Here is a 71,709-nt window from a genome sequence, read left to right as displayed (position 1 = left end):
GGGGAAGAAAATGGGATACGTTGAGTGCAAAGTTCCTAAAAGGCAGGAAGGCACCTGAGGCAGGACTTAATGAGTCGCTACCTGATGGTGGAAGAGCCCAGCTTGCTGGGTGCCAGTGGGGTTCCCCACCGCTCGCCTAGGTATCTGAGCAAGAAAAGCATGTCTTTTCTGCAGGACCCAGCAATGCCTCAGTCTGACAGGGCTGATTAATCAGCATCTCATTTGGCTTTATCACAGGGGTGTGATGTAGGCATATGCCCTTCTCACTCAGACCCAGCCCAAAACACAGCTGTGGCCACTACTTTGTTTTAAAATGGCGTGGTCAATTCTTACTGTGCACCTTTAATTCAGTGGCTTGTGGCTAGGAGTATTCATGGGAGAGTTCATTCAGTCTGCCTGAAGGCAAATGAGACATACGTGTTCCTCCTAATTGGCGACAGGCTGGTTTTGGCACTCTTCAGCTTCCTTTTAAAGATGTGTTGTTGTGCAAGAACTTCTAGAAGTTGGTGGAGATGGTAAGAGGCAGGCGCTGGAGGGGAGGGTAAGAAGGGTCTTGAAGCTGTTCTCTAAGGATGGTTTCTGGGTTGAACATGTGCACACTCAGCACAGGAAGGACATGGACCTGTTGGAGTGGGGCCAGAGGAGGCCACGGAGGTGCTCCAAGGTCTGGAGCTCCTCTGCTGTGAGGGTAGGCTGAGAGAGTTGAGGGGGTTCAGCATAGAGAAGAGAAGGCTCTGGGGAGACCTTACAGCCGCTTCCAGTCCCTAAAGGGGCTCCAGGAAAGCTGGGGAGAGACTCTTGATCAGGGAGTGGAGCAGTAATGGTTTTAAACTGAAAGAGGGGAGATTTAGATTAGATATTAGGAAGAAATTATTTCCTATGAGGGTGGTGAGGCACTGGAACAGGTTGCCCAGAGAAGCTGTGGCTGCCCCATCCCTGGAGGTGTTCAAGGCCAGGCTGGATGGGGCTTTGAGCAACCTGGTCTAGTGGGAGGTGTCCCTGCCCAGGGCAGGGGGTGGGACTGGATGGTCTTAAGGTTCCCTACAATGCAAACCATTCTATGATTCTATGATAGTCAGAATATGGAAGCTGCCTACAGCAGACCTCCCTCCCCTCCCTGGCCCCCATGCACAGCAACCCCCGGCCCCTCATTAAGATGGAACATGTCTTTGTGAAATCTTGAATGTTACTCACTCAGTTGGAAGAGCTGTAACAGAAGAGGAGTACAGTGCCCCCAGTCCAAAATAACCAGTGCTTCCACAGTTAATGGGTATTTGTTAGATGAAAGGGTTTGGTATTGCATTGTGTGGAAAACAGATTTGAGTGTAGCTGTAGCTGTTTTACATGATAGAATAACGTTCTAAATGAAGACATTGCTAGCTTTCTCTGCAGAATGAGATGGGTAGGGACAGAACTTAAAATATACCCTGCATGGGGATTTCATCTTGGCAGGCCCTGGGTGTCAGATGGCAGGTCTCATCTCTGGATTCAGAAATCGGGGGTGTATTTTTCTACATGCACTGCATGGAGTGTGTAATTCAGTCTCCTGCTTCCACTCTAAATGCCTTTCATGCAGGTTAGCCTGTGTGACAGCCAGGCTTCTTGGTTGGGACCATCTTGCGTAACGATAATCGGTAGATAAGCACTTGAGCTGAGATATATATGCATCTAAAGCCTGTTTCAAAGAAGTTCAGAGGTATTATTCCAATGCCTCCATTCCAGGAAAGACTGGAGCAGGTTTCTAACTTCACTTAAATGCTGGGCAGGTTGGCTGTCCATCTCTCTCTTTCTACTGCATTTATGGTTCTTCTGCCACTGGGCACTTGTAGCTTGTTATCTTTAGATTGCTTTTCTTAAAACACATATGCAAAAAGCATACTTGCAAAAGCAAACATCTCATTGTTATCAGTTGTTCCATTTGGCTCTACGTATTTAGGCACCTGTTTCCCTACTTCTTTAATAGTTCCTTAATAAATAACGCGCTCAGATTTGGTCCCAGGAGTGCAGGTGTGGCAACCATGCCACTTCTGTTCTGCCTAGCCATTTAGTCATCTTTGCTGACTGTTTTATGCTTGACCGCTGTTTCACAGGCATTACAGTGCTGATGAGCTTTATAGAAAGGTTAGTTTTGCAGGCTAGGCTGTACAGAATTCTGCTTGTAACCTGAGGAGGTACAGTCTGAATCCTGCTTTTCCACCCTCTGCTGCTGCTTCAAGAATTCCCATCACATCTGTGAAAGCTGGACTCCTGTAAGTTAAAAACTCGGTTGTCGTTCTTCAGAGTCCTTTTCCTATTATCACTTTGATCTTTTCCAGTGAGAGTTTTAATCCCGGCTGCTTCTAATTATCCTGCGAGCACAAAAAAGGGGACCTTTTGTCCCTGGGCTAAATCCACTTTGTGAAAAACACAGTCCAAAATGATAGCTGATAGGGAGGGGAAACTAACAGGAGGGAAACGCTACTTACCTGGAGTGGCTTTTAGTCTAGACTGGGCAGTTATCCCACGACGGTTTTCAAAGAAAAAGAAAGTCAACATAGATGCGGGTTGTGAGGCAAGAATACCCGAGGGGTGACTGTGACTCCCCACAGGTGGTTCGTTCAGCTTTAACCAGCATCTCTGCTGGGAAACAACTGTAACACCAAGCTGAAAAAAAAAAAACAACAAAACAACACCAACCCAGGAATCTTCATTGTCCTCGCTGAAGCCTTGAGAAGTTAATTTCCTTAGAACCTGGAAAAGTATAAGACACCTTGTTGGTCCTGTTCTGGAGCCTAGTTGAGGCTCTCCCTGCCTTCGTTGTCCTCTCAGATACAGAGGCTGCCCAGGGCTAGCAGAGGGACCGGTGCTTCGCTGGAACAACCAGCCCAGCTGGCTGCTCCGGCAGGGAGGTGCTTGAAACAGGGCTAGGGGCTAAAAACAACCCAGCTGGGGCTAGGGGTTGGTGTCTGGGGCTACAGCATCCTCCCTGCACCTACCCAGTTTACTCCTGTCCTCCAGAGAAATAGCTCAGAGCATGGTTTAGTCTGTACTTCTAAATTTATTTTCCTATCCTTCTGGAGACTGCTTTCTTCTAAAGAACTGTTACAATATAATAAGAATAGAGGAATCACATTGTGTAGCCACATCTTATCATATAATCTGAGAGGATGTCAAAACAAACAAATAAATACAAACAAATCAATCTAGATAATGAACAGGAACTAGATCATTACATCCCATAGGTAGCTTCTCATTACCCAAACAAGTGTCTGGTTTTTGTGATCCTTCTGCTCTGTCAGGTCCTTAAACGCCTTATTGTCTTGTCTTAGGCTTTCCCCACCAACGATAGGAACTGTCCCAGTACTCGCTTGCCTCATAACATGCTTCCTGATTTTAAGTTGGAAAATGTTGTATTTGAGTTAAGCATCCCAGCAACTTAAGGGAGGGGCTGAGGGGGTGGGAAGGGGCACATTCATTAATCATCTGATGAATGAAATTGGCTAGAGGGGCCCCAGGAAGAAAAGTGTGTTTAGATTGCACAGCTTTTTATGAGTACAAATGCATAGATTATGATGGCTTAGAGCCTGGGCAAAAGCGTGGAGCTTTATTTTTGTTTCAGTAAGTAGATTTGATCTAATCAGATAACAGCAGCAATACAGATATTCACAATAGCAATTGGCCTCTGTCTGGCCAGTCTGGGAACAAAGGCTTACTGTTTGTGGTATATCTTTCAAGATCTTTTTTATGGCTTAGATAAATATTACAAAAGAACTTGTCAGTAGGCTTCCTGTTAGATTATAAGAAAAAGGGTGCTCTTTGAAGGTCTTTGGGGTTTATTTCTGAGAAATTTCACCAAGCACCAAATACAAAGTCCTTCACAGCTGGTCTGTATCACTGGCCTCTGGGAAAGATGCCCATAATTGTTGCCCTGAGTGAAGAAAAAACTAATGATATTAGGGTATTAGACAAGGATATTTTACTTGTTCTGCGCTTTCTCCAAGAAGGAATGACTCTCAATTCCCTACAGAACTGTGACATATGAATATACAGGGAAAACTGAACAGGGAGACTCTTTCATTTGGATGGCAGGAAGGGACCCAAGAGTTGAAGAATGAGGTTGAGACACATCTGTCTATTCAGGTGAATTTCAGTAGATTTGAGGCAGCCAAGTCCCCAAAATCTGATCCAAAAGGCCCTTCCTTCAGTCATAAACCCACATGGCACCACCATTTCTGCCTTTGTTCCCAGTGCATGTAAACCATTGCACAGGAGCACCCCGGGATGAGGAGCCTTGCACAGTGATTGCAGATGTTGTGGAGATAAATATGAAGGACGCAGCCCCAAGCCGTGTCCATGCCTGAGTTCGCCGGGGAACGGGCACAGAGAATTTCCAGCAGAGCTGCAGCTCTGGCTCTTGTGCAGGGCGTACTAGCCATGGACATTTTCTTTCAAACTTTAGCCAAGGAAAGGAGAGGTCTCTGATGTTATGACCCAGTTAGATCATTAAAGGAAATGGAAGACCTGAATATGTAGCCTTCCGCGGCCTGGTTCTCGCTCAAGGAAACTGCTGTAACCACGAGGCTATAAGCACTTAAGTATGTTAGATAGCAGCACCTTCTGTCTCTCCTGCAGGAGCTTGGCTGTGCAAATAAGAATGCAAGAGCTGCGAGGATTTTTTACTGAGCAGGGGTTGGGAGATAAATTCCTTGAATTATTTTGGAATACAACGCTGCTTGCTTGATTTTGGTTGTTTAATCCGAAGCACTAGTTTAGGTAAAATCGATAACCAGACTTCATCTTTAGAGCCCGTGTTGAGTATGGAATTAGCAACTCATGTTACTGTCCTCTACCTCCCTTTGTCAGTACATGCCCTGGCATAATGTTGCGTCCAATCAGTATTCCCCTTGTTTTGCAGAATTGGAGAACTGCAGTTAACACAGTTCACAGTTTTTCTCTTTCCACTTTGAGGTACGGGTTTCTGAAATTGCAGCCTCTAGCTTCAATAGGTTTGACCTGTTCTCAGAAAAGTCACAGGTAACCAGCTCAACTGCTGTAGATACTTTAGAGGAAGTCTCAGCCCCATGAAGTAGAAACAGCAGAGACAAGTTTCCATCATTTGCAGTTGGGTTTGCTTGTTATTCCCCTCCTTTATGGGGGTTGCTTTATTTCGTTTGGGGTATGGCTTCTTTTTTGCAAGTCTGCTTCATTCTGTGTGAGTGCTCCCACAGAAGAGTCGACACAGTCCAGCTAAGGTAGAAGCAGCTTTGGCCATCTATCAAGGATGGGGCACATCATTGTGGCGGGGCTGTGTTAGGTTTGTGCATGCTTTTTAGCCTTCATTCTGGGACTTTGATTTGGAGCTACTTTTTGGACTGGGCAGCTAACATCTGAAATTCCCCAGGTAGATAGCTTAGATCTTACCTTACCTTCCAGACTGAATAGGAGTGTGGAAAGAGGAGAGATGCAGTCGGTCATACTAATGTAGGAGTTAAACTCCCTTTATATGCTGGTGCACTTGGTCTGTGCCTAAGCCAAAGCATAGTGAAAAGAGAAAGGGAATGAAGAAAAGAAGACGGAGATGGAAACTGAGATTATTCACTGACATCTCAGGTCAGGAGCAGAGTGTCGCACGGGCTCCTGCAGCACTTCTGGGCTGGCTCAGCCATCCCACACTGCTGAACTGGGAGAGACTGTTCCAGCTCTGACTGCCCACAGGCTGTATGTGTGTTTTGTTGTCTTACAGCTCGGCTTTGTCCTGTCCGCGTGCCTAAGTGGTAACAGACTGTTGGATCTGCCATAACCCCTTTCCTGGAGCCGTTACAAGCACCTGATAAGCAGCATGGCCAAAGGTGAGTTACAGACATACAAAGATCAGGTATTTAAACTTTAATACTATCAAGACATGAACATTTTCCTAACACTTGTTCTCAAAAGTAAACAGGGTTTGAAAGAGGAGAGAAGAAAGAAAGAAAGGATTTCTTTGACTTTGTTGGGATTCTTGTTCCAGAACTTGTGGACTGAATCAAAAGGCCTTTGAAATCTTAGTCCTCCGAGCTGAGATTATCTATATTGATTCAGGCTTAACCTGAAATTATGCAATAATGTCCTCATTTACCCAAAGGTTCCGAACTCTTCCTGTTCATTGTTTCCCTTTCCCAATGGCTCTTTCATGCCTATATGCTCTATACCTGCAACTGATTTCTTTATTGATACAGTTTGTGAGTGCTGCACTTTGCCAACTTCTGGCAGAAAAATCCAGGGTTAATTAACTCTTCTAGGAATTGCTTAATCCCTTATCCCAAAAGGATTTAACAGTTGACTGTTTTTTCTGCTCTGGGAAGGACATCCTGCAGCCTTTGTCAGTGATGTTGGATGCCGTGTAGAGGCACAGTACGCCAGAACAATTTCATACTAAGAGCATAACTACTCCAAGCAGAATTCAGAAGCTGGATATGGGCAGGACCCCCAGGTCATTATATCACAACTGCAAACGTGTCCATCCCTCTCAGGCAGGACAGCTACTCTGCTGAACATCAGAGGGGGACAGAAGCTGGCAAGAATGTATTTCTATTAGTATCTAAGTCAGAAGCAAAACATTTGAAATTATATGATTTTCTACACAGAAACATCTATTGCTGTTTAGATTTGAAACTAGAGAACTATTTGAAATCTTAGAATTTGCCAGAAAGCAGAAGCATGGCACCAGTCTGTCTAGAAACTTACTCATAAACACTGCTGCAAGCTCAGTGCAGTTTAGGTTAGATGAATATAAAACAGTCTGTGTTCAGTTAGCTGGACTCTGGACACACAGATACAGAAGTTGGCTTAAATATATTTTCAAAACAGTCACGAGAAAAGCTGTACACTGATGATGAAAGGAGCATGCACATCAAATTTTAAGTTAAATCAGTGTAGTTTTATACACAAACCCATCTCTGTAGGAAAAAAATATAATAAAGGACAATTAAGATGGGCTTTGTCTCTTCAGTACCTAATATTTTGGGGTATAGAGGGGAGAAAAGAGGACTGTCTTCTATGCACTGATTTTAAAGGCAAGAAATACACCCTGAAATTGTTTAATCATCTACCTTTCTTTCTTCCCTTTTTCTGGGGAGTTCTTGTGCTACCTGTGACAACTAGTGGTGTTTCACAGAAAGACATCAGGGTAACAGCAGCACCCGAGCAGGCTCCCAGTGAGCGCTCACACCTTGCTGTCCAAACAGCAAGACCCTTAGCTAAAGGGGAAAAAAGCTTTCCAACCTGGCAGTAGGATTAGTGTTTATCCCTTAATCCTAAAGCAGGCTTGAGGCAATTAGATCTCACACACTCATCAAAAGATACTGCTGCCTTTATTATATATACACCCTACTAATCTGTGATTCAGTGACCTACAGAAAATGGCCTGGATGTTTTTGTGAAAATTAGCATAAGCAAAAAATTTACATCTTTTCTTTTGGTGCAGATAATGAAAAATTTACCACCTTTTTATCCACTGACCACATCCCAAACACCTAAATGACCGCTACTCTTAGTCACAGGACTTCATCTTTGTGGAATTATTTCAAGCAATCTGTGCTTGTGGTGGGCACGCAATTCCTCTGGCTGACTGAGGAATTGGGAAATTCCTCATCTAGGAAAAACCTCCTTAGGAGGATATCATGGTTACTGCAATAAGTTACTGAAAATATTTTCAAACTCTAAATCTTCTGATGATTGTCTTAGATTGGTGTTCTCTAGAGTCCACCCAGATTGCCAGTGCCTCTGCTGCTTGGTTCCCCCAAACCTATGGCTGACAGTTAAGAAGCAATTAGGCCAGCTGCTCGTTTTCATAAGCATACAGGGTACATGTCTGTTCACTTCCACTGGCATCTGCTGGTTCATGTTTGACCTAGGGTTATGTGGCGGAAGGAGGGGACACTGCTGAAGACAGCATGCTACTGAATGCTGCACAAAACCACTTCTCTCTTAAAAAGGAAGCAAATCATCAGCAAGGACAAAAATAGGGTATGTAACCCCTTCTTTATTTATGTGGACTCCAGTGCATTTTTGATGGGGGTGTGGGAATGGCAAGTGCTTTCTAACTCTCTGTGGGAGAGTTGACACTCTGATTTCTTTCCTGGCTTGCACACATTGAAAAGGAGACAGTCTTAGTCCTCCTCCCCAGCTGTGCTTCAGGCCCTGCTTACTGATGGCCTCTGTGGATGTCCTAAAGCATACACAGCTGTGCTGAGGTGGACAGCCACTACTACAACATCCACTTCCAGGTACTGCCAGTTCCCTCCTTTGTTTGCTGTGCTAGTGAAGGTTTCTAGGTGATTTAAAACCATGTTAACAAAACTGAATTTTAAGAAAAGTTAGTACAATACTGTAGGTCAGTTCCAGATGACTCAAAGCATTTGCATCGGCCTTCCCTGATCCGGACACACACTGCCCAAGGAGGCTGAGACCAGAGCCAGAGTGTTTGCATTCTGTAGGCACTCGCTTGCTGCATCTAGATCTAGGTAGAATATACCCCTGCATCGTAAAAGTTCTTTCCGTTGCTCAGAAACATACCATGCTTAGGAGTGTCTATCCCAAAAAGCATTTGCTGCATTTTTCCTCCCTCTCCCACTTTTCTCCTTCCCTTTACCACTTACTTACCCCTTCTGACATCAACACAGTAGAAGGAAACAAAAATCTCACATGCTGAGCTCTGGTTCTCTGAATTTCATTGCTCCAATTTTCAACAGGGAATGAAGCATTTACACATCCTCTCCTCTCCATGTCCATGCACAGCCACATAACTGAATGGGATGGTTGTCATTTTGTGGGAAGAATATTCTTCCCAAAAGGGTTTAGGTGCTAATGTACAACGGTAAGGGTTGTATAAAATGCTACATGGAGGGATTATGTTAAGTTAAAAATCTTTGCTGTCCTTGTGAGAGCAGTAAGAGGCATTACTTACTGCCAGCATCTTCCTCCTGCTTATGGAGGGCTGAGATTCGAGGGAAAAGGTAGTAATTTATGCAGAAAAAATTGAGGGAGCAAAGAGTTTACAAATGAACTCTTCCTTGTCACCAAACCAGAGTGGAGGTGGAGTGTAACAACTGTTAAGAGATTGCTAGAGACTTTTTCTACTTACAAGAACGTGGAAAAACAGGTAAGTGCAAAACCAAAGGTGGCTAGAAATATTTCACCATTTTTTTATTTTCTAATAATAAAAATAAAACTACATTTCTAAATTTAAAAACAACATTTCCCAATTCTTCCACTCTAAACATTTTGAGCTTTCTCTTGTGGTAAGTTGATACACATGTATTAAATTTGATTTCCAAAGTACTTTCTATTTGTCACTGTTTTGGTGATTCTGTGATTTTGCCCAAAATTTAAAAACCAGCCATAACATTTGGCCAAGTACAAGGAATGGAACTGTAAACATCTGAAAGAGAAATGTAATTTAAAACTGTTTGTGCTAAACATCTTCTATTATGGTGTCAACAAAAACGTTGTAATGATAAGAAATAATAAAAGGGAGATGTGGTGGTTTGTTTTCATGGCTCAAGCAAAGAGAAAAGTAAAAAGTAAATAAGATCTTGAATGACCTGCTGTATGTTTAGCTGTATCTTTTTTAGTAGTCACGAAGACAAATATTATATAGTTTACTGTTTATAATGTCCCCTTTTAACAGTGCATGCTAGGTCAAAAAAAGAGGGTAGAAAACACAATTACTTTCTAGTACTAGGAATTATTCCCCATAGATGCAGTTATAATCTCCTAACAGAATTTTTACTTTCAAGAATCAGGTCTTGTCCCAAACCCATAAAATTGCCTTAAAAATGACAAGATTAGTATTTTAAGTTGCAGGGTATTTGTGTCTCTCACTTAGTGTTTGAGCCTCTAGGGTGGAAATTTGCCCTCGCCCTAGGAGTCACAGTTGTTACAAGTTAAGTTTTTAGTATAATCAGATGACTTTGGGAATGTCACCCAAAATGTTAGGTACTGTGAGATTGTGCCAGTTACGAGAGTTGATGGGACTGTAATATCTTTGTACTTCCTATTTAGAAGAAAGTGCCTAAAAAATGGCTAGCTCTTTCACTCGGGGTTTGCGGTGGGCATCAGGGTGGTTTCTACCCACAGACTTTTTCATTTCCCAGAAATCACTCTGTATTATGGCAACAAGCATAAGATGGTTTTAGTTCCAAGTGCAATATTCTGCACAGGATTTTCTACTTGTGCTTTAAACAAGCAGTGCGCTCAAATCATAACAATGATTAGCAGGCTTTACCTCTTTAATTACTGGCTCAAAGCCCAACTTTTTTCCTCTCTGAAGCAGATACACGTTGCAGCCATTGGATGGCTGCTTGGGGCTTTGGTTCCTTGAGGATTTACACTTAGCGATTTTTAAGCAAATTGTGCTGGAGGTCACAAAAATTCTTCTGCAATCTTGGTTAGAAGGTTTTTTTTTAAAAAAAACTGCAGTACACAACCACTTCAGGGCTAATAATTTGCTCTGTACTTTACCATGCTCACTAAAAAAGACTTTCCTTGCTTTGAAGAGGTTTTTGTCTTAGATAGAGACAGGCAGACAGTGGCATGATGCAAGGAAAATCCAGAGTGGGAATAAATTAATAAATGGATTCATCAGTGAGCTGCATAAATAATGTTACACACCTTTTTGTATAACAGGAATTTACAATTCAGGAAATGTAGTTTTTCATAAAATGTGAAATCTTGCAGCACAGTTTCAGGCTACTGTGTTTTTGCTTTTCCTTCACTGTTCCTGCTTGTGCTTTCAGAACTATTTTCCAACCCTTTCAAGAATGATTTCACATTGCGGGGTTAATCTGAGGCTCAAGGAGCCCCAAAAGTGGTCCCCCTTTTAAAAACTCATGGCCATTCGGCACTTCTGCGTGAGAGCAATCTGGATTCCAACCAGCGAGATCGCCCTCACAAAGAAAGCACCCAGGGAGAGAGCAGCTTTGGCCTGATCTCTTGAGATGACTCTACTTTACTTTGGTAATCCAAACTGTTTAAACCTGTTTGGATACCTGATTAAGGAATTAAGCTGATAGACCAGCATTATAAGTTCCATGACGCAAATTAAATAGCCAAGCCAAGATGTTCACACTTATCTAGTAGGGTTTTGGTGCTGCCTGTAAAGTACATAAAGGAGGGTTACTTTTCAGGTTATAGGAGGTTCTCATGTCTCTTTGGAACCCATCTTCTGACCAGGCAGCCTGTCAGACAATGCCTGTTGGACTTCAGAGAAAGGATAGATCCCAAATCACTAGTCATTTTCAGTGTGAAATTAGTCTTTTATTCTACAGCTGTTAAAATTGTGCTCTACAAGGTACTGCATAGATAGCCAGCTACAGAATTAATGCTTACTGTTTTCACTTTTTTCACATAGATTCATGATGTTACGCCAACAGCTAGTACTTGTCTTTGGGATATCACTAGCTAGTGACACATGTGCTTTTAGAAGCTGTTATTCAGAAGCCCAAGTCTCCCGGTATGATTACTGCAACCTCACAGATATTCCACTTGTGCCAAAGGATACGGTGAAGCTTTTGCTGAGTTTTAACTATATCAGACAAGTGACGGCGACTTCATTCCCGCTGCTGGAGCACCTACTGCTGTTGGAAATCGGAAGACAATGTGTCTATCCTGTGACCATAGGAAAAGGAGCCTTCAGGAACCTGCCAAACCTCCGTGTCTTAGACTTGGGGCAAAACAGGATTCTCCACCTGGATCTCGATGCTTTTGTGGGCTTGCCAAGTTTGAACGTGCTCCGTCTGTTTCATAACGACCTTGGAGATTCCATCCTGGAGGAGCGTTACTTTCAAGAGCTGATCTCGCTAGAGGAATTAGATCTTTCAGGCAACAAAATCACAAAACTTCAGCCTCATCCCTTATTTTATAATCTAACAGTCCTGAAGGAGGTGAACCTGAAATCCAACCAGATATCCAATCTGTGTGAAAGCAATCTTACCAGCTTCCAAGGAAAACACTTTTTATTTTTCAGCCTCCGTTCAAATCATTTGTACAAGACAGATAAGACAGCCTGGGCCAAATGCCCAAATCCTTTCAGAAATATTACGTTCAACTCACTAGACCTTGGTGACAATGGCTGGAGCACAGAGAAAGTTCAATATTTCTGTACTGCCATTAAAGGGACTCAAATCGGTTCTTTAATATTTAGCGTTCACATAATGGGTTCAGGATTTGGCTTCGATAACTTAAAAAATCCAGATTATGATACGTTTGCTGGACTAGCAAGAAGTGATCTTAATTTTCTTGATATTTCACATGGTTACATTTTTTCTCTCAATTCTTTAATCTTTCAAAGCCTTGGTAACCTGGAATTGCTGAACCTTTTCAAAAACAAGATAAATCAAATCCAAAAGCAAGCATTTTTTGGCTTGAGAAACCTAAAACTTCTCAATCTCTCAAGTAATCTTTTAGGCGAGTTGTACGATTATACTTTTGAGGGTCTGCATAGCGTAATATATATTGATTTACAGCAAAATCACATCGGGATGATTGGTGAAAAATCATTCAGTAGCTTAGTAAATCTGAAAATAATTGACCTCCGAGACAATGCCATTAAAAGACTCCCTTCCTTTCCACATCTGACCTCTGCTTTTTTAGGTGACAACAAGCTAATGTCTGTAGTTGGCACAAAAATAGCAGCAACGTACCTTAAATTAGAAAGAAATTGGTTGGCAAACCTGGGGGACCTGTATATTCTTTTCCAAATTCCAGACGTGCAGTATATCTTCTTAAAACAGAACCGCTTCTCGTACTGTGTGAAAAATCGTAATGTTACAGAAAACAATCAGTTAATCTATATAGATCTAGGCGAAAACATGTTACAGCTTGTGTGGGAGAGAGATTTATGTTTGGATGTGTTCAGGGCACTGTCCAAACTTCAGGTCCTACATCTGAATAACAACTACCTTAGTTCTCTTCCACGGGAGATCTTTAGAGGTCTAACATCTCTAAAAACGCTTAATCTAGCTTCCAATCTCTTGTCTCATCTTTCTCCTGGACTTTTTCCACAAAGCCTAACCAACCTAAACTTATCCGGAAACCAGCTTTTTTCCCCCGAGCCAGAAGTCTTTATGACTTTGAGCATTCTGGATATAACACATAATAACTATGTCTGTGATTGTGGTTTAAAGAGCCTGCTGGTGTGGCTGAACGACACCAACGTAACCCTGGCTGGCTCACAGTCGGACAGGTACTGCGTGTACCCACCTGCATTTGCAGGGGTGCCACTGTCCTTTCTGACTTACGATGGCTGTGAGGAAGATGAACTTCTGGAGGCACTCAGGTTCTCGGTGTTTGTCTTCACCTCCATCACCCTCCTGGTGTTTCTGATGGCAGTCATCATTTTTACTCGATGCCGGGGGATTTGTTTTGTCTGGTATAAAACTATCACCAAAAAAATTATAGGTAACCATCCACAAGTAGCAGATAGAAGTGAATACAAATACGATGCGTATTTGTGCTACAGCAAAAATGACTTTGAATGGGTCCAGAACTCTTTGCTAAAGCACCTGGATTCACAGTATTTTAAGAAAAACAGATTTACCTTGTGCTTTGAGGAAAGAGATTTCTTGCCTGGGGAAGAACACATCAGCAATATTCGTGATGCCATTTGGAACAGCAGGAAGACAGTTTGCATAGTGACCAGGCAGTTTCTCAAAGATGGGTGGTGTGTGGAAGCCTTTAATTTTGCCCAGAGCAGGTACTTTTGTGATCTGAAAGATGTCCTCATTATGGTAGTGGTCGGGTCACTTTCTCAATATCAACTGATGAAACACAAACCGATTCGAAACTTTTTACAAAGAAGACGGTATTTGCGGTGGCCTGAAGATTATCAAGATGTAGACTGGTTTTTAAATAACCTTTCTTGCCAAATTCTGAAGGAAAAAAAAGTGCAAAAGAAAGCCAGTGGTATCGAGCTGCAGACGGTAGCAACAGTCTCACATGGATAGAGTTTGGGTTGCTGGCTTTCTAAATGCCCCTTTTCCAGCCATGCTAGGGCAGGAATAAACAGCAGTTTGCTTCATCTTTCCTCGAAAAAGTAGGGAGAAAAATAACTATTTCAGTATATATCCTACTAAACATGGAAACAGCTCGAAAGCGACCAGCAAATATATGAAAGTGCAATTATTTTGTGGACTATGACATACATTTTCAGATTAATTAAATGAATCACAGGTGCTTCACATTTTGGCTGCTCAGCTTCAGACACTTTAGCCTTGATTTTGGGAGTACTACTTACTTCCTTAGAGGTCTGTTTCAGTTGGAGAAGGATTTTTTTTTTTTTTTGAGAAGAGCCCCTGGTACTGTGCAGGAGTGACCAAGGATGCTTCATGTATGGTCCAGCCTGGCCACCCACTCATGTGTTACTTACTCTTGCACTTTCTGAACTTGGTCGCTTTTCATGCTCTGCTTCAAAGTGGCATCAGTACTTCACACCTTTCTGCTTTAAATTGGTGTAATGCAGATTTCATTTATTTGTTTTCCACTCAATTAGCCTCAGCCTTTCAGCTGAAATGTAAAAACTTAGAACTCCATTCACCCCCTTCCCCTCCACTGCTTCTCTGCTCGGTGATAAAACCATGGCCGTGGGTCTGCTTCATTTGCTGCCTGGTGATTTTCCAGTGGAGCTGCCTCCTGCCCTGCAGAGAGGAGCAGGTTTGCCCCTTCCCTCACTCCTCCTGAAGTGAGCCTGGGCTGGAGAAGCAAACAAGAAACTATCTCAGCAGCCCTGTGGGCTGTAGCCAGTGGTATGGCCACTAGCCCAGTGACTGCTGGCCATTCTGGGAGCAGAAAGTACAGACAACTGGTGTGTAATTTGGGTTGTTCTCTGTACATCCTGTGTCCTGATCAGTTCTAAGGTTTTTTTGGGTTTTTTTTTGCTTCTGTTGAATCATTTTCATAGAATCATTAATGCCTGGTACTCTCTTACCTCTCTAATCATTTTACCACTGTTTGTTCAGGTGTGTGTCTTCAGGGGCTTATTCAGGGTCATTTTAATAAAAGTCAGACTCAGTGTTCCTAGAACCCGCACCTATTATTTCCATGGTGACACACTCCTTGAGTGTACTGTTCACTTCAGTTCATACATTTCTTCAACAAAAGCCTACCAATGTCATTTCAGTGAGCTTTTTGCTCTAGTGAGGAAGCAGGAATGGGAGGTTTTGTAAGCTCTCTGTCTTGACCTTAGCTGCAAACAAATAATACCGTCTTAGCTACTTTGATGGAGATGAAAAAGTACGATCCACTTCATGTGAATACAATCATTTGAATATGGCTGTGCCTGTGGCTGATCTAATTTAGTCTCAGTGCACCAGTACACAAGATTTCTATTGATAAAATTACTACAGTAAAATACTGCTTCTTTCTCAATTCAGGAACAGAAAAGAGCTAAACCTTGGAAAATTTTCCGAGCAGGCTGGAAAAGGGATGGCCTGTGCTGTTGAAGCCCTGGGTGTCGCTGTTGGCTCAGAGATCAGCCAGGGCTTCCCAAACTCCTCCTGCCTCCCTCCACTGCAACTGCTGCCATGAGGGAAAAAACGCTGCTGCAGAGGCAGGTCTGGAAAAGAACCAGCAGCTCTGGCTTCTCAGAGCCCCCGTGGGCTCTCAGCAAAGCCACCTCCTGCATTTCAGCTCTCTGAAAATGTCCAACCTTCTTCCTTTTTTATTCCCCCAACCAGTGCAAGTATTTATAGGCATCCTCTAAAGTCAGAGGTTATACCAGGGAGTATTTCACGTAAAAACCACTGACAGACAGCCAAAGTGGGAAGGAATCTGTACGATGAAGATCCTGTGCAGGTCTAGGCTATTCAGCCTATGGATCTGTACATGGTGTAAGAGATGGCAATTTTAAAAACATACTTAAATTATAGTTGAATGAATGTCACAAAACATTTTTGGTCAAGTGTTAATTGAGAGCTGTCTCCAGTTAGGACCTTATTGTATATTAGAAGCCACTCCTGTCACTTCAGGTACTTAAAACTTACTTCTGCCAACCCGCATATGCAGGAATGACACATAGATATAGAGATGACCAAGATGGCTTTAACCAAGGCTTTTCTGTTTTGTTTGAAATGCTTCTGCCTACTTCATGCTTATGCCACTAGTGGGAAGTGGCTAAATAAAACTCACATTTATTTCAGTCTTTGGAAAGGTCTGACTTTTTACATAAAGGTTCTAATAAAACCTTTGGATGAAATTTCATTGTCTGCCTCCTTGCTTATATACCATTTTGGAAACTCAAAGAGATCAAGCCTGTGTCGGGAGCAGCTGGAAGAACTTCTTTCTACCACAGAGGCAGCTCAGAAACACAGAAGCAGCCCAGCCCCCATCTGCCAAAGGCAGGAAAAGGATTTTTGGAGAACATGCTACCGAACCATTCCTGACTGTGGAGTGGTTTGCAGGCATATGGATAACTGCAGTGTCAAATTTTAGGGAGATCCAAAATAACTTTCTTTTTTACTCACTGTGAAACTACTCCAAGCCTGAGGCTCTCACAACAAATGCAGTTGGTCCAGTCTGTCCTATACAATGAAAAATTGACTTCTAATAGGTCATAGGACCCTGATCACCACCTCTGTAGAGTCACCTCTTCTTAAATGGCAAAGCCTGGGGAATTGTCGAGAAAGAGCTTGTGCAGACTTTATACCCCTCTTCGTGGCAGGAACCACAAAAGCATCCTGTACAAAAACGGAGAATGGCTATGCCTGATGAATTAAGGCCATCAATTGTGCCTCAACCTCATAATTATTGATCAGATTCCCCTCAGGCTCGCTGGGAACATTACTGCTCTATTCGAATTTTATGGCTCTTTAGTTAAGGATACTCTCATCAGTTTTACTCACCCTCCTCAGTGAAAGACATTAACTCATTGGAGAGTGTCCAGAGCAGGGTGTGAAGTGTGACACTGGCTCTAAAGAGAGCTATTAAGACGGAAGCTGGTGAATTTATTTGCAGTAGCAGCACAGGGAATATTCAGAGGACAGTGACTCAGTGCCACATGGTATCAGCTCAGATATTTAATAGTAAAAGCCTACCCCAACCATTGCAATATATATTCTATACGTTAACTGGTCAAGTAGGCAGCGTGGTTCAGCAGCAAGAGCCCTTCAGAGGCCAAAGAGTGGACTCCTACTCGAAATCAAGGCTCTCGGGACCAGAACCCCTGATTCTACAACATATTCCTGTGGAGGATAACAGAAGCCAATGATGTGCCCACATTTTATTTCACATTTTATATGATTGTTATTTCACACTCAGTGGAATCAGGCTTCTCCCCCCCTGTCCCATCTGACATGCCTGCTGGACAACACAGCTAAGTGTTGTCCAATTATATTTCCTGATCCCAATTGCTAATCCCTCCTCAGAGGGACCGCTCACCATGTTGGTAGCTCTATCACCTTGGTAGTTTATAGTCAGTGTCCGTCATTGCTCTCTTTGCCGACTTCTGGGTCCTTTTCAGCATGACAGCTTTCCTGCTTCTCTCTGCCAGGGACCATCTGGGTTTCCGATTATTGGATCCCACCTTCTCCATTTCATGTGGTGCCAATTATTTTACAATGGCTTTAACGTGTTCCCTTCTTGCTGGAACTGTGAATAGCAGCAGCCCCAGTTAAATCAGAAAGCAAGGCCCATACGTGGCAAAATACTTACTGTTGAAGAGCAATACACAACTGAGCAGCAGGAGTGAGTGGTGGAGACTCTGCAAACGGAACAGAAGCATCGAATCTCTGGGAAAGCAGCAAATATTTGCAAGCTTTGCATTATACGGTACTGCCAACAGCAAGCACATACAGTTCTGTAAAGTAAGGCTTCCAAAATCAGAAGACAGGTGTAAAAAATGCAAAAGATTAGAAAATAATTATGAATGTCTGGTATTTGACTCTGTAAGACCACATTTTTACACTTTCTCCATGATCATAAGAAGGTGGATATTCATGCAGTCCATGAATACAAGAGACAGGGCTTTAAAAAATAATCCAAGTATTTCAGGACTTATGCTTCATTGTGAAGTACATCTAAATCAGTCATGCCTTGAGTAAGGAAGAGCTTTAGGAAGGTGATGAAGAAAAGACAGGCTGGCCTGCCCAACTTCCCAGCCCGCTCTGGGCAGTGGTCTTACATCACAGATATTTCTTTCATTCTTGCAAGATTTTTTTTAGTTGCTGCTGCTAAATAGGATGAGCAGAACTACAGCCTTCACTGTAATGACATAACCTGAAGGAGAAGCGACAATGTGAAGACTTCCCATACAAACACATTTGCATTAGTAGTCCTTATGAGGCCTCTTCTGGTGGTTATTCCATGAGGCTGCTTGTCAGTCTGAGAAAATATCAAACACCTTTGAGATGTCAAACAGCTCGTTCTGCTCTTGGGTATCAGCAATTTTTAATACGTAGTTTTCAGTTACCTTTTTTCTGTGTTGTCCCTCATAGAGGTGAGCTGAGCATCTTGGTCTTCAAGCCTCACGGTGCTGCTCCTGGCAGCCACCAAAGATTCCATGTACCTGGACCAGAACTGCAGGTGCTGCTCCACCAGTATTTCCTTCAACTGAACAAAAGCTGCAAAAGCAAAGTTTAGAAGCTGAGGTTTACCCAGAAGGCCATGGTGAGCACTGACTAGAACCAGAGAGAATGCTGGATGCCAAGCAGGTACCAGAAATGTTAAATCCGGCCTTGTTAGTTGGCCTTCCATCATATCTAGACATTATTGTTGGGCCAACCCAACTCCTGCACGATGCCTTCTTGCTGTTTGTACAGACTGACAGGAGGCTTCTCTTCCCTTTCTGAGCTTACCTTTGCTTTCTGTCTTGTGCACATACAGTGTAGTGGGTGCCAAAAATAAGTCTACATTTCCTTTCCCAATATGCAAAAGTCAGTATATAGGTATGACATGAGTTATTTCATAGCGCAAAGACTATCTATTCATAGCAGACTCTGTTTGTTTCAGACATGTGGTTTTCCTTCCTTTTAGATAGCCTATTGTTTGTCTTTTCCATTTGTATTAAAAATAAAATCTTTGAAAACTGCAAGTAAGAGAGAAAAATATATTTCTTCTGAAACTAACAATTCACCAAACAGGAAGGTTAGCTTTTTCCTGTTTAGACATTATGTTCAAAGAAAGGAAGTCAGGATTTTCAATGATAATAATAATTACATGGTATGTAAACATCAGTAAGTATCAAAGGAGGCTTCACTTTATTTACTGTGTCCCAAATGGTACACTGCTCTTTAGAGTACCTTTGTCTCTCCCAGTTCGCCAGCCTCTTGCAGAAATGGATCTATGAGCAGTCATTGCACTGGGCTGGTCACCTGCACACAAGCTCCCACGGCATAAGAGCAGCAGCATCGGGCTGCCTCAAGCCTGCACGGAGAGGAGTGGAGCAAATAGAGAATCCTCATACAAAACAACAGTTCGATGTGGCAGGGTTTTTTTTTTCTCAGCGTCAGGATTATACATACCAGGCTGTGTAACCTTTTCACGTTGCTGCTCAAAGCTATGTACTTCAACCCACAAAGTCTGCTGATGCTGTTCCTAAAAATTGAATTCGTGAAGTAATTTCAGCATTGTGATCAGATGCAGTATCAAAACATAGATATTTGGTACATGTGGTTCCTTGTAATAGTGAAACTGAAGTGCTTTATAAAGATAAGTGCATTTTATTATCTTCTCTTTAAAGACGGAGGAATTGAGGCGGAGAGAATGAAGTTACGTACCTTTTGTCACGGCTCTCTGGGAAGAGAACTCAAGTTTGACAAAAGATAAGCTATTGGGTCTGCTTGCTCTGTTTTGTAGGAGTTTTACAACATGCATTTTTATTACTTTAGAAACTTAAGTCTTCTATTTGTCTGTAGAACCAATTAACAGTGTAAGGCCTCCCCTTTAATGTGCCACCAGTTTGCCTGTGTGGGGCAGAACTGGTTTTACAGGGAGGAGAAGGCAGCTGGAGATTCCTTGGCAGTTGCCAACTTGAGTGGCAGTGATTTTGGGATGATCTGAGCCTGTTCAGGATAGAAGCAAGAATTCACCGGGCACTTCACTGGGAGTTGCTAACACTTTTCAGGTAGCCATGTGGGCTGGTACTTCTGATGAGGGCTTGCAAATTAAGAGCAACAGGAAAAGCAATGGAGGACATATGGCTTAGTCCAGGTGAAGATGCACCTGTGGGAATGGCAGCAATGAGTAGGGAGAATAGGGAGAAGGTTTTTAGACGTGTGAATTCTCTTCTGAGAACTGTAAGATACTAAAATTTCAGGAAAATGTTTGGAATGAGCCATTTGGATACATTGCTTCAAAGTAACAGAGCCTAAGAATTTAATGTGAATAAGGAAAAAAAAAAAAAGGTGAGGCAATTAATGGTAGGAAGTACAAGAAATGAACTACCATATCCCAACTATAACCTCCTTTTTCCAAAGGTCTGACATGCCAGAATTTACTCCCACAATGGCTCATTAGAAAGGAAAATTCCAGGCCCGTGCACCCAGCTTTCCCTTTGGGATGGTGAGAAATGCCAGGGAGAATCACTTTGTTGTGAGAGCATGAGCCCTCCTGACATAAACATTCCACACTCCTGAAAAGCAGGCCTTGAATTTCTCACTCTTTTCCCGGGGAGAACAGCCTTCAAGCTGCGAAGTGAACACGTTCCAACTGCTCCTGGAAGCACCTTGCAATTCTGACAGCTTCTTTAAATTCAAACTTTAACGGCTTTTTTTTTTTTTCTGTAACCTCCCCAGTTCCACATTGTCAAACGTCCCTCAACTGTCTTTTGTTGCAAATGGGTTTGCGGCCACCCAGGAAAGGAGCAACCTGTGCTGGAAACGAGGATACAATTTAGGGAAGATCCACAAACCATTTATGGTATGTCTACTATACGCATAACCCAGATTGCTGAGAAAACTCACAGATTAATCACAGCCCTTCCTCTCAGTCTATCTCTGAAGTCTGGACCACACTTTTCCTGCCAGAGGCAGGACTTTTTAAGATGCCAGCTCAGCCTTCGGCTGCAGCAGCCCGTGCTGCCTCTAACAGACCTCATGGCTCAAGGGGAAATACAGGCTCCTGTGGAGCAAAGAGAAATCCAGAACACACAGCACCTTTGCAAAATCCCTCAATACTTTTCAGGGACATGTTCAGCAAGAGTAAAATGTCGGCCAGCTGTTAATACAAAGCTAGTGGTATTTCACTCAGTTCTGTCTGTACAATTCTTTATCGAGAGTAATTTGGAATGTGACTTGATAGAGAACAGACTTGAGCTGGGAATCACAGAGCTTGGTTAGTTTAAATAATGAAGGTATTTCTTTTTTGTTCCTAAAACTTGAGACAGGCATTAGAAAAGCCTATTCGGTTTTCTGCCCTGTTTTCCATCCTTGTGCAGTTCTCCTAGCGTAGCTTCTGGCTGAAGGTGGAAACAAATCACTTCATGAAAGAAAAGACAGGTTGTGAAAGATCTGTAGTCTGATCTGAAAGAGCTGAAGAACCCAGAGAAACAAAAGAACTACCAACTACAGCGGCTGCAAGAAAATTATGTCTGAAGCAAGCAGAAGTTTCCGGGGTGAAGAAAGAGGAGCTACATTACTACAGAGGGCACTGGCCCCACCAACTCACCATCTATTCACAGTGTGGAGGCAGGGACTAAATGAAAGGTACAGAATGGTATAAGAGACCAATCACCTGAAATAAAGGAGACAAAATCAACTTTTTTAAAGAATTTTGTGCAAATCACTCTCTTCGTGCCTCACTTCTTCGTCTTTTCCATGGGAAGACTAGCTTAAGCCCTCTGTCCTAAGGGTCCTGTAATTATAAATACATTAAAATTGAGAGACATTTAAACACCATGCCGATGGATCAAGGTAAACACGGAAGACGGATAAGGGCTTAACTTTTTTTAACTTGCTCTCCTCTTAAGAGAGGAATCCATAGGCTTGTCTGTAGCCATGGAAGGACACTGGCACTTGTCTTCACATCCAGAAGAACTTGCACTGAAGACAGGCGCTATTTCAATTTTTTGCTAAAGCTGGAAAATCTTACCTATTTAGCATGACTTCTGAAAAGAAAATAATGTAGTTCACTAGAAAGTGGGAACCCACTACCCCTGGGTGTTCTTCCTTTCGAGTATTTGCTCATACTTCTGTGGTCGTTTTTGCTAACAGTGTCCTTTTCATCAGTGTTCTTCTCTGAAGAGACTCATTCATAATATTCTCATTTGGGTACACACACATTCGCCCCCTTGGCACTTCAGAAATCCGCAGTTCCATTCATCCCCCAGCACGCACATCAGAAGGCTGTTTAAAAAGCCCCAGGAAGTTTGCTCAGACGTGCTATTTTAGGAGGCTTGGACTGGGTCTTGGAATTTTACAATATTTAGAGGATTTGGCACCACAGCTATTTCCACACCGGGACATGTGCGCTGTCAGAGCGCGTACCGTGGAGCTCCTGAGAGAGGAGTAAGCAACCTGCAAGCTCAGAGATAAAGAGGAAGGCCTATGAAATGCTTGGGAGTAAATAATTTGGGGAAGATTGACCCTGTTGGCCAATAGCCTAACCCTGGAGAGCAAGGCAAGCCGGGATGCTGGGGACCCATCCGCTGCTCTGCCACCCATCCTGTGCCCTGCGGGGAGGAAAGGCCAGGGCATACAGAAAACGTCAGCATGTCCCAGGATGGGTTACAACAGAATGAGGTGGTGGCAGTGGCCACTCTACCAGCTTCATCCTCCTCAGTCAACAGGGAACCTAGGACAACCTGCTCAGACACCACCGATTGACTTCAGGGAGCAGCACCAGGGACACTATTCTTAATAAACAGTAACTTCTGCCACTCAGTTCCTCTCCATGGGCTCCTTGCAGGGTCCATGGTTTATGAAGGATCCCCTGTCTCACCTCGGGTTTCCACGTACTCAGTATCTGCAAGCACTTAGGAAAGAGGCCTGGCACTATAACCTGGGGACCCATCAGGAATATCTGGAGAAGAATATTTTACAAAGTAGGTAGCTGCAAGTCACCACTATGGCTGGGCTGTTCTGCCTTCTCAATTTTCAGAGAAAAAATGGCATTTCTCATATGCCTGTTCTCCTATAGGAGAACACGGCCCATACTCCACCTACATGAGACATAGCAATGGGTGATGAAACCCACCAAACAGACCTGCATCTTGCAGAAGCCCAACAGCAGCTCTTCTCCAAAGCCTCCCCCTTCCTTCTGCCATGCTGGAGGTTCTGCTGCTTCTCAGATGACCTCAGAACACAGAGTTTTTAGCTTGCTTACTTAACTGCTCTCTGACCTCAGCTTTACCCCGCTGAAGGAAGAAGTTTAGCAGGAGAGGCTCTGGAGGGACACAGTTTGTAGTCCACAGCTTTTCTTCCAGTGACCCTTTGGTAGCCCTTGCACTCAGGCTGGAGATCTCCCTGTATCCTGTTGACTGTACTTCATTGGCCTGACAAAGCAGCACATCCTGCCTGAACCTGTGAACCTTTGGCCAGACCCTCCTCTTTAGAGCTCCAGGATACAGGCATTAATAAAGCCCGATGGAGCTACTGCGATGGGCTTGATGTCTGAAATTTGAAATTCCCACTGAAATTAGGAGTTGCAAAATGTCATTCTGTTCTCCTGGGACAGGTATCTGAAGCCAGCACCTTCACTAAAAGCTGCTACGCCATCCACAGCAAAACCAGCAGAGATTTTAGGCAGAAGCTGTTGGGTTTATTCTGACTTTCTGCAAAGGCTAGAGATGTATCAAACCCCAGTTTGCAAAGCAGCACCTGGGATCAATGCAAAGCTTTGTCACAAGTGGCTCAAGGTGTGAGACTCAGGTTTGTCTCCCACAGAGATCCGGATTTTTGTCAGGCTGATAACTGTTTATGCAGTAGTAAATATTTTCATGCTCCATCTGTTTATACCTTCATGTCACTTCAGAAATATTTGTATTATTTTTTTCAAATCAAACATACCAGGAAAGCTATATAGCTCTGTGTGTTGCTTCACAGTGTGACAGAGAAAACATGACCTAGGAGGGTAAGAGTCTGAGAAGTGAGCTGTGATTGCTTTAGCAGGAAGGTTAATTAAATAAAATTCCTCAAGATCTAATCCCTCCCGCCTAGCTCCCACTTGCCTTTTGTGACTGCTCTGCGTGTTTCGATCTACCCGCTGAGAAGTGCTTGGAGAGGATAATGCTTGGAGCCCGCCTGCCATACATCCACTGACTTTGAGGAGGACGGGAAAAACACCTTTGAACAATTTTTTTTCTTCGGTACTAATACACTTACTAGCAATAAACCTCTTCAGTAAGATGGTGGCTGATTAATGGGCATTTTGGCTTTGATGAGTCATCTGAGATGAGAGCCTGAGAAGCATCTAGGTGGTTGTAAGCTGGATGAACTGGGGAGGAGAAGTCTTGCACAATTATGTCATGGTGAAAGGAGAACCAGGGACCATAAGGCAGAAGAAAACAAAAGGGCTTGAAAATCAAAGAACACTAGAGGGAAAAAAAATGCAGAGAAAAACAAACAGGCTTTTCATATTTTAAGCAATCTAAGATCTGACCCAGTTTCATCAATAGAAAGATACCCAGGGAGTTCCATAAATCTTTTAGTTAAAAAAAAAAAGGCATTTTTACTACATCTTGAGTAGATTAATCCCACAGCAAGAAGTATAATCTTTGTTTTCCAAAATCTTATCCCTTCTTGAGAAATTTTTAAAACAGTATTAGATCTTGGTGGGGAGAATCAGATGATCTCAGCCCTGGACCAGCATCTGATTTACAGCATCCAAAAGGATCAAGATTATTCTCCTGCAGATGTGGCCTCAAGCATTTTTAAGATATGCAGCCATCTATGAATTCCACATCTAAAAAGGAAAAGTCACAGAAGGAGACCACCATCGTGACTCACTGCTCTCAAATCTCCCTTGCAAAAAAAAAGATGTCTCTCTCCCTTCCCAAAATATGAGTCACAATTTTCTGATGTGGGCCAGAAATCTGCCCTCCAATTCTCAGAAAATGGTGTTTACAGCACTGCAGTATCTAACGATTCAGGAATTGCAAAGCCTCTGCGAGAGGAACAGAAAGGGCTGCTACACCCAGGTTACAGACAATTTGCATGACCCCTGGGGAGAAGATGTCCTTGTGGATGAATGTGGGGATGAGAAAACAAAGATGCAAGGATTGCTCTTGATAAGGCACAATCTCTGTGTTTTCCCTGCGACAACCATGCACTTCCATAGTGATAACAGGAATTCACGTGGTAACAGAAGCTTACTAATATCTATTTTGAATAATTCCCAGTTTTTGATGCCTCCAGGAACTTCTTCAAAAGGTTCCTTAGCAAACAGGTACTTGTGTTTCGTCAGTAAATCGGAGCATGAAGCACACAGGGAAATCAGCTCCCCAGGAACTGCTCTCGGCGGGAGTCACAAGCAACATCTGCCCCCGTAGATTGCCTTCTCCATCAGCCTCCTGAAATTAGGTTTGACTTTGCCAAAAGGAGCCTGCAGGTACCCTTGTCAGCTCCAGAGGCAGGAGACAGCAATGGCACTTTAATGACCCACTTAAAAGTAATGAAACAGCCATTTATCCTAATTGGAGGAACACTAATTATATCAGAAAGAATCCACTCTTAGATGGCGGAGTGCAAATGCTATCTAATCAAACTTAATGAATAGGTAAAGTATCCAGACTTTGGATTTGTGCATCACTCACACATTCCTGCAAACAGACAAATTAGCCTGTAGGGAGCTGATCTGAAAACGGAGGTTTTAAAACGGAAGGTTAATGATGGTTGTTGAATACCTGCGCATTATCTAAAAACAAAGTTTAAATCATGAGCCTCAAGGGACATTTTCCTTTTTGAAAGAAATGAAGGTAGTGGAAGGGCGGCTGGAACATGGGGGGACACCCAGCGTGGAGGGGCTGTGGTCGTTACCGGGAACGCCTGAGGGACTCCCAGTCTTCACTCATGGGATAAGGAGGAGAAGGTTTAAGACAGCGTTTGAGTAAAGCCTCCACTGCTGCTAAGCCACGGGAGCAAATCTTATGCTGAAAGGTCTTTGTTTTCTCTCTAATTGGCTCCCGGAGAGCAGAAGAGGGAGGCTTTTGGCACTGCTGCTGGGAGGGAAAGGTCAATCCCAGTTATCTTCCCAGCCAGGCAGTCTGGAGTGCAGCAGAAGCAAAGAGTAGGGCACAAACCGCCTCACGTCCTTCAGCATCAGTCCTTCAGGTCAACAATGGGGCCGCTTGTGTCAGGCTCTGAGTGAGAACCCCTTTGCCAGGAGAGCGGTGGTTTAGGTCAAGGGCTGGGAAGGGACAGGGAACAGGGATGAGTGAGCAGGGCCTGGAGAAGGCATCGGAGCCCAGCGCTCCTGGAAGAGCAGGTTTTTACTGGCTGGGTCTTGCCTTCAGCAATCACACGGATGTACAAGTGGATTTGTGTGGAAGTGAAGTGGGCTTTCTGTGAGCTGCTCACTGACGGGAGCTCAACACCTATGAAAAAAAGAATTAAAATGTTGCCGCCTCTTTAAAAAAAAAAACACAACCCTCTAACGAGGAATAGCAGTGAATGGACAAGATTGAAACCTCTGCCAAGGAAAAAAAAAGCCATCAAAACTTGGTCCTGTGAGCAAGATACAATGTTAAAGTCAGTAAACATTTACCCTCAAGCCGCATTAGGCAGAACCTTAAAATATTAGCAGAATTGGCTGCATGGAAGCCATGCGAACAGCGCAAGTTTTATATACTGAAGATGCCAAGTAAACACCCGAGTGTTGACCAAACAAGTACTGCACTGACAGCCCAGCAAAAAAAAAAAAAAAAAGCCATGAGAGATGTAATAAAACTCCAAGCAAAATGTGTTCCAGGCCAAAACCCCCAAACAAACCCCGACAACTCAGGATAAAAAGACATTCACAGTCTCTGAATGCTCACTGCGATTAGACATAAAAGCCTCTTCGACTTATCTTGGGCTGTACTTTCCTCTTAATGTCAAAGGATGCCCTGCCGCATAGGGAGATGTTTGTACCCTCTCATGGGAAGCCAGAGGCTGCAGATAAGGGAGTGTCTTTGGAAGAACAGAGCTTTAAAGGCTTGGGAAGATAGCCTTTATTATCAGCCAACCCTCTATTAGGTTGGTGAGATTCCTGTTTGATTTGGCTGCTGTCCCCAGCCTCCAGTTCCTGCCCTAGCTTTTAAAATAGAACAAGATCTCCCCACAGCTGAAAAAGGGCAAAGGGTGGAACGTGTAAATAGCAATTAAAACAAAAATCTTGTTTTTAAAAAACCCTCCCCTAAAAGATACTCTGTGCTTCTCCCTCATGGCCAAGGCTGGCAAAGCTGAAAGTGCCACACAAACCAGTTCCAGTTAAATGTCACTTGCCCAGATATGTCCAACTGTGGCTGGCACCGCAATCCTGACATCACCCTTCCTTGTTCTCATGATTAAGGAAGATCCAGCCAAAAGGACAGACTCCTGGCCCGGGGTTCATGAGTGCTGGGGGCTGTCCTGGCTCTGCCACCCACCTGCCAGGTCATTACCTTGGGACATCTATGGTGCTTTACCTTTCTGAAGTATTTTTGAGACCTATAAATAAGAAGTTCTGGATTAGGTAGTACTACACATTCTTACTATCAGTAGTTTTTGTTGCATACAGGTTGCTAAGACTACATCTACATAGAAAAATAAAAAAAGCTAAGCAAACCAAACTCGGTTTGGGGAATAAGAGCCCCTCATATCCTGCCCTGTCAGGCTCGTGCTTCGCAGGAACACGCTCAGCTCCCATTTCTCATTCATGTTTTGTGACCTTACCTCATCTGTTTCTCAATTTTTCACTGTACTGTTATAAATCATGAGTTTCTTGTCTCTCAGCATTTCAATCAATATATAAAATGTCAGGTGAGATAGCTGGTACTCTCTCGGTGTACACTAATGTAATTTCATAACGCAATTTCATTTTGCAGAGAAAGAATCAGAGAAGCTATTACTGAAACAGGAAGAACTGGGTAATCGATCAAGGACGCTTCAAAGCCAAATTCTTTGAGTTTTGAGTACCGTATTTGGCTTTGGATTATACCTAAGTGGCTTCTGTGATTTCCACTCCATTTGCACACACTACGAACCAAGACTATTTCCCAAAGCTTACCACATACACAACTGACCTAGGACAAAGCGGGTTCACGGGATGGTTAAGTGCCAGTACCTTGGGAAATCAGTTAAGTCGTGGAAGTTTTTCAGCATCTATAATTTCTTTTTATATAGCACTAGTATCCTGTGGAAGAAGTCACACTCCAGCCCAGGCTTCTGTCTCATTTCCAAGCAACATCTGACAGATGGGATGAATCTAAACTAACACGTATCTCCAAGGATGTCAACACTGGATAGAGAACTTTGAGGAGGTGCGAGGTGTGAAACGGAATCAGCTACAGAATTTTGAGGAATAATTAAATAATTCATATGGGAAAGAACCACACTCTGAAACTCAATGTTATATGTTTTAATCTGTGCTCCAACAGAAGACAAACCCAAAGACATGGTTTTTGCCCAAGGACTGGGTGGACACACCAAACACCTCAGTGCGAAACACAAGCCCTTTTCTGTGATAGCAGTGCCACTGTATGGTCTTGACGACCTGCCTCTTTCCAACTTGTAAAAGCTTTTGCTTCATAGGGAGGGAGGTTTGGTCTTAGATTTAAAAAAGTCATTGCATTCCACAGTTACTCTTATAACGCCCCTAATTTCCAAGTACCTTTGCTAAGCAAAAGGTACTTGGAAAAGGTATCATACTTGAAAAAAAAAAAAAAAGGTATCATACTTGGAAAAGGTATCATAAACAGGTTTTGTGTGAAACATGGAAATAAGCAAAGAAACAGAACTACCTATTACTGGAACAGACTAATCTGAGATTAGGAGAGAAGGAAATTGAAATAGAAATGAAGGTATACAGCAAGGGAAATTGGCACAATGCTATATGAACATCTTGATGAGAATCAAACCCGCCCAAATAAACACAGAGTGATCGCCGATGTTTTTAAGCGCTGGTAGGCTGTGGGGATGCCAGTGCTTGGAAGAAGATGTAAATGTAACTTTTCCTGAAAGAAAAGAAGGAAAGAAGGTGAAGGATTCTGGAGATCCAGTCATCTCCAAGTAGCAAATTCATCAATATGGGAGAAAGGCAGGCATTTTTCTTCAAATCCTACAGTGCTAAAATGAAGAGGAATTCAGACTTCACCGGAGCTGAATTTTATCTGTGGGGACTCTCTTTGTGGGGACTCGTGTTGCCCCATGTGCCTAACGGCACGGCAGAGCTGAGTCTGGGAAGATACTGATTTTAATCGAGTTACCCGAAGAAGCCAGCGTAGAAGGTGACTTTACCTTGAGGTGACGGCACTAAACTAGACTCCTCAGACACTGTCACACAGAGACAACTTAAGGTCGTCAGCGTGTGCCTTAAAGCAGTGAGGGTTATGCAGGCAATTTGACACGGGCATACCTGACATTCCTCCCAAATAGGAATGAAAAGACCAGCCTGTGACTTATACAAAGGGGAGACAAAGCTGCACAAAGGCCAGGGGCAGGAAAAAGATCAAAGTTCTTAAAAAGAACAAGCTATCCTTATCAGATGAAGCTTTTTTTTTTTCTTCTTCTTCTTCATTTCAGGAATCATTTAAAATATTAATTTCCAGCAAAAATCTTATTGTCTGAATCATCTTCCTAAAAAAAATGAAACCTTGGATTAAAGAAACTTCAGGTTTCTTGCCCTTTTTGTTTAGTTGATTTGCTTTATCGCTTTTCCTCTTCTTTCACTTTTTCAGTGGCAAAAGATTCAGAGAGAGAGAGAGAAAAAGAGAAAATGTCAAGCAGCTGCAAAGAAACCTGGACACCTCTGTGCAAATGCTGGTGAAATATTTTGAATTAATAAGGCGTTTATGCCGTATGCAAAGGCCTTCAAAAATAAAACATTTTTAAAGATCATTTTTCTACCATCATTACTTCACAAGCCCTAAAATAACACTTGGGGTTTTACAAAGCATTTCAAGATTTTCCAAACTGCACTTGAATAAAATCGTAGCAGTAACAGGTTAAACAAACAATAATCCTGGAGGTCGGAGCCTCTGGATTCAGGTATCACCCAGCATCGGCTTGAAAACATCGGCTTGCATACAACAAATGTTTTTTGTAACATGACTGTTTCTTTCTTATTCTCTCTCCAGCTTCTCTTTTAAAAGACAGGATTCACAGGAGCAGAGGGCTCACTGTCCTCCTCGTGCCCTGTGCTGGATGGCAAGAACAGAACTAGCACTGGCTACTGCCAATCCACGGCCAGACATAGCCAAGGACGGCAATTTCCAGGGTCATAAACAGGGTTTATTTCTTTAAAGGGCTAAATTCCTTGTATTTGTGTTTTCCTTAGGAGTTTTCTAGTTCAGCCATCTTCTGAGGTTTTCACTTAAAGCGTGAACCTCCCAAATACTGAGATTTCTGACAACTCCACGCTCATCCCAGGACTGTGATTCTGCTAATTCTCTCCAGGCTGCTGGAAAGACAAGGTGGAGCACAATCAGTCAGAAAGACACAGTTATTTTCATCTCTCCTGCAGCTGATATCTGAGAAGAGCATCTCAGGGAGGCCCTAAGGGCAACAAGGACTTTGATTGACTCCAGAAACTGCTTTCTTAGACAAGTTGCTTTCTTGGCAAAATTTAGAACAAATTCTTGAGCTCTAAAGGCTGCGGGAAGGCTTTGATTTCCTGCCTCACTTGAACAGATATTGTTTGTGCTGTATTTTGAGCGATTCCCCCGCCACCCGCAGCAACACCACTTAAAATTTCCTGATGGCATGTCAGTAGGTTGCATGTTTAAAGCCTTCATTGTTCATAATATCAATATAATTATTATACAAACACAACATTGAAGAACTATTTCAAATCCTCATTAACTTTGGTACCAACAGGAAGAGGAAAACAGGGCAGGAAACCCCTGCAATTACTGTTAGGCATTGCCTGTAACATCAGTCACACCGCGTCAGTGTTCTGTCTTCCTTGCTCTCCGTCTCTCCTCAGCTCGGATATCCTCTGGCAGAGCCAGCTCAGAGAACAAAAGCTGGGTTAGACATTGGTATGAATAAGAATAGTATCTAATATTGCACTAGCTAATGAAAAATGTCCAAAGATATCAGCCGTCATGCTTCAAGGGGGTAAGCTGATCGCCAGCTGAGGTCAAGAAAAAATAGCTTCCCCACCCTCACCCGCACAGCACTTCAATGTAATTACAATGGGAACACAATGAGCATTTAAACCTTTTTCTTTCTTTTTGAAACATCCACAACTGGAAGCACTGGAAAGAAAACGCTTGACCAGTCAACTCGCTGGCCTCAAAAATTCCTATAGCCGTACAAAAAAATAGAGAGGGTAGCAACCCAGAGCAAGGTAATACAGGGGTTTTGGCTTTCCTGGCGAAACGCAGGCAGAGGGGCCACATACGGCTGTCTGCTGCGATTCATGCCAACACGTTAATGGGTGTCTGTTGAGGTGCTACGGCTACTTCACAGCATGTTGTCTGAGTATTCACCAAGGACCCACGCCACTGCACTGTACCCACTGTTGAATTCTAGTTATCCTCATCGCTGGTCCTGCAAGGTCAATCTGCCTTCGTTAAGTCTGGCAACTCTTCCTAACTCAAATCCAACGCATTAAAGTCCACTACTCAACAAGACAGTAACACGCGCTCTCAGATGAGGCTCAGCTAGTCTGTCTCTATGTACATCCCTTTTATTCCTCCTTCTGTCAACATTAAATACTCCTCTGAGTAGCCAGTTCTGCCTCTGCTTTATTTACCAGGCAGAAGGAAGATTTATCTGTCTGCCAGTGCTGTAGATCTAACCCATAATCTGAGAATTAGGCTTGTCTTTTTATTTCACACATCACTTTTAATAAGAATAATCATGCAGTCACAGTGGAGATGTAATTTATGAGGCAGGGCCTCCTCCTGGAGCTGTGCAAATTCTGAATCAGGAGTAGTTAATATGTATATTAATATCCTGACTCTCCCTACTTCTTGTATCTGTTTTTCTCTGGTAATATCCTTGCCTTCCAGAGTTGACCTTGTATTTATCTGTAAATCCTGGAACACCCACAAAAGGCTGCAGAAGCAACACAGAACTAAAAATGCCGGGCAACAAAACCATCTGCCTTATTTTGGCATCCTCTTCGCCATAGCCCTATCTGCAATATTGCAAAAATCAGGCAGGTCTGTAGAGCCTGGCAGTCTTCCCTCCTGAAGGTCAACATCCATCGGAGTAAATATTTTAGTAGAGAAAGGGGCAGGTGGGAAGAGATTTAGAGACACAAGAATGAGGTTCACAATTTCAGTACCCAAGTATAAAAAGGCTTTCTAAGGCAGCTCTGAAACATACCCTCAGGGAGTTCTCATTCTGGATTCATCTAATATCTTTCGGGAGGTTTTTCCTTGTCAGTCATCAAGAGAACGGGCTTGTCTGGGCTGCGTGTCTCGTCTGGTCCTACAAGAATGCAGCAGCCACAGTCATACAGAGATTAATATTCAGGTTCTAACGTGGCTGAAGCATGACCCGTTTATTGCTTTGAAAACTAAATCAGTGCCTTAAATCGGTATTGGAGCTAAATGAGAAGGAGCAGAGAGCTGGCTTCCCATGCCCACCGTGGCCTGGAGCACGGAGAAGGCAGGCAGGGAATTGCATGCTGTCCCCAGTCCGTGCGTCATCTTCAAACCCAGCTTTAGATACGACAAATCGCAGTAACACTATCTGGAGGTGATGAATGAATTGGCATCATGTGGCCACATTCTTTGTTTAAGAGAAGAAAGGCCAAACTTTCTTAGAAAGCTGGAAGTGAAAGATGACATTTTTAGAAACTAATGTAAACCTGAGCTTCCTCAAGTAAAATGTGCTGATGTGTCTCAAAGCTTCAGCTGGCCTAAATCCTGTAAGTAAATACTGTAAGAACAAGATTTTTTTTTTTTTTTTTTTTAACAGCCTCAACCTTTATGAGCAGATCTAACCTTTAAAGAAATCTGGGTTTATGCCTGCTTCTTTATTTTATATTTTTATACACATACTTACATATATGTATATGATGCTGGGACTTTACCGGAAGAACTGTTTCCCACTGGAAATTACTCACTTCATTTCTTCTTACAGGAAAGGATGACTGTAAATTCCAGGGCCAGAGAGGGTTTGTTCAAAACGGGAGTCAAATGAAGGCTGCTATGTGTAAGTACAGGGCTTGCACTGCTGATCTCTAAGAACAGCAGTAGATCATCTGTATTCCCTGGCCTCTAGATTTACACACTGGAAGACTCTGAACTGGAAATACAGTATTTCAGTTTACAAAAAGCACACAAGTTTTCTAACTTTTTGACGTATATGCATACTGCACACAGAAGCGGTATTACCAGGTACCCTGGGTGAGTGCTGTCTGCTGCCAGAGACTAAACTCCCCGTCTTTTCCTGTTAAAACCCACACAAACAAACAAATAAGAACAATAGATTAGTCAACTGAATTCAGCCTCCCCAAGCCGGCACCCGGCTGACTGTCAGCAAGAAGATGAAGGGATTTAAAGCATCAGCACGGGGAAGACAAGAGACAAGAGCACTGGGCCCCAGGGACTATGGTAACCACTGATTCTACCCGACCACAAAAGAGGTAACCAGTTACCCAGAAAAGGAGATGCTCTGTTCCTCAAAGGCAATTACTAAGGACTATTGTATGGGATGACTTCCAACAGAAGTACGTGTTGACTTAATGGCTTGATTTCCTACTGCAGACCACTGCACGACACAGAGATACTCGTGGTGGCTTGAGTGCTGAGGGCAGGATAAATAAGCCCGGCTTGTGTTGTCCCCGCTCAGCTCCTTTGGTGGCTACGGGGAGCAGGGCAGGTATCTCGGGTAAGGCCGTCACCACATCCCTTTGCCTGGTCAAATACAAAGATTCATGGAAACGAAGCAGTCCTTTTGCCAAGCTTGGTGCCTCAAAGAGGAAGGAAATATTTCACCTGTTCCCGTGCGTTTCCAATTTTCCCATATTATTCCAGTTTCAGGATTCAATCCACCTGTACGTTAGCCAACAGGAAAGAAAGAGACTATACTGCAGGGTTAGCCAAAAAGACACGGCAACTTCTGGAAACCTTCAGAGGGCAATATACCAAGCCAGGTACAATTCACTGCTCCTAAATTAGGATCTTGGGCTCTCTGGGTAGTCACTGGGAAGAGACACAGGTGCTTCTTCCAGAAGGTTGCCCCTGGGTTGGACGTCTGAAGAAGACGGTGGGAGTACCTCTCCGATTGCTGTTACACAGTCAGTAGCTTCCTGTCCCGCATTTAAAATACTACTGTTTTCAAATGCATAGAAGTTTATGATTTCCTAATTAAACATCAATCACCTTTTACATTCTATTGTTTGCTACTCTGTTTAAGTACTTATTACTCTGAGGTCATAAAAGTTATTGTAGTCTCAAATATTGTGGTTTACACACATTTTTAAGACATTTACCCCCTCTGCATCATATACAAGAGTATTTCAATGCAAATAAGGATTTGGGGTATGTCTGTCTCCCTCGCCTGCTCCATCTTAACTAACTGAAGGTTATAAATATGCATATATATATATATGGTTATATAGGTTATGTATCTTAAGTTACCCAGTGTATCTACTGAGCTGCCTCAAATTCTTGCATATGGGCTTGAATATCTTGCAGGTAAAATACATTAGTTCAAGTCCCGTATTGCTTCTCAGCTGCAAATGATGAAAATGCCCGATTGAGCAACACCCGAATGATAATCTTCGTGGTGACACCTTATTTTGGTAAGGTATCTTTGGTATCTCTCCCCAGTGGCGCTATCTCATACTCAAACTCCTCTGGAAAGTGACACTGCCTAGAAATGTGAGAGGACAGTTTCTCAAGTCCTCGTGTGAGAGCAGCCTGCTCTTCACCTGGGACACACTAAGCCAGGAGGTTTAAAAGGTCCTTATGGAGTGGAGAAAGTAGCAGAACTTACCCCCTGGCAAACCACTGTAATCCCATCATTCTTCCATTTTACGCTGTTTTGCTTAATACCTTCCAGGATTACTTTAAGTTTCTTTGTACGAAGATAACGCTACATGAGAGAAGACGAGAGCAAGTCGTTATCTGTCATTTGTTACAAAATTCATAATGCTTATCTTTGTGAAGATTATACTCTTTCAGCGCTACGCCAAATAACACACCTCCAAATCATGGAACCACCTACCGCTGGAAGTACTCAAACTAGTCTCACGGCACCGTTTCTGCCCTCTTTAGTAGGGTAATACCGCCTGGAACTGCTAAAGAGCTGATGTATTATACTCCCTAAATGTACATAAAGCTTCTCTAATAAGAAAGGATCGAAGAGATTATGCGACACCACTACACAAACTGTATTGCAGAAACTCAAGAACACGGGAGTCAGCAAAAGCAGAGGCAGGCCCGCTACACGCAGCTTTATGAGTACATGAAATACAGGGAACATCGACTTCCTTTCCTGTGTATTAATGGCAAAATGAGGTACATTTGGCACTAAAGAGATTCAGTACTGCGTCAGGAAAGAAATCAAGCTATAAGGGCATCTAAGAAAAGCCCTGATGTCAGATGAGACAGAACCAGAACTAAGACCACAGACCAGAAGAAAGGGTGAATAAGGGCTGGGGTGGCTTTGCTGCTGCGACAGCCACGAATTCAAGTTTGATCAGATGGAAAAGAGCACGCACTAGGAAAAAGGTCTGATGTTCAGCCATGCCGTATCAGATCCCTTGGGAAATATTTGGGACAATACTATCCTACATTATAAAAACAGATAATGAAAACATAAATTTTAAAGACGTAGATTAAAATATATATATATTTAAGCAGACTATTTTTGTAAGAAAAAGTGAAGGCGAGTATCTAACCTTGTACTGCAGGGTGGCACCGACAGAACTCCTCGCCCAAAGCACCGCTAAGTCCATCTTTCTGTGCTGTGAGACTTTCCAGCACTGAGCTCACGCGCCTTCGCTTGCCTGTTTCTGTTCTTTTTTACCTGGACTCTCAGGACTTCCACGGGTTCTGCTTTTGCACTTAAACACCTCTCAGAAAATGGATTTAAGGCAATACTAAAGCATACTAGGAATTTGTATGAGAGCCAAGAACTCAGCAGTTGTGATACATCCCTCTTTCTTATAACAACACAGCTCCAGTAACTCCAATTAACTCGCTTTTGGTTGATACCATTAAAGCCGGAGTGGAATTATTGCCCCAGCTTGCGACACGCGGGTTTTCTTATTGCAAAAAGAAGAACTCCAGCGGTGAGGGAAGGGGAGACGAGGTGGCCGATGCCGTTATTGCCCCAACGGCTGCCGTGACAGCAGGGTGATTGCAGGCGACCTCGGGCTGGACAAGGGGGGATGACCAGAGCTGCCACCTCGTTAGTCATCCCAAGCCAAGCTCTTCTCACTCATCATTCACTTGTCCTGAAAATGACTTCAAATAAACGCAAACTCAGTAATAATCTTAGCACATCATCCATTTTAAGATTTAAACGGTGACATTTCCTATTGTTAAATACTATTTTATGCAGAAGACGTGGCTTGGACCAAATTTTTAAGGGTCTGACGTTACTCAGTTTATATTTTAGTCCCACTGTTTTCCCAGGATCGGGGCGCTGTAACATTGTCAGCATTACTAAAGAGTCAGTTATGAATAACCTGCTCCTTTCCTAAGCCATGGAGAAACGCGCTACAATTGCTATTAAGATAAATCTACGGACAATTGTGGTTAAGGCTTTACAAGGATTTAAGAAGGTTTGTTTAGGCCTCAAAGCAAAGCCATCCATCTGCTCCAAGGACTCGCTGCTGGAAGAGTTTGACTACTAACACTACCGCCACTGTGGCTGGACCGCAGCAAGAGCTGCTTTTAAGAAGACAAACCAGCACCGGTTTTAATTAACGGTTTGGGAACTAGACTCAACACACATTTTTAACAAAGAGAATTTAAATAAAAGCAACCACCGGCTGCTTCTCTGGAATACGTCTACCCATCTGCAGGTAAAGCGACATTTATCAAAACCTTAAAAAATGGAATCCCAGCCCAAGTTGGACACTGAGCAGAGAATGGCTGGAGAGCAGCCCTGAGGAGAAGGACTTGGGGGTGTTGGTGGATAAGAAGCTCAACATGAGCCGGCAGTGTGCACTGGCAGCCCAGAAAGCCAACCGCATCCTGGGCTGCATCAAGAGAAGTGTGGCCAGCAGGTCACGGGAGGTGATTCTACCCCTCTACTCTGCGCTCGTGAGACCCCACCTGGAATACTGTGTCCAGCTTTGGAGTGAGTCCTCAACACAGGAAGGACATGGACCTGTTGGAACGGGTCCAGCGGAGGGCCACGAAGATGATCAGAGGGATGGAGCACCTCCCCTATGAAGACAGGCTGAGAGAGCTGGGATTGTTCAGCCTGGAGAAGAGAAGGCTCTGGGGAGACCTCATAGCAGCCTTCCAATATCTGAAAGGAGCCTACAGGAGAGCCGGAGAGGGACTCTTTGTCAGGAAGTGTAGTGACAGGACAAGGGGTAATGGTTTTAAATTGAAAGAGGGGAGATTTAGATTAGATATTGGGAAGAAATTCTTTACTGTGAGGGTGGTGAAGCACTGGAACAGGTTGCCCAGAGAAGCTGTGGATGCCCCAACCCTGGAAGTGTTTAAGGCCAGGCTGGATGGGGCTTTGAGCAACCTGGTCTAGCTGGAGGCGTCCCTGCCCATGGCAGGGGGTTGGAACTCTATGATCTTTAAGGTCCCTTCCAACCCAAACCATTCTATGATTCTATGATACTACCCTCAATACAGTTCAGGAATTGACTGAAAATTGTGTTTCTGCAGGAAGCACCGGAGTCTGTACAACTTTCTGAAGCGGAGACCTTTAGGAAAAACACTCGGAGCGTAAGATACTGAGTGAAGGGAAAGAGCAAAGTCAAGAGTCCTTGATGTGTAAGACTACTTGGTATTCAGAATTTACAGCACAGAAGTACCTAGAAGCTGCAGCCTCTCTGAGCTGGGCACAGTCCATTTTACAGGCTCTCCAGACCTCGGAGACCTTATTCCGATGAAGGGAGCGAACCAGTGAGACACACAGAGACCGACCCTACCTACAGAATAAACAGCCAAAGGGTAACAACGCTAAAGCATAGGGCAGTTCTGCGATGGCGACACCGGACCCAAATTCAGGAGCCCGTGGAGATGTGTTATGAACTCAGAGATAACCACTGTCTTTCTTCCAGCCTCTCTTTATAGATTGAGCTTTTTTCTGCAAAGGCAAGCGTTGTTTCACGCTGTGAGAATACGCAGTATTAGTAGTACGGTGTCCCAACTCGCCATCGTAAATCAGATGCTAGATGGAGACACGCTTTGGGTATTATTGGCAGAAGTAAAATTTAATATAGCCTGCCAGCACGTGGAAAAAATTTAAGGTCCGATTCAATGAAGTCAGTGTGATTTTGGCCTGAATCACCCATCTGCTACCTATATAAAGTAGTATAACATTCTCTATATAAATAAAATATACTCAATTTTGATCACGTTTGACATTTCTTACAGTGCTAAAATTTTTGTCATTTGTCAACCTGTATTTTTAGAGCTCTCTTGGACTGACTGCCAGGCTCCATCTGGCAAAATCAGAGGTGTTCCCAACCCAAAGCATTTCACAGCAATTCTCCCACATTAGTTAAAAAAAAAAAAGATCAAATTTAAGTGATTGCAGATGAGCATAAAAAAAGATGGATTTTACCTTTCTTAAAACCCACAAACAATGAAATAGTTAATTATTAATATTTTTTTTTCCTCTCACGAGTTTTCTGGAGATAGAGTAATGAATAGACTCATCAGCCTTCAGCTGCTGCTGGAACCAGCTCCTGTTCTTTTCCACTCCCCGGGCGTCGTATTGGCTTGACTTTAGAGTCCCTGCATTAAATCGGCATGGATGCGGCACACACACGGTGCTACACACACGAATGCCAACTTATCTATTGCAGTGATTGCTCCTGGTCCGGCTAAGGAGTTTGGAAAGAATAAAGCAGTCAGCAGGGAGACCAAGGGCAAAGTCACAAAAGGCAAACACAACAGCGACGCTGTTCGCTAGCCAAGTACATTAGCTCATTTTAATCATTTCTAGCAGTGCATTACATCACAACTCCTTATCTGCCCCATTTTTTTTTCACTGTATCAGCCTTTAAGAACATATAAATCATAATGAGAATAGAACATTAATCTTTACTGCTTACCTCACCATTATAAAAGCAGTTATTAATATAAGCAGGCGAGAGGAGGTTCCTTATACGGCACGCAGTTATGGAAAACTGGTAGAAAAACCCTCGCTTTTGAGCTCAAAATGCCCTGTAGATGCGCTGGCCGGGGACCTCCCCTGAGGGCCACGTCCCAAAGGCAGAGCAGTGAGTGACAGCTGATGGGACAGGCACCGCATCAGCATTACACACCGCTCTGGCAAGGTCTGACTGCAGGTCAATTAAACTATCATAACGTTGTTTTTATTTCAGGAGGATTTACGGCTCAGCGTGTTACATACGCCCCTCGCAGAAACTGCGCTCTGGCAGGTGCGGTGGCCAAGAAGAAAGCTGGACAACAGCAACAGCCCGGTTTATTTCTCAGCCCTTTTAATTTGTTGAGATTGCTCACACTGCAAGTCTTAGTTATTTATAATTAACGGCCTCGATGGTGCACAGAAAATCCTTGAATTGCTCTCATTACAAACATTTAGAAAGAATCTGGCTCTAGATTACGAGTTTTAAAATCACCAACAGTGAGTTTTATTTTATATCTAAGAAAGAATGCTGCTCTTCTGAAACCAGGTCAAATCCTTCTAGATTTTTTTTCTGTGGAGTTCAACCTCTTACTCCATTCCAGCCCCTGGGATACAGAAGCACCAACATCACCGCTCCCAGACAGACCAAGGCGGTTTGTCAGGCAACGCTGATCTTCTGTGCCCCTCCAACAGGAACACAGGAACAGAAAAAGCCAGGCTTTTCCTCTAGCGATTCATACCACACCAAGCACACGGTATCGTATCAGCCCATGAAATCTATCTTCTGCTCTGTGTGTACAGAAAACCAACGTAATCAGCATGACCAAACAATTCTATGGAGAGACGCGTCGCTAGGGTGCGTAACAATTATGACATACCACACAGTTCCAGCTCCCAAATCCGCTCTCCGTGAGTGATGAGACCAGCAAGTATTCCCATCACCGAGCCGTAGCTGCCGTTTGACTAAACCCTGGAGTTAACGCAAATGCAAGGCCTGAAACCCAATGTCTGGTTGAGCATTTGTAACTACATCGTGGAACTTCTCCGGGTAAGAAAACTCAGAGCATAGTATTTTAATTTATGTATTTCAGCCTTTTGAATTGACTGAATCTGATAGTACTGACAGCAAGTCTAGAACCCGTGCATTAACTATGCCTTTCTCCACTGCAGATTTACTTCTAATTTCCATACTCGGTGGGAAGAAGTTGAATATCACAAGGTACTTCTTGCCCAATTACGTAACTCCTGATTTTATATACATACGTATGTCATACACAGGAATTATACTTTTCTTGTGGTCACTGAGAAGTAAATAACATTCACCGACTATTGTTTCCACCTGTGCTCTCTGGTATTTAATGCTGGCTCTATACAGGAACTGCCAGAAAGAGCAGCTGAAATGCTTCACCGCACTACGGTCACAGCTACGCAACAAGGGCAGCGCAAGTGCTGTCGACCTCCAAGAGCTTTCCTTTAGATTTTGTTAAGATTAACGGTCAAAAACATTCCCCAAACAGGCTGCCCTGCAGAGCTGGTCTGTCGGACCATCCTGAATGACCACAGTTACGGTCCTGCTGCTGCCGAAGGTGCGCACGAGGCAGCCAAAACAGCAGTGAAATTAAGTGTTGTTCTCTGAAAACACGGCAATCTCACTCCACCCCAAACCTTATCCATCTCACAAGCCCTGCCTTCAGAAAAGAACTCACACTCTAATGCCCTGGGACAAAAACTACATTAAATATAATCCACCTTATGAGTTATGGCAAAAAAACATTCTGGACAACGTCAGGTTTTACTACATGTAATGGCTTTATGAAATGTATAAATGTTACTGTTCTATAAAATACATTTTTCATTCCAAAATGCAAATTATAATTCATATTTATTCAGGACTTTCCTGTTTAGTGTTTTAAACTTACTGTTAAAAGAAAGACACCGGATTGCCAAATGATGATTTATTATAGCGTTTTTATTAACAAACTTTCATTGGAAAGCTCTGGGCGCATTAACATAGGAGGCACATTGGCTTTGACGTTTGGCATTTGACAGTCAACAGAATTGCACTTGGCTGCGACAGCCTGGCTACCGGAGTGGGAATTTCGGCGGCAGCCCTGGCAGCGAGCCTCTCCCACCGACCTACTCACCAGGTGCTTTTTGTCACCCGGGTCAGCCTTCGGAACCCGCTCGTTCTGCAAGGAACGGGGATCTATCTTGCTCTCCCCTTTCTTTTTCTGCTTGGAGAGAGAGGTTTTCTTGCTTTCAACCCCGTTGGCTTCCGCGCCGCCCTTTTCATCACACGTGTCTGTCTGCGGACAGAATCCCTTGGGGTTATTCGATAAGCTCTTCTCGCATTCAGAGCAACGCACTACGAGAGGCGCCGCGTTTCGGCAGAGAAACTGGGAAGAGCTCATCACCTTTGGAACGGTCCTTACGTTTTCCTCGGGGTTTTGAGGAGCGTGTGAATCTGTCCGGTTTATTCTTTGATGTGCCTGGAACTGTTGCACGGACTGGAGGAGAAAGTTTTTAGGCAGCGAGTTCTGGGTCATGGTTCTTTTGAGCCTTCCTTGAAGGCAGCTGCAGTGGAGGACGTGCGGGAGAGGGTGCACGTACCCTTCGGTGGCTGGCTGTAAAGCATTGATGGGAGCTACGGAGCTTTGGATCTGTACGGTCCCCGAGGAAGGAGAACACTGGTAACAGAAGGCATCGCTCAACTGTTGACAGGAGTGTGGGCTCCACTTCACTGCCACTTGCTTGTAGGCATCAGGGCAGCTACACTGCCTGCTCTGGGAGAAAATGGGGCATAGGGCGTGCTGGTCAAGAGATGTCTGTAGCACAGCTGAGCCAGCAACGTTTTTTATGCTTTTACTCACTTCGCTAGTGTAGGCTGAGTGTATAGGCACACACGTGTTTTGGGGCCTGCTGCTGAAGAGCTCCGAGCAGATATGGGTTTCTTCAAAAGTCACTTTCTCAGCAGGGTTACAGACACCCGTCGGTGACGCCAGCGGCTCCAGCTCGTAGTGCTCGTGCTCAATTTCTGGCTTTTGACTTCGGGAGTCCAGCTGATACTTGCTAACAGAATGGGATTTATTTTGTCCTCTGCCCCCTTGGGCTCCTGAAAAGGTCTGAGAGAAGGCATTACACCGCAGTTTTTTTGGTAGTGGGATCTGGCCACAAGTGCCCTGGGGCCCAAGGCACCGGCACATGCACTGGAAGAAGAACGTTGCAAAAGCCCAACTAATGCACATTATAAGCATCATAAAAGTACCCAGCTGCGTGTAGGCCAACACTGTAGAGGGCATCATCATCGCTCCAGCTACAAATGTCGTCAGTGCAGCCATTGCAATAGCAGAACCCATACGGCTTAAAGAAAAAATCACCTTTCCCTCTCGGTCGGGGTCAGGGGCTAAGCGATAAGCCACTCCATAATGAACAGCAAAGTCTACAGATAAGCCAACAGCCACTGAAATAGTGACAGATTCTAACACGTTTAGCTCCCATCCAAGAAGAACCAGAGAACCTACAGTGACAAAAATTGTTCCAGCTATTGAAACTATTGCATAAAGGCTTATGATTATATTCCAAGTTGTAAGCAGCATTACACTAAACGCAACGGCAACCGAAAGACCCATGGCAATCAGAGTACCATCAGAAAGGCTGTCCTGAAGATCGTAAAATTCGAGGTTACTCACAAACCAGCCGTTGCTAAGACCTCCCGGAGCAGAACTAAGCTCACTTGAAATCCAGGAGTCCACCTCTCTGTAGAACTGATGCATTTTCTCATAAGCCAGCGTGAAGAGGTAGGTGCTTTGGAACTCCAACACCACTGCCCTGATGGTGTCGTTCAGGTCAAAGCGAGGCCCTGGGGTTTTACTGTCTAAATGGTACCCTGTGCTTCTCTCTAGCTCCATTATAGCTCTCTTGATACATAATTCAAAAACTTCTTGTTTGTACGGAAAGCTCCAGTGGCTGCAGCAGGGGTAAAGAGACGGCTCATCACAGTCTTGATTTTCCATCCACTGCTTAAACGTTTCAATAAAGCAGCTTGTGAAGTCTTGTTCGTCAGTCTGATAGTAAAATGTCTGATTTCTTAACTTCTGACAGAAACGTAAAATCCAAACCTGTGAAGCTGGGCTAGCGATATTAAAACTGCTATCTAGTTGCAGCTTTCCTTTACTTTTAGGGTTTAAAGGGTCACCGTTATCCTCAGGTGTGACACCCCAGATTACCGTAATTGGCATGTGGAGCTCTTCTCCGTGGTGGACACGTTCAAACATAAAAAGCTTTTTGTATTCTGCATCATATCGTTCAAACGGGTGAGAAGACCTAAATACCTGAAACTCAGAGAGCTCCAGTGACGGCAATTTCATCTTTGGATTTACACACACAATATAAGCTCCACCGATTGTTAAGGCAAGGAACCAGAAAAGCCAAATGTATCGAAACTTGATAACAATGCACGGCAAAACTTTTTCAAAAAATATCCTGGACGCTTCTGAGACTGCAAAAATAATCTTGTGGAACATTTGGCACAACACTGTCCAGCAGTTTTTGTTGCTGTACACCCTCTGCTGAGGTTTCTTAAAGCAACTGAAAATATTGAGAAGGTATCGTTCATGTAACACAACTACAGCAGGCAGCCACGTAACCATCAAAACATAATTCACCAAAATGGCAGTGCCGGCATAAACACCAAAACACCTGATTGCTGTGATATTGCTGACGTAATTAGCGTAGAAGGCAGCGGCGGTAGTAAAACTTGTGACGAACATGGAGAGAGCAGCGTGCTGCAAGGTGATGCTCACTGTCTCAGAGGTTCCAGCATGAGGTTTATCAAACTTTGTGTAGTTCCAAACGTCACATAAGACAAAAGCATCATCTGCTCCAATCCCAACAAGAATAATCAATGCAGTGAGGTTCATGAATGGAAAGAATTCAAAATTAAATACTACCCGATAGAGAAAGTAAGAAATAATCAAGGAACTAATTATTGCAAACATCGTCATCAGTGTGATAAACATGGACTTCGTGTACACACACATAACTAATAGAACAATTACAATGGCTATGGCAGGATACACAGTATCCATCAGCAGGTAATCCTGGAACAACCTGTGTTTTATTCCAAACTCGATCCCTGTGACGGTGGTTACACCGTCGGAAGCGTTCCAGTTCTCAAAGTTGTCTAGGTAAATACTCATCATGCTTTCCCCCTTCTCAGTCGGGGAGAAGAGCATGCTGTACTTTAAAGCTGGTAGGACATAGTCAGCTGTCTTTGGGCTTAGGAAATCCTTGTCCACGAGATAGTGGAGGATCTGGTAAACAGCATTGTACTTGGTACACTTGCGAGGCACGTTTGTACACTTGAGCTGGTCCTTCCTCTTGGCGCTCATATCCCAGCAGTCCGGCCCCAGCGTCCCGTTGTAGTAGTATTTGGCACACGTGCGGAGCAGCTTGAGGGTGTGAGAGACGTCCCGCTCCACGATTTTTTGACACGAGGACCTGTTGTTCAGGATAGCGATGTAGTTGCCCAGCGTCCAGCTGGGGCAGCACGAAGCCGCAGTGGCTCTCTGGCAGAGATCACCAAAGTGGGAATGGGATCTGATCTGTATAAAGACAGGCAGGGCAAAAAATCCAGTTTAAAGTAAAAGTCTGAATTATTAGAAACGTTCACCCACAAAGAAAATAATCTCAAAGTGATTATTTTCCTTTTGTGTTAACATTTTAAATTCTTATTTCCACACACACTGTTTCTGACCAGCATCCTCTGACGTGCAGCAGCCTAAAGCAGCGGTAATTCAGTACACAGACTTGTCACAGCGGTATAAAACTGGCAGAAATGCTACAAATACCGTAATTCTATTGTTTGAAGATGCACGAGGGTTTTTTTTTTTTTTTTTCCCAGACTGAGGGCTGTTAACTCCCTTCTCTCAGCTTGCACTATAGTCCTGAAAATAAACAATCAGCCACACATCAGGGAGGTTTCATTCTGCTGGGAATCACATACTGCAGGTCCTAAGAGAGGCAGGGACTTATCATCCAGAGAAGAACGGATGTGACAGCTTTACAATGTCTTCCACCATCTACAACCCTCATTTATGAGTCTTTTTTAGCTCTCGTACTGCTGACAGACACTTTCCCCTGCCAGGCCAGCCTAACACCCAGGCACTGCATGTCCCCAAGGCACCAGCACCAGGGAACGCCACGGGGGCAGGGAAGCCCTGCTGCACCGAGACGGGGGTCGTGCCTCTGGACGCTGTCCCCACTGCGGGACCAAGTCCCAAGAGCTGACTCGGGAGCAAGGGGGAGGAAGATATGGCAGCAGCAAGGCCAGAGAGCACGACTTAGCTAAATCACTGTAATCACCACAGGCAAAATTGAGAGTAGCTACGAAACAGAACTGAAATTCTTAAATAACAGGGTTAGATCAGGGAAAACAGGGAGTATAAGTCCTAAAATCCAGAGCTTCTGCCTCATTATATGCGACAAACTAGAATTAATCCTTCAAATATTTAGATATATGTAAAATTTCAGTCTTAATCAAGTTACACAGAGTGAACACACGTTAATACAGTCACATTAATAATGACACATGCTTAAGAGTTTACAGGATTAGGCCCTGAAATCACTATCTATATATGTTTTAAATTTAGATGATCTATAAACCTGCCACTTGGCTTTTTTTTTAACAAAAGCGCACAGGTTTCTTATTAGCCATCCTTTATAATGCAGACAAAACCCCCTGCATTTGGGGATTCTCATGGCAGTCATAAAAGCTTTAATATGGATTTAATTTTGTCAACTAGTTTCTCAACAATAACAAACTGGCATTCCAAAAAAACAGGATAATTCACATTTGATTGTTTCCAGATAAAAACACTCACACATGCAAACTCAGGAAAAACTGAACAACCTACTAAATAAAAGGAAGCACTGGAATAGCATATCTGTATTTTTCATGGCACATCTCCAGGTTAATCCTAGGAGGATATAATAGGCAAATGGGGAAGAAAGGATTGTATTGTCTTCCCTACGTATTCAAGTTCAAGATGGGACAATGAGGTTTATACGCTGTTCTTCAACACTTGCTGCAGGCCATAAACATTCACTGGTAACTGCTGCCAAAGATAAAGTAACACGAGCTGGCAGCTGGAAATTAGAAATTAAAATACAAAATCTAGCTCCGGATGGCTCATTAAAATTCTACATAAAAAATTACTATATTGTAGCACTGGGCTTTGTTGGTGATCCAAAGGAACTGAAAAGGCTGTTTCGCTCTTGCCAGCCTTGGTCTGCCACTGGCAACATTCTCATTTATTTTGGAACGAGTAAGGAAACGAAGCCGGGCAACCTGCGCACATTTGAGATTTGCCCAAATGGATCCATGCAGTGACAGAGAACCACAAACACACGGGTTTTGGGGAAGCTGTCTGAGGAGATCATTTACAGTCTTTGAAGTTTATAAAATAAGTGTTCACGCTTTATAGGGAAAACATTCTGCAATTAACAGGTGAAAGAAATGGCTCTTCTTATCCAAGTAATAAAAAGTTTGCACACCTCCTACAGCTATTTGCTACCATGATGTCTCCGTGAAGATTATAGAACTACCATATGCTGAGCAGCTGCAGGATGGAGCCCCTAAGTGTCAGTAAAACATGTATTTAAAGTAGTTACAAGCAGATGGGAATACAATTAACACATAGGGGATATACCGTTAGCTCATAGTAAAGCAAATAGTAGCTGGTGCTGAAATGCTGCTTATCATCAGAAAAATACACAAATTCTAAGGTTTGCATTTCCAGAAAACAGTGTCTGATTTTCCTGTCTTGGAATAGAGAAAGCTTTGCCGCTTATTTCAACAGCGTTGTGGCACGCACGGGCATGAATTCGACAACAAAACCTACAGCCAGAGGAGAGCCCATAAGACCAGAAGGTCACTGAAGACATCAGTTTATCCTGATGGCTGCGGCGCAAGTCAGCACCCTCGCTGGGGACCAGCTCTAGCAGAACTCAGCATTCACAAATGGGGCATACTGCACACCTCATGACTTCTATAAAGTGTTAGAAGGGCTTAGAAATCGTTAGTGTTAGAATCGTTGATACATGCTATTTGTAAGTAACAAGCATTTAAAAAAAAAAAAATTAATGAAAAAATCTTCACCCTTTCTGAGGGTAAATATCTAATATATAAATAAAATATCTAATTTTTATTATAAATTTACATATATAGAGCCGCAGTAATTGCAAAACCTAACCATATCAATTTGTTTCGTCTCCTAACTAGCTAAAAATCAATGTTGCTCTCATGAGGCTCTGGGGAGACCTCATAGCGGCCTTCCAGTACCAGAGGGGGGCCTACAGGAAGGCTGGGGAGGGTCTGTTTACAAAGGCCTGCAGTGACAGGACGAGGGGCAATGGTTTTAAGTTGGAGAAGGGGAGATTTAGATTGGATATTAGGAAAAAGTTCTTTACTATGAGGGTGGTGGAACACTGGAACAGGCTGCCCAGGGAGGTGGTTGAGGCCCCTTCCCTTGAGATATTCAAGGTGAAGCTCGACGAGGCCCAGGGCAACCTCGTCTAGTTGGGGGTGTCCCTGCTGACTGCGGGAAGGTCGGACTAGATGACCTTTGGAGGTCCCTTCCGGCCTGGACCAATCTATGAATCTATAAATCTATGATGCACTGTCATTCTGCTCAGCTGTTTCATTACTATATTCTTACATAAATACCTGAATTACAAAAAAAGATCCATAGAAAAAGTATCTGCAACAACCCTTCTCCGTCCTCTGGATGGTGTTATAAACGAAACCAAATAAATTCCCCTATTTTTTAGCTTTGTCTGCATGTTGACTGACAACTCGAAACGGATGTGAACAACATGACGTCCTCTTACGTGCTACGGGATGGCAATGGGCAGCAATACAAAGTTTCAAACACACGCTTCATACCTGTGAGTTAAACAAATTAAATGCCATCTTTACTTACCCTCAAGTTATCTACATTGCACATTGACTTAATTGCATTCAAATTCCATAAATTCTCTCCTTCTGTTGATGTAAACACCACTCGTGAATAGCGATCACCTGAAATTACAGGAGGGGGGTTTCAGAGATGATTTGGGTGTGTCTGGTATCAAAGACCAAGGCAAAATCCCACCATTCAAATGGCACAGATTAAATCTTTGTCAGGTCATGGGAATCCACCTCCTTTTCGAGACGAGCTATTTATCTGTAAGACTCAGTCCACATTAAAGTTTCAGTTTCCTTTAAGTGCTTATAGTAAATAGGCATCTTCAACATTATATACCACTTAGAAGCACTACAGACTGCTATTCAAGCAAACTATCTTCTGAAATATGACAAACAAATACAAATCAAAAGATCTAATCAGCAAACTATGAAGTTCTTGGCACAGCATAATGGCAGTGCACAGATAATAGTAATCAAAGGCTGATTTAGTAAGTCATTTGGGAATATAAATAATAATTATAAAGCTGTTTCTACAAGAACATTTTTGCTTTAGAAGCAAATGACTGCAGTGGAAATTGTTGTGATATCCTTGAGGCCATTTTTAAGAATTCTACAGTTTGGACACATACAGTTTAAATTACAAATTAAATCGCGTTTATTAGAAGACAGCTTTTACGAAAGAAAGTAATTACTTTGTGGCACTGAGATTTTTATGCATAGCTAACAAAGAAAACATAGATACAAGCACAAATATACGGTACTGCATAATACAATATGGAACTTTGGGTTAGGAAACATTATCACGTTAATTACAATATTCCAAACATCGAATTTTTCTCACTGCTGTGAAATGTGCAGAGTTTTTGCCTTTCACGTGACTGTAACGAAAAGACTCAGGGGTGGTGCTTTATGATCTCTGACCGTGCCTTAGGACAAAGGGAACCGAGATCTGCAGACAAAGACAGACACCAGGAATGACAAATACGGGTCAGGAGGAAATCAACTGTTTTCTTTACGTCACGGACTGGCCAACTTTCCCATAGGAGCACAATTCCTTTGTGGCGGCCACAACTGAGACTACGCAGAAACAGTAGTGGAAAGAAGGAGAGTGAGACTACGCGGAGACAGCGGCAGGGTAAGAGGAGGTAATTCTGCTTCGGGCTGCAGTTAGTGCTCGGTAGAGTTCTCAGCAGATTTCCTCTTCCTTACACGAGATCTGCTCAGGCTGATTTGGTTCTGCTCACGGGAGCAGAAATGACGACCTTGCTCACATCCTCTCACTTAGATGTAAGACCATAACGTAATCAGGGGAAAAGAATTAAATAATTAAAAAAAAAAAAAAAAAAAATCTGTTTCTCACCCCAGATTTACTGGTCATGGCTCTCTCAGATCAAGTAATATAAACAAATAATTTCACAATTATGTTTTTGTGCGCTGTTATCAGCCCTCACATATTGAAGTAGCTGCAAAAGAGCCCGGGTCATTATACGAATAAAGGCAAGATCTCCATCTGCTAACGCACGCTCCCTGCCAGAACAGACTTATCAAAGGTTTGCAGTCTGCCTTGTGAAAAGTCAATAAAGACTTCTTTGTCTTTTCTGTCCTCTAGTTTAACGGAGACAGCTTCATGAGCCTTCAGTACTTTAAGGTGGGATTTTTGTTTCTTTGAGGGGGGTGCTTTGTTTGGGGTTTTTGCGTGCGTGTGATTTTTGTGGGATTTTTTTTCGTCAACAACCCCCTAAATTCTGGACGAGATACGACCTGTGGGTGTCTTTTAGAACATATACAGGAAAAGGATTTTGAATTAAGTTTTTGTAGAGGTAAGTTAACAGCACAGATACAACCCATCTTCTTCCTTAGTATGAATTAAGGGCTACCTCTATAGTCATACACGAAACACTGTTTTTACAGTGATCAGCAGTCCCGATAACTAATAAAAATCTTTATAGGAAATGGAACCACTGGAAGGAAGCACTTTAAGTAAATACAGTTGGTTCCTAGGAAGAACCAATGGGACACAGCATTTCCGCCCAATTTCTTCCAAGACTTCTGCCCGCAGACAGAAGTTGCTATTGTGAATACACTAAGCAAAAAATGTAAGGCACATAATATACAGAAGAGCTCAGAAATCATTCAGCTGGCAGAAGTTTTTAGCCTTCCTTACATCACTTCTCCACTTACTCGGAATATCGCAGAAGAAGGTATCCTTGTGGAAGTTCCACTCTACTTGTCTCTTCTCTCTTTCGTAGTGATCGTCTGACCATCTGTCATCCTGATGACTAAAACAGAATACAGTTTTACGTACCGCAGCACAGAGACTATTAAAAGGAGTATCCAAACCAGCCACACATCTTAAGAGCTCTTACATATGAAAAATCATGTGTTTTTACTGATGTGAATTGAGTATTCAAAAACTGAAACGTTTGAGTTTTTTTGCTATTATAGACTTCAAAGGAAACTACACTGAGAGCGTAGTACTGAGTACACCAGTACTGAAAATACCCATAATTCAAAAGATAATTAAAACTATAAATTCTTTTGAAGAGCTTGTGATGGGAAATATCTAGTTCTGGGCGAAAGGCCTCAAGAATTGTAGAAGACCAGTTCAATGTTTGTATGAAATCAGTGGCAGTATATACATTAACTTCAGCGGGTTTTAAAGCAAGTGCTATGGACGCATAAAAAAATCCCCAATAAAATAAAATGCATTTTTAATACGTACCTTTTAGCTTGCTCATCCGCATACTTGAAAGGATAGTTTGCAAGTGTTGCTTTGTACCCTGTGTTTTTGACCATGTTGTTCCATGTGACCAATCTCTGTCCTATGGCTGTCCCTCGTGGTTCAAAACCCTGAGACAGAGCAGCACAACATTCCATTAATACTTTTCATTCCTTCGCTTAAACAGGAAAACGGAATCATGATCAAAGTGATGGATAGTTTTCATTAAGAAGCATAGTTTCTCCAGGAATCTATTTCTAAAAGTAAAATGCTTTATGACAGGTCAGACAAAATAACGGCCAAGTGCAGAGAGTGACAGGGGATTAAGAATTCTGGCACGTACAGCTTCTGTCCCCGAGAAGTGACGATGATTTAGTCTATCAAATGTTCAACACTTCGTTTTCAGAGCAAGGGTGTTCTACAAAGTCCTCTTCTGTATCTCAATTATCACTCTTTACTGTTTAAATATGACTAAAACCCACTTAAGTACATCATCTTTATTTCTCCAAGAATAAGGCAAATCTTTAAATAATTTTCAAAGTGACTTTGAAACAATTTTAATAATTTGTCTGTTTTCAAGAACTATACATGACATAACGGATATGTACAGACATATGCTACTATAATAGACACAAAAATAACTTATAGGAACAGTATATTTTTATTTGAGGATAATAATTAAATACAGTATTTTCAATAAAAGTCCAGGAAGCTACTCATGGGTAAGACAGCTCATGAAAAATAAGAAATGAGTGCAGTGTTTAATAGAATCTGATAAAAATTACTTCCACAGTCTTTCAATATATATATCAATTCATGCCCAGAAGGCACCTAGAATCCCCTTTCCTTTAATAGATCCTGCCCCTCGATCTTTGAAACCTGACTGAGAATGTATGGTCTGTGTTGTTTTCTGCTGTACATCCAAAACGGGGGTGAATTTACATTATTCAATGTACAGCAGCTCTGTTGAAGGAGACATGAACTTTCCATAGCAAAATGCAGAAGGAATTTAAACAAGTGGATAACACTCTCTGATGGCAACTGCATCTCTGTACCACCATTAGCTGCCCCAATGTTAAGATTTAATACGTTTATTTTTTTTAATTAGAGGAATTACAAGGCTCTTTACCAGCTCTTTTCTTTCATGGATTCACTAGACAGAAATTGCTTCTGCAAACGTACTACTAACTGAATCTCATTGGAAATTGGTTCCCAAACAGATTCAGGGAACCTTTTCAGGCACATTAAGGGTACTTTTTCCTCTGAGCAGATCTCTGTTTAAGAGGAACGTATCAATTTCTGCAGTTGCATCTGCTGTTTACTGGTACCGCTGAAAAACCAGCAACCCAAAAATACTTATCTGACAGTAGAGTTGATTAATATTTACCTACCAGCAACGGATCAGAGAAATCTGGAAGATCTGGAACCAGTATTCCAACCAGCGCACACACCACTATCAACACCGTACACATGCCCAGGACCACCACGGGCCAGTCGGCTATCAGCGCAGCGTAGCTACGTGGAGAGGAACAGAGAAAAAGATGGTACAGGAATAAAAGTTATATGCCATAACAATAATTTACATAAAATATTTTTACATAAAAAATGCAAAAAAAGCACATGCAGTGAAAACTTTTGTTTAAGACTAAACATATTTTATATAAATATTTTTTCCTTAACTTTATACTTAACTTTTAGCATGGATATTATCCATAGGTGGGGACTACTAGAAAATAGATGCTTTGTTAAAAATTTAATGATAGAAATCATTGCAGTTTCTTCTTTGAAAGCTTAAGCTTTTTAAAGAAAAATATCAAAGAGAGGAAAAATTAATTTTAAAGTGGAACCCAAAAGAAAACATTTCTTCTATATTTAAAACAGTCATTAAAAAAAATTACTCAAACCCTATATACTAATGATGCATTAAATCTGTTGTAAATTCAAAGATGCAGGGGAGTTGCAACATGATACATAAACTAATTAGCATTAATTGTTTAGTCTTCTAGTATAACACATATCCTTGGATTTTAACTCCTACTTCATTCTAAATTTTAAGAGTGCAAGAATTTTTAAATGCAAATGAAATTTTCACCATTTTCATAAAATTGTTAAATTGACAGAGAAGTATCAGAAAATAAAATGAAAACTAGAAATCTTAATTTCTTAATAATTTTTCTTACAGTAAAGACTTGAATTCATAGAGTTTATGTTTCAAGGGCAACACCGTCTAATCTTGGGAGCAAAGAGAGTATAGACAGTCCCACAAAGTTTAAAGGGCATTAGAAAAATAATTATAGACTATGAATCATTCTGTATTGATGGCCTCAGGAAGATCTATACTCTTATTTCCTCTACTTACACGCAACGTGACGTGAAAGTTTAGAGCAAAGAGCTCCCTGGACTTATTTCTACTGCCTTAAAAGATTACTTTCTGTCCCATTGCTCAAATGGGAGTCAATGCCCAGCTCCTTGCTCCAGCAATAGCTTCCCAGTTTTCTAACCGTAAAATCAACTCAGTGGGCAAGTTAATTGCTGACTTCCCATCGCACGTGGAAACAGGTACAGCCCAGGGGTCCTGGTACAGGTTTAAGGAGCAAGGAAGTCCAAAGCACTGGGTGTGTCTCAATTTCCCGTTAGGTAAACGTGAAATAATTCTTACATTCTCACACAAGAGGTTAATTAGCCAAAGCCTGAAAAGCAATCTTAAGTGTAAGTTTTTATTGAAGTGAATCACAAAGGGGCAGCTTGCCAAATAAGCAACTGTACAAAGTAGAAGTGAAGGGAAGTAAATGACCTAATAGAATTTTCCTATTTATAGGACTAAATGTTTTCATAAACACCTAGTAGTAGATGGACTAGCTATTAGAGACGTTTGCTCTGAAGTCATAAAAATTATAACCAAGAGATTTATTGTCCTGTTCATCACTAGTGCCAGGTTCACCCCTTTGAGATGTTGTCTCTACACCTCCATTCTCAGCTGAATAGCTCTTAAATGGGTTAAATTCTCCAGTCACTAGCTGTGAAAGAAACTATGTCCCAGGTGAGGCATTTAATGTGTTAATAAGCCACGTACAGAAGTGCTCATCTACACCTGCAAATCTGTCCCGTTTCTCATATCGCATACTGAAATTCAGATAAGCAGAGTGACCTGGGCTAGAACATCAAAAAGGACTAACCATACTATATTTTAATTTTATTTTTCTGAGCATCATTTGGTGTTGCTGGAGGCTCTGGTTCCAACCAGGTTGCCTATAGCCAGCCTTGACCCCAGCCCACCATAAGTGGCTAAACCTGATGGCAGTCAGTTTATTTTTCGCCCAATAAAAAGCCATGAAATGAGTTCAGTTACTTGTTATTTTCTCTGTGAAAAGCCAGCCACTGCCCTCACTTAGCTTCTGTGAAAGTGACCACTTGCTGATGTCCGAGTCCAAGAGGAAACCGCTTAAATCAACTCCTCAGCCAAGGAATCGCCCACGTTCTCACAGCACACCCTTACTGCCAAGCACATGCTTTAATACTTTTCTAAATCCTGCTTTTTGACGCCTAATTAAAACTATAGTTGCTCAATAAGCTGGGCTATGCTGATACATTATCGTTTCTTTTTTTCTTCTAAACTATTCAAGCCCTAAATGATGGATTCTCAGTAACTGTGACGCTGCCTGAAGTATCTTTTTTACGCCATTTCACCCCCTGCTTTCAATCTAGCTGTCAGAACGGCAACACCGCTGTAAGCTGCACTGTTCCACGAGGATGCATATAGTTCTCATTAATGTCTTTCCTTCTGCCGTTTTTCACCCACCTGAAAAAAGTCTGAGTTTTTGGTGGTTTTTTTTTTTTCCTTTGTGTTTTAAACAAATAAAAATGTTTAGGAGTAGTTAATTCAATCTATAGTTATCTCACCCATTTAACACCACAAAAAAACTGGTTTCAAGCAATTTCCCCCAAGGTGATCTACCTCAGATGCTTTCTTAAAGAGTAGAAAGGAAAAAAAAAAGAAAAAAGATAGTGCTCCAATATGTCCTCACTTTAAGCTACCGCTTAACACACAGAGTTTTAGGCTTTTCAATTAGCACCTATTAGCAGAGATACTCACGTTAAACCACCAGCCAGTCTCATATACAGACAGAAACACACCATATATAGTTTCTGTATCATAAAGAAGTCACCATGAGCAACAGATATTTGTGTGGTTGAATTCATATTAACGAACAGATTTACGTAACTCAAATTTAGCAAACAGGTTTGTTCTTTACTGAAGGCAAATTCTCTGACCCTGTCATTCTTCAGGGAATATGCAGTCCAAACCTAGAGCTCTTGACTCTGTGGGGTTTCTGGTTTTCGGCAGAAAACAAGATCATTACGGTGAAATTTCTGAGCTTTTCTGTCTGGTGGTTTTATCATTACTGATGGCACAACCAAGCTGCTTCTCAAAATAGCCCTTCATCAAAAAGGTACTGAGTCACAGGTTTTTATGCCAGTGCAGAAAGTGGATATTTCACTGAATTTCACTGAATTTTTTTAGAGTTGGAAGGGACCATAGAGACCATCCAGTCCAACTCCCCTGCTGAAGCAGGATTGCCCAGAGCATGTCAGAGCATGTTACTCAGGACTGCATCCAGATGGGTCTTGAAAATCTCCAAAGAAGGGGACTCCACAACCTCCCTGGGCAGCCTGTTCCAGGGCTCTGTCACCCTCATTGTAAAGAAGTTTCTTCTCATATTTGAGTGGAACCTCCTATGTTCCAGCTTGTGCCCGTTGCCCCTCGTCCTCTCACTGGCAACCACTGAAAAGAATCTGGCTCCCTCCTCCTTCAACCCACCCTTCAGATACTTATAAGCATTGATAAGGTCTCCCCTCAGCCTGCTCTTCTCCAGGCTAAAGAGACCCAGCTCTCTCAGCCTTTCTTCATAAGGGAGATGCTCCAATCCTTGAATCATCCTCGTTGCCCTTCGCTGGACTCTTTCCAGTAGTTCCCTGTCCCTCTTGAATTGGGGAGCCCAGAACTGGATGCAGTATTCCAGTTGTGGCCTCACCAGTGCAGAGTAGAGGGGGAGAATGACTTCCCTCGACCTACTAGCCACACTCTTCCTTATGCAGCCCAGGATTCTGTTGGCCTTCCTGGCCACAAGAGCACACTGCTTGCTCATTGTCATTTTGCTGTCTACCAGGACCCCCAGATCTTTCTCTTCGGAACTTGACTCCAGCAGGTCCACGCCTAACCTGTATTGGTGCCTTACATTCTTCTTCCCCAGGTGCAGGACCCTACACTTTTCCCTGTTGAACCTCATGAGGTTCTTCCTTGCCCAGCTCTCCAGCCTGTCCAGGTCTCGCTGGATGGCAGCGCAGCCCTCCAGGGTGTCAGCCACCCCTCCCAGTTTGGTATCATCAGCAAACTTGCTAAGGATACACTCTGTCCCCTCATCCAGGTCACTGATGAATATGTTGAACAGATATACACCCAAAGCGACTGGCACGGACTGCAGTAAAAAATAAAATATGTGGCACTTTCAGCAATTCACTACCCACTGCAGAAAGAAATACTTTCCTTGTCTCTCTTTTTTTTTTTTTTAAATCTGTTTTAATTTGATTGCCATCTATTTTCTTTTAACACTCCTCACCCTTGCAATGTGTGGGGAATTACAGTTTTGCCATCACCTCATCTGCTGCCTTTATGATTCTGCAAACCTCGCGTGTGACAGTATTAGACCTTACCTTTTTGGTAACTTGAATGGTCTGGCTGGCCTGGAAGGAGGAAAAAGAATAATTGAAAATATATGAAACATACATGCAAGTGTCAATTTGTTTAATTCTTCCCATACATGGATAAGGAGCTAAATTATAAAAATCAGATATTTTAGAATATGAATTATTTTAAAAGGCATACAATCACATTCAATTGAGTCTTTGCAAACAAGCAATTCAGAGAATAATTACAGCTACAGACAGCTGGGTTTTCAAAAGTGAAATTTTATGCAGCTGATTTTCAGGATTAGTTTTTAAGAGGCTTCCAGTTTTCAACAAGAGACCGAATAAACTAACACGATAAAAATTCAGTAGCATTGAGAACCATGACAAAGTTTGGGTATGATGGGAATGGCCAACCAAAATACCATGTTCTGACATTGCAATTCACGAACTTTCTTAATTGTCCTTTGTAATTCAGCTACAAAAAATTCTGTTGGACATAAATTCTGTCCTGTCACAATGCAGCAAATAAAATGACAAAAGGTACTTGTATAAAATAACTTTTCTATGCAAGTTTTTGTTATTTGTTAAAAATCTAATACTAACAACATTACTTTGATAAGGATATCACAAACCCAAATACAAATTATTCCTATCTGCCGCTGCTCACAGCCCACTCTAGATGTATATTCACAGCACCGCTAACTAACAGGATAGCAAAAGGGTGATGCAAATGTAATCGACAGCGTAGGGTAATACAAATGTGGCCATTACTATCACCCCTTTCCACAACAGAGAGGATAGGAAAACAAATTAAACTAGCAAAGCTAAATACTGATGCTAAGCCCTCTTCTACTCTTCATCTTCATTCATGATGTCTCTCAAGCAATAGAGCACATAAATATAACTACGATGGATCAAGAAATATAAAGCCAATATATTTATTTCCTCAAGAAATACAGATCCATATTAATTTAGCTGTTATAAGAAATAACAATTGTATAAAAGCAAATTTCTATCGTCTGTAATTCACTGCTGTCTGGAAATGCTCCAACCTGACCGTGTAGCAGAGCTAACTGGGACATGCCCGTAGGTGGTACAGAGTAGTAAAAAAATCACTCCTTGAAACCATGAGGAAGCTGGAGAAAAGCAGAACAACCAATTTGTAATTGCAGTTAACTCAAGGATTAGGAAATGTACAGACAAGGATCTTCTGTTAAATCAAAAAATTTGGATTAAATTTATGAAATGTCACCAACCTTCTTGTGGTGGTACGAGAAGTTTTTGGCATTAGTTGTGAATTTGAGTATGTTCAGTACCTCTGAAAGTCAGATTTGTGCATCTCAGACTACAAACAGAAGGTTTAAATGACAACTCAGGTTTAAATTGGCAGACAAAATTCCTTTCCATATCCTCGGATGATCATTACTATGACCACCATGGCCCTATAAAGGGTTAGCTGGCTCATCCAGAAAGCCACATCCACATCACTACACAGTGCCCCAAACACGAGGGTTTGCTTGGACAGCGAGGTACAGAACTGCCACAGAATCACCCGAGGTCCTCAAAAAGCTGGTGAGACACGTATTTGTTGGGAAGGATCATGCTGTAATGGATATTGTTCTGCACGAATCTTCTCAAAGTATCTTCTTGTATAGTCACCCTTTCCACAGCTCTCCCAGCCACTCCTGCATGCAAAACCTTAGTACGTGTGCATGTTTCAAACATCTCTCTTCAAACTTTACACTGTCTTTCATTTATGTCTCTGTAACCACATGTCAAAACAGATTCTCTTAAAAGAACGTAAAATTTGTTTAGATAGAACTTTCAAAAATTAACTGAGGCTAATTTGGTTTACACAAAAAAGGTAAAAATACCACACAACCCTTTCTCATCCTCCTCCTCTCCCATCAAAACCAAACTACATTTCCCTCTGTTTCCTCCACCTGCAAAATATATTCAGTGCTGAACAAACGATGATGATTAAGTCCTTCAAAGTGAGGGAGGGTTAAAGGTCACACCTGCTATCAAACTGTTTGGTTTCAAAAAGCATGCATTAAAAACCCCTGTGTACACTGAATTCCAGCAGTGTAACCAATCTCCTGCAGCTGTTGTGATGGCTCTATTATATCAGGCGATAGGAAAAGTTATCCCTGAAAACTATGCCCAAAAAATTCTTTAGTTATGCTCTAAAATACAGAAATGCATGGTAAAACCAGGTCTTTCCCATTTAATTAACACTGCTGTGTCTAATTTTTAAAGTACTGTACTTCCAGTTAGTCAGTTTAAATACCACCACTAACCTCCAAAAATAATAAAAAAAAAAGTCTAGACAGAAAAAAAAGAAATCCTCATCAGTTTTCATGAGAAAGAAACAGTGAATTCCATAATTGTGCTGGGACAAAAGCCAAGCTGATCCATGTATTAAATTACCTCCATACTTAGTTCTCACAAGTTTGATAGCGCAAAGTGACAATCACAGTTGTTTGTGACGGAACCAGCACAACCAAGTTATGACAAAAATGACAGTCACTGATTAAAATCTAATACGTATATGCACCAAGAGCGGGGGGAAGGAAAAGGGGAAGGAAAGGACAGGCTCTGTTCTACCACCATTTACTGCAAGTCTCAGCCCTTCTTCAACAGATGCTTCGCTTCACCCTGTCCTCTCCTAACGGCAAGTTCAGACTGAGCCCCATACAATTAGGAACGACATAAAGAAGGGATAACGAGATCAGTTAAAAACCCCGGACATTTCTCAACATGAAATGCACTCGGGGGACCAGCATCCTTCTTTGCAATATGGTGAAAAGGAGGAATGGTGTTTTTAAAAAGCACTGCGATAATATCCCAAATTTTACCGTAGGAAGTAATGAGTATCAGGAGGACGGATCAGGGCACCAGTCTGGACTGGGCTACTACAGCTCTAACACTCACCTCGCCAGTCTAAATAAGCACTTAACCTCAGCATTTTTACCAGTTCTTTGAACGCTGAGGTAACAGAAAACATTTGTGCCTTCGTGTCCATACCAACTTAAATAGGGGCAATTCACACGGATAAAAAAAAATACTATTGTCTTATATATTTTTCAATCTGAGAAAGAAGATGACTAGAGCTCTAGGTTCCTGAAAGGGAACACACCATGCACTGGGCCACATCCTGTCTTCAGGTTCTCAATGAAGCCTGTGTTTCCTTTCGGTTACAGCACTGAAAGAGTTTTCTCACGACAGTCAATAGATTGGCACGGGTGTAACAGAGAGGCGAGTGTGGGCTGAACTTCGAGAACCACAATGAAGAGGAAAGCTTCTGGAAATCATATGTATTATTAAATCTAGTTCTATGACCTTCATGTTACCCGGACATTACATGGCTCAAAGCAACGTTTCACCAGCTATGAACTCCCAGCTGAATGGACTGGAAGCCCTGCAAAAAGATACACACCAGCCTGTGCAACCACTTCTCGTACTTCATGGAAGAATGAAAAAGCACTGACTGCTGATAAATGCCATCCCTTGGCAAATCCAGCTGAGATCCACGCTCAGTGACGTTTGCATATGAGCAGTGACAGCCAAAAATAATTTCAGGGCTCAAACCCAGGCACAAACATAGCACAGAAATGGTCACTGCCAGAAATTTGACAGAGTAGGAAAAGCCTGATTTTCAGAGAAAACTAACTGGACAGGCGGCTGGTCTCCTTCAGTTTGGCAGAGCTGCACAAGATTTTGAAAACAAATGTATAGCTTACAGCTATTTATTATAAAGTGGTTGTTACAGGGCTGTAAATGGTCACTAATAGTATTGCACATAACACACCAGCAGAAGCAATCAACACAACTGCTCCAGCAGAAGAGGAGCCACAATAAATGAAAATTGTAGACGTTGCAGCAGATCTGTAACACCTTCAGTTTCTCGCACTATGGACAAACACCAAACGTGTGGCATAATCTTAATTTTACTTTCCTCATGCAGGTATTCATAAAAGGGATGCGCTATTTCTCTTGATACAAATGAAAATCACATCCATAAAAACACATGGCATATTTGTGACGTAGTGTACTCTCTAGGACACAAACCATATCTTCTTTCTGAAGCGCCTTGTATACCACAGGTTTCTAAATATAGCTATACCAAAAAACTAATCATTAAAAAGTTTCTATGATTCTGTAAAGAAAAAGCCAATAGCAGAAAATCTAATTTTGCATTCTTGCCTTTCACTTCAAGATTCACTTTAGTCAAAAATGTTAAGTTACAATATAGAGCTGTACTTACTGGGAAAAAAAATTAATATCAATATAAAGACTCCCCTTGTCCAAGGATTATGAGGTGTTTAACCTCAGTGCTTTACTTTGCCAGAGGGAAGCTATTCCCTTTGTTGGTAGATCTGGTTACAAGAAGCGATAAAACATAGCTTTTTGTCATTATTACGCTCAAGGATAAGCTAAATCCCTGCAGGACAGAATGAGATATGCATCATATTGTACACCTTCCATTAGAACATACAATACAAACTAAATCCCGGCAGACGAAGAAAATCCTTGTGTTTTCAGAGTGTCATTGACCCATGAGAACAATCTGAAATGCTCTAAAATATCAAGCTCGCTTTGGCTGCTATATCAGGTGTAAAGCCTACGTGCTTTATCATTTTAACAATCACTGCAATCACTCAGACAACAAATCCAACAGATAAAGTTGCCAAAAAACTTTTTACAAGCCTCCCGACTTAATTTTTCACTACGATGTATAGAGTTTTCCTTGATTCTATTCATGAACTCTCTCTGGATGTTTTGTAAAACATGCAGTGTTTATTGGATTTGTCTGCACTTAGCTTTGCTTATTTACATCTATAACGGAAGGACAACCCACAACAGAAGGATGTTGTAAAGATGACAGAGAATTCAGTTTTCTGATAAGTTGCTTTTTTTAAGTTTTATTGAAAGCAAGAAAAAAGCCAAGAATTGTCTTGTTCTCTCCCACATAGGATGCCAAGGAACAACGGAAAAGGATTTTATATTTTTCTCTCTAGATTATCAGAGTGAGGTGATCTGAAACTAACTGCTATTTCACCTCATTAAAAAGCGTGAAATCTCAATGTTGCAGCTTTGCTTAACCTTATATTTACGAATTATTTCTGCTAAGGCTACGCTTATGCATAAAATTAAGCAACTAGTACTTTGTAGTAGAGACCAAAAATCAATATGCTATTTGGTAGCTGTATGGTAGATGTCGATTCCCATTTTTAAAGTTGAGATACCAAGCTTTATAAAGGTTCTTGCCTGCTCTTCTTGTATTTTTACCTACCTCTTTAGTTCCAACTTAGCATCTGCTCTATGTTCACAACAAGTATGAGCAAATAACATCGACTTTCTGCAAGGATAGCAGCTGCAAGGAAGGTGTTAACAACCATAAAATCATTGTCTGAGTGATTCTTGCTCTATCTGATTTAAATTTAGTGTAAAAGTGTATGCTTTACTGACCTACAGCATGTACACTGGGTAAAGCCAGATTCCTTGAACATCAGTGGCAAACCCTATATACCTAACTAAGCCAAGGTTTTGATCGCTTTCTGCTATAAAATTAATATTAAACTTTTTCAAAGCAGGTTAATAAATAACAGGTAGTTTTGACATCTCCCAATCACAAACTTCTGGCTCATGCCAACATATAACAGGAAAATATGCTTCCATCAACTCAATAGCGATGGGAAAAGGTCAATGCAACCATACTGACATCCTATACATATGTATTTTCATTCGGAAGTTATTTTGATAAGTTTAGTATCCTGATATGAGTCATTATATGCTAAAATTAAAACTTATATAAATTTACAGCACGCAGATGACTTGAAGTTGAAATGCTCCTATAAACACCTCCAAGGTCCGGGGTTTGTCCGCCCCTCCCTTGCTGCTCCATATGGATGCTATACATGCAGGACCTAAGGGTTTATTTAGTAAGTTTTCAGTTTAAGGTTCCTTAGAACCTAATTTTTGCAATACTGACTTCTAATGCCTTCCTTCTTTCATCTTCAACAACTGAGTAAATACTATCAATTGCTAGGAAAGTTGGCTCTTTCCCTTAATAGCATCTACCTTCTTCACTTGATTTCCTTGATCTACAGGAACCAAACCATCTTCTCCGCAGGAAAATCTGACAGTGTAGGAAGGAGCCAAGTAATATACACCTTACAAGTATTTTTCTTGTATTCTTCTTTCCCTAAGCTTTTCTCCAATGAACGTAGCCACTTTTAAACACAGTTCTCAAACTGTCAATAAGAAAATGGCCATCAAACATACTTAAACTGGATTGTCCCAGCTTTAAATGGCAAAGTTTATACATAATTTAAAGTATATTCTTCTTCAAAAGTTCAAAAGGTTTAATTGAAGCTGTATATATGTATTCCTTTAACTCCTGAAGCACAAAGGGCAGGACCACATACAGTACTGCTTGGCAAGTTAAACAAAAGTTCTGAACTATTCAAGACAATAAAAAAGGCTTAGTAAAATACCACCATGAATCATTATTTGAAAACAAGCCAACAGCTAATTTAGAGCAGACTAATATTATTTCAAGATCCTTCACAAGTCTAAAACCATTAGTCTTTTTTCTTTTCTTGGTAATTACAGTGAAATTAATAGATATGTTCTGGGATTTAAATGATGACTAGAGTAGTTTTCAGCATTTTTACTGGCAAAAAGTTCCTTCCTTAGAAATATTTTATTTCAAAGCTGTTTTTATTACACTTCCCAGTTGAATGGAGCAACGCAAGGTCACGGTCACATCTTGTATTTCTCTGACAGACAGGAAATTAACACGACCCAAGAAATCACAACATACACACAAGAAAAACCCTGTCCCGTGATACCAAAGAGAATGAAAGACATGTACAAGAGCACCTATTTTTATCAAGGTATTTCTCCACAGAGCCTGAAACCCATGTTGTTATAGGCCTTAATGACTGACATAAAGCACACGTGAGTTGGACTCGGGAACGGCGAGACTTCAGGCTGTCATATATCATGCCTGAACTGGTACATGCTTCAGTCTTCCTTCCTGTGCAGATGTAAGGATTTGTGAATGTGAGTCACCGGGGGGGTCATTTTCGCTCTCAGAAACCCTCCTTTGACCGGAGAGCTTTTTTGAAGATAGTCTACAAGCCCTTAAAGTTTCTCCAAATTATTAGACTGACTACAGGGACAAACACTAGTTTTTATCTCTCTACATATTTATCTCTTACAGCAAATGAAAACACTGTTACTTAAGCAATTTTGTTCTAAATTTAGCTTTGGACATACATTTCAGCATTGAGCTGCTGTTCCAATGTCTGTGAATTTAGTCACTTGGAATGTCATAATTTTTAAATGATATAAAACAAGTGTATATTTAACACAATTAAAAGATTTAAAAGGATTTACTAAGTAATTACAAAAAGAAGGCTCTCTAGCTTACGTGACGTAGATGAAAAACTGCACCTATATAATGCCACAACACCTCCTGTACCTCCTGAGATTAAATTTATTTGCTCAGTAAGAAGCAAGCAAAAAAGGGAATATTTACTGAACATTTAAAGGTTTTCAGTATTGTAGCTAAGACCCCCAAAACCGCACTGCAAGATTAAACAGACCATAAAACAGATTTAAAATAATCAAAACCGTTCAGCAAAAAGTTAGCAAGAGTTCATCCACTTGACTGAATAAATTAAACATCCTACAAACTGAAATATAACACAAGAATTTTGTGGAAAGGTATCCCATTAACATCACAGAAAATACTGGAAAAGTGGGCGAACTGACGCATGTAAGCTCTTCTAGTCCAGTACACTAAACTATTTATGATTTTATTAAAAAAATACCCAAACCAGAAAATGATTTCCAGACAGAGAGGCCAGGCTTTCTGAAACGCAATCAGTACTTAGGATTTCTACCTGTAACTTCCATTCTCTGTACTGATCTTTTAGTGGTACCATCTCATTTCTATTCTGCATGAATAGTCAAAGCTTCAAGAGCTTTCTTTATTCAGCAGATATGCTGAGCAGAAATCTCAGAGCAATCTTAGCGTAGCAAAAGCAATGCCAAATTGCTCAGGTGTCCTCTGCATTTCCCTTTTGGATTGTGTTTGAGTTTGGTTTTTTTTTTTGGTTTTTTTTTTTGTTTTACTGTTCAAGCATCACTGACTACATAAAAGCACGTATATCAACTATTACTTACTAGGAGATGAAGATGACATTGAAATATCATCAGAGAGCAAGGACAAGTGATTTTGGAAGGAGCTGGAGAAAGAGACAATTCTGACAACTAACAAAGAGCTTTCCAAAGCTGATGTTCCTCACTCTGCACTTTCCCCCCCATCATAAGGAAGACTGAAAAATTTTAAGAAGTAGGAACATCCAAATCTTTCAAAGCCCATCTCTTTAAGAGTGCTGAAAATCTGGTCACTGGCCACGTTTAGTTTAGACTTTCACTCTTTGTTGTCTAAGGTTATCTTGTTTCGTATTTGAAGCTTATCACAACCTACCATTAAATGAAAGTACACGAGAACAACTATACACGGTCAAAACATTTCAACAAACTGCCATCAATCTGGCTGTTCTGCATGTTTGCTTTTTTAAGAAAATATACGTATGTAAATGCTCATTTTGAAAGTCATCTCAAAAAACATACCAATTAGTCCTTTCCAAGAATGAACACTGCTGATGCTGGTTTTCCAGTCAATTTAGTACAAAAGAAAGGCATCATGTTTTTAACCAATTCCCCTCCTGTTATCAGCTTTATGTCTTCTGAAGACCACAGTTCAAAGGCCCAGCAGACTGCCAGTCAAGTACTAGCTATTCTGGCGTTCGAGGGAAGGTGAGGGATGCAGGGCACGGGAAATTTATCTTCAAGCACACACAGAACCTGGAGTTTGTAAATGGCAGAGACAAAAGGTCAAAATACGGCCCAGCTGGTAACCGAGCTGCACTTAGACCAGAGCAGGAATCTCCCAAGTCTCTCTTTCCTACTGCAAAGCTTAATTAATACAATTAAAAGCTTGCAAAAATCCCTTGGACTGCCTAATGAATGAGATGATTTTTTTTTTTTTTTTGAGTGCACTTAATATTTTTCTAAGCATGTTATTTTTAATTTGGTCAGCCACTGAATTATAAATGGCATTTTTTATTTGTATCGCGGTCTTTGCATGTCAGATAGGTAGAAAATATTTTATTTAAACAAACTCCATGTAGGAGTTCTTGAGAACAGTTAATGTTGCTGAAATGAGAATATTTCAAAATATTGTATACACATGTATAGATATAATCAGCTCTGCAAGCCACGCAGAAGGTACTAGATAAGGATTATCCTTTTCCTGGAATCAAGCAGAGAGCTGTTTCATAACAAAGTCTTGTTATTAAGATTGGTATTTGGCAAACATTCCCTTGCTTTTTGAAAAAACAAGAGCTTTTTATTTCTTTCTGGTTCTAATCTTTATGCCAAGTAACTAGATGGTAAATATAAAAATGGGTGAGAGGCAGCTATAATGTTCTATCCTCACTTCACAGCTTTTTTGATTTTTAAAAACGAAAGAGATCTCCTTTTTAAAGTATTAAACTCTAAGCATTCAAGTACGTCTGCAATACTGTTTAAACTGTGTGGCACAGAATTCTCTGAGATACAGCAGAGCTCTCAATCCCAGAACCATCCCATAAATCTGCGATGCCAAAACAGTTCAAAAGAAGGCTTAAATCTAACTGAAAGGAAGATGCACAATTAAGTCTGAAGATATTAACGCTTTGCCAGTTACCTGACTCTGAAATACTACGGTTTTTGCCTTGCTGAGAATATAAATCGGTCTGGCCAGTGAAAACTTTGAATCCAGCAATTCAAACTCACTGAGCTTCGGGAGCTAAAATCTCCAAACTGGGCTTTTGGGGGATGAGGAGCGATTTACGTGTATCCCAAAGTTTTAAATCTTAGCCAAACTAATGATTCTGTGAGGCTTTAAACTGTGTCGTCTTCTAGCTTGAAATGACTGTGTGTTCCTGGAGAGACCATCCCACGTGTCCTTTTATCCTGCCCTTTTTTTGCCAGAGAGAATTCAGTTGCTTCAGAAGAGCTCTCTTTACCTATCTGCTTTAACCAAAAGCACTAACAGTATAGTCTTGAAAAGCAAATAGGAGGTGATACAGAGCAGGTCTACACCAAGCCAAGGTTACTCGTCTGAATTTATTGGCTCAATCTTGCAGAAGTGCAAGCCCTACACACACCGGCGGTTTGGAGCAGTCTCCTTACCAGCAGCACCATCAGTTCTTCCGCAGCTCCCTGACCTCTTCTCCCCTACCTTTTGTCTCCAATTCCATAGACCTAAGTTCTCTAAACTGTTATCACCAAAGAGAGCCGGCATCAAGATCAGCAAGGATACAGGTAGCTTTTAAACTGGTGTTTCCCATTAAAAAGTTCACATACAGGTTAGAGAGAAGCCATTCAATGTAGTGGCAAAGACAACAGCCACGCACAGCGCTGTTACCCCACGCTTTCCACAGCCCCGAGACGACTCACTGAATGATCTCTGCACGTTCTTCCTCTTTTGCTCCTACTTCCACACATATTTTCCTATATAAACACCAGACTTTGAAAAATACCAGGAATGATTTGAGGAGTTTTCTGGTTTTACATTTCTTTACCGTAGTCTTTAGTTCTGCTAGAATCTGCAACCCTTCTTTATTTATTTTATCCCCCTTTCATCCCCCTAAACACGCTGCTAGGCTGCAGTTTTACTCTTCCCTAGTGACTCCTAACTCACTGCTTCCAGTGTCAAGTACCAGTCTCCACGCTTCTTCCACTGCTTCCGAAAAACAGCCTTACTGGGTTCTTCTCCCTCGTATCTCCTGCCTGCTCATGAAGGCTGCTGGTGATCACAGAAGGGCAATATTTACCCACCTTCCAGGGGCTCTGAGCCCCACAGGTTTCTTGAGACACATCAGTGCCTTCAGACGAAAAGGGTTACTTCAACATGAGTCCTCCAAAGGGACAGGGTGAAAAAAGATAAAAAGTATCTTCAAATAGTATGTGAAAAGAACTAATCATACCATGCTCCAAACAGGTAAGTTTAGAAACTGTTTGTCAGAAAGCAAGCCAAGTCCCTGGACAATTGCATTCTGATATGGAGAGATGGCTGGAATTTCTCAGGGAGTGTTTGTGCGGTCAAGGTATTATGCCTACTTAAAAAAAAAAAAAAAAAAAAAAAAGAGGTATGAACATGTTTGAATGAACTACATCTTACATATATGCACAAAATAACACAAAAAACTTTGCTCAAGATCTTCCAACCTCAGAAAAATATCTAAAAATCATCAGAATCATTATGACCAAGAGTTAACCTATTTTATCTACTTTTACAATAGAATTTTTTGTCACAATCACATTGTAAACCCCCAACCACTAAAAATATTTTTCTTCATGTCACAAGCCTTTTGCACCAATCCAAAAAAATTACCAGTTGCCCAGACATTCAAGTTATGGCGTACAGATGACATTTCCATGTAATTTAGTCTAAACTTCAAAGGTGAACACACTACAAAATTCCAGATCCAGCCAGCTTTAAGAGGACAGGACAAGTGTGGCATTATTTCAATCTGTCTTCTTTATAGACTCCAATCCCCAACGATATACCAGAGCCACATTCCTTTACCATTAGGTCACTGACAAATGTTAAGCCTTGGGCTTCAGAACCTGACAGAACCTGTCGTGCTGAAATTGGTTACCTGCCCGGAGCTGTGAGCGTTACCGATGGAGTTTGCGAGAGTGTTCGCCCCCCTCTATCTAATCACAGTTTCCCCCCCACTTAAACTTAAAACAATATCTGAATGCAAATTTTAAAAATGCAAATTACCAAAATGAAAACTAGTTATACTGCATACGAATTTAATTATGTGTCGTATGAGAACCCGCATTTTAAATAACCCTGTTAAAACTCACACACGTTATAAAGCTGGATGATTCCCAATTAGCCTTGTACGAAAAACATCTGGAGAAGAAGCTGTTGTGCAGATTATAGGCTCAAAATATTAGTGTGGAACAGAGATCATGTTAAAATATCAGAGACCTAAGTGTTACTCTTCTGTGTACAGGAAGTTAACTGAGCATATGAAAATACGCATTTAACACCTATTCTCTTTAGTGCTGCAAGTAACTACCAACGAGACAGGTTGCTTCTTCCTGAGCATGTACCCATCCAGCTGCAAGGTCACATCCAGTTGCTCCCTGGTTTTACCATTTGTAGGCTATAACATTTAGACACATCTTGTAAAATACTTGGAGAGAAAAGAAGCCTTTGGTTCCATGCTAATAACACAAGTGATAGAGTCGGGCATTGTCTGTTAATGCAGCCGCAGCCAGTTTTGAGTTAAAATGCACCCAGGAAGTCCAGCTTCCCCAAAATGGCATGGGACCTGACTCCTATTTCCCACATGGTTAGAGCTAAAAGCACAGGTAACAGCAATCAGAAGCTGGGTGGCATTTAGAAGATGGACTCATTTAATTTGCTGACCTATGAGGCATATTGCAAGTACCTTTTCGCTAAGAAAATTCAGTTGCCTCAGCTAGAAGGAAGTCCAGAAATTAAACAGTAACCACCTGATACGGGTTCGTAGAGCGTGTTATCACATACAGTTGACTTAATAACTACAGGCGCTTTAAAGGTCAGATTATACCCTTATTTTGACTCCTAACAGATATACAAACATTTACCATAAATCATTATTTATAACTGACATACATTTATGTACAGATGTACACCGTGGTGAGGAAGTGCAAGATAGAAGAAAAAAATCATCTTGGCTCAAGATCCCAACCAGAGCAGTTCAAACAAAGTCTTTGTATTTGTCAAGTGCTACGGAAAACAGGATTTTACTGTATCTGAAAGAACTTTTCACTGTGTTTTTTTTTTTCCTAGACTAAGCACAGAAACACAAACTATGGATCACATTTGTTCCCTTCCTCAAGACTACAGAATACAGATGAAGTTTAACAGTCCTGCTGCACACGGAGAAAAACAGTGACATCAGTGCACCCATTCTGACAGTTTGAAAAGTATGACTGACTGATTCTGTAACAACTCGGCCTCCTGCATACCTTTGCATACAAAATTACATAAAAGTTTTCATCCTTACTTAACATTTAAACAAGCATGGGGTGGAAAAAACATGTCTGATTGTAAGCAGTTCCAACAACTACGATTTTTTCCATTTGTCAGAGGAATAACCGGCAGGGGAAAGCTGATTTGCACTTTGTATTATTATCCTTATTTTCATCTGCTTTCACCTTAAGGAAAAAAGCTTTATTCACTTTGACTTTTTCCACATGACATATTTGTCCCAGTCTGCTATTCTCAGAAGTTTAAAATTAGTTCATGCATTTCATCAAGACAAAATCAGGATAACTGACTGAGAAACACTTGTAGTTCCAGGTTTTTCAGCAAGGATGCAGATGTTGGACAGCAGGGAGAAGGGTAGCTGTTAACTACCCCAGTGAAAATTCACCCACTTTGGCCCAATTGCAACTCAGAAAAAAATAATCTTGCACAAAAGCTTAGAAGTGTCTTACTGCAACGGGGAATTTGATTTTCAGAAATTGCCTCTTGAATTGACTGATTTTGCCCAGGACCAGCAAGCTGTAGAAGATTCTCCTTGTGGCTGGACTACTGTCCCTGGAGTTCCAAAGCCAACAGATATAGAGACGAAAGTTTGTATGAAGTAGAGGATAGAAAGGATTAAAGCCTGGAACAATTCAAAATTTCTCAACCCGTGCACAACTTTGAAGTTTAAGAGATACATACACTGAAATGACACAGAGGCAACTCACTGAACAGCCAACCTGAGAAAGAAAAACCTCTTATAAATAGAATCGTTGAAAGTATTTTTCAATGCATCTCTTTGAGGAAATACGGGTCTTGATTTGACCATGCAAACACACCAGTTCTTTCAGTGTTTTCTTAGCTATATCTGTATTGGTTTATTTCACACAATGTAAGTGCACACTGTTTCATAAAAGAGTTAAAAAGCTTCCAAAGAATCCCCAAGAAAAAAAAAACAGCCTTTTTTCCCCCCAGAAAGAACTAATTCAGGAATATTCATGTAGTACAGCAAAACTAATTTCCTGACTTGGTTTCTTCTGACAAAAAAAAAAGTTGGTAATGCATCAAAGATTAACTTGTAAAAACACTGGGGAAGAAATTTGGTTCATCTTCCTTTTTGATCTTCTCTTCTTAGAAAATGAGATAGTTATGGAAAAGGTTACACGTACTGAGAACTAATGCAGTCTGCTTACCTTATCCTGGCTATGTGCTGCTGCACAGGCTGATGCTGAAAATGGTCAGGCCACTGCTGGTGAAGGCAGAAGGACGGGGAGGGCTGAAGACAGCAGGCAGGCTGATAGACAGGGGGATGTTTTTGGCAAATAGAGGCTGAATACTCAGAATGTGGCTGCACGCAGCATGAGGTCATGGGAGACGGTGCTGAGCTGCCAACCACAGAGTGACATTCTTGCTTGCTATTATGGCTGCTTAAGGAATGATGGTATGGACAGGGGTGGCAGCATTGCGACAACATTTGCTGAGTTCTTTGGTTGTCTAAAGGCAGAAAGGATGGTTTGATTGTACCATTAAGTTGCAGGCAGCCGTTTGGACTCGCTTTTGCTCTTGGTGGTTCCTTGGATGGGAGCTGTTGGACCGCAACATCTCCATCAGTAGCTGCAACAATACCTGGGCCAGTAGCATTGGACAAGATGCTGCCATTGCTGAGAACCACAGGGTCACTGACGCTGCTCATAGCCATGCTCCAAGCTCTCGATGGATACCTGATGTTCCTGAAGAAACAAATAAAGCAAAGGTTATAGAGCTGCAGTGTTTTCAGATGCTCAGAAATAACTTTAGATTAAAATGAGTATAGCTCCTCTCTCATACCCATCTTTCGCAACCCAGGGAAATAGAGAGGAGTCACACAGACGCTGACAAGGAATGTTTTGAAGGACTTTAATTTGTTCAACAAGAAGTTAAG

At 41.9% G+C, this 71,709-nt stretch overlaps 2 protein-coding genes across 2 annotated transcripts; one reads left to right on the top strand and one right to left on the bottom strand.

Annotated features, from left to right (window-relative positions):
* Positions 1-8,211: 8,211 nt before the first annotated feature.
* Positions 8,212-13,961, top strand: TLR5 (toll like receptor 5). The gene is made up of 2 exons (XM_074162316.1): positions 8,212-8,243; positions 11,369-13,961. Exon 2 carries the CDS (start codon positions 11,373-11,375, stop codon positions 13,959-13,961), a length of 2,589 nt encoding a protein of 862 aa, XP_074018417.1. The 5' UTR covers positions 8,212-8,243; positions 11,369-11,372.
* A 27,311-nt stretch (positions 13,962-41,272) lies between these two features.
* On the bottom strand, positions 41,273-71,487 carry DISP1 (dispatched RND transporter family member 1). Its single transcript, XM_074168868.1, has 7 exons — positions 70,982-71,487; positions 56,714-56,743; positions 52,393-52,516; positions 51,005-51,132; positions 50,464-50,561; positions 48,299-48,396; positions 41,273-44,920 (listed from the first exon to the last, which is right to left on the bottom strand). Exons 1-7 carry the CDS (start codon positions 71,485-71,487, stop codon positions 41,276-41,278), a joined length of 4,629 nt encoding a protein of 1,542 aa, XP_074024969.1. The 3' UTR covers positions 41,273-41,275.
* Positions 71,488-71,709: the final 222 nt, after the last annotated feature.

Source organism: Numenius arquata, chromosome 2 (genome assembly GCF_964106895.1).
Source record: "Numenius arquata chromosome 2, bNumArq3.hap1.1, whole genome shotgun sequence".
NCBI lineage: Eukaryota > Metazoa > Chordata > Aves > Charadriiformes > Scolopacidae > Numenius > Numenius arquata.
This window is presented reverse-complemented; position numbering and strand designations above follow the sequence as displayed.

What these genes read in the sequence shown, in the direction of transcription:
- TLR5 (XM_074162316.1), top strand. Translation starts at nt 11,373, where the DNA reads ATGATGTTACGCCAACAGCTAGTACTTGTCTTTGGGATATCACTAGCT.
- DISP1 (XM_074168868.1), bottom strand. Translation starts at nt 71,487, where the DNA reads ATGGCTATGAGCAGCGTCAGTGACCCTGTGGTTCTCAGCAATGGCAGC. An exon ending in CAGCACATAGCCAGGATAAG is followed by an intron (nt 56,744 to 70,981) that starts GTAAGCAGACTG and finishes TCCTCCTTCCAG; the next exon opens with GCCAGCCAGACCATTCAAGT. An exon ending in GCGGATGAGCAAGCTAAAAG is followed by an intron (nt 50,562 to 51,004) that starts GTACGTATTAAA and finishes ATTCTGTTTTAG; the next exon opens with TCATCAGGATGACAGATGGT.